The sequence below is a fragment of the Gigantopelta aegis genome, chromosome 14, assembly GCF_016097555.1.
Source record: "Gigantopelta aegis isolate Gae_Host chromosome 14, Gae_host_genome, whole genome shotgun sequence".
Taxonomy (NCBI): Eukaryota; Metazoa; Mollusca; class Gastropoda; order Neomphalida; family Peltospiridae; genus Gigantopelta; species Gigantopelta aegis.
The window spans coordinates 39,261,827-39,323,831 of NC_054712.1; the positions used below are offsets into that span (position 1 = coordinate 39,261,827).

Here is a 62,005-nt window from a genome sequence, read left to right on the forward strand (position 1 = left end):
ATTTGACAAAACAGAATATTTATTTTTACATTTAGTAGTAATTATTTGCATATTTGCTTGTATTGTGTAATGTCTGGAACTATGTCATTTATTATAGTTATTGTTTAATGATATTCTTAGTAGTGTCGTTTGTCGTGTCGCGCACTATAGACAAAAACTACATTACGTAACTATTGTTATTAGTGATCGTTTGGATGTATAATGCGAGCTACATTTAGTTGTATTGTAATATGTTTATAGTGTATAAAGCTATGTTTGTAAATAGTTGCCGTAATTTATTTATGGGATATTAGTATATTACGATCGCTAAATGTGTTAATTTAATGTTTGAAGTCCGTGTTTTGGCCTTGCGGCCTTCGACTTTATTTAATTACTAAATTCATGTGCATATAAAAGCTATGACACAACATTAATATTATTGATGTAAATATTTCCTCAATTGCAAAGTGTGTGTACTTACACACTGAAAACATCGCATGGGCTCATAAATAAACCTGGGATAAATTTCCGTTTGATCGACCGTTTTAACATGGCTCCGGGATTGACCTTGCCCTTCAGTAAAGTTTATTTTTCTCCAAATCTTGTAGGCCTACGATCGATTAGCTATTTTCTTAGTTAAACGTATCCTAATATTGTTTGTACATTATGGCAAATCATTTTATTAATTAATTGAGATAATAACTGTAAATCTGATTTCTGTCATATTAGTGTTTTTAGGAACTATATCCTTGTACGCTGAGAAATGATATTTATTGTGTAAAGGTAGATCTCTTCCTAGCCTAACGTAATTTCTGATTGGCTGTTATGACGTCACTTGGTACTTATGAAAATGTATAAAAGGCTGAAGTCAATGGACATACACGAGCTACTCTCAGCCTACTAAGATCCAAACCTATACGTAGCTCCCTACCAGAACGACCATCAAAATTGGGCCAAAATTCCTTCATTAAAATGTGCACCATTTCTCTTTGGCTTAATCCTACGGGACATTCCAAATTACATAGCACCATACCACCTCCCGCCTGTTACCAACTACGGTTGGACTGCTGGTGCTCCCTTGCACCTGACAGTGCAGGCGGTTCCTCCTCTTTCCCATCCCCACCTTTTCCTGTCCTGGACGGAGGAACCGGCCAAGGCCGGTTTTGTGCCCAGGACAGGCGTGCGCTACAACAGCTTGCTCTGAATGTGCACGTTAACATTTTTGGCATTGGCATTGGACATACACAATTGCTACGAGTGTCCCCTGGGTTTTCATGGCACGATCTGAACAGATCAGGTCCGTTTAAGGGCCCTATGGGCAACCTAGTGAGACAACTCAACGCCATCTAGGTCTACTCTCGGAATACTAATCTTCCAAAACTATATGTAGCTCCTAATTTTTATCTCGGCTGACCGTTCAAAATTGCGCCTAATTCCCTTCACTAAAATGCGCACCCATTTTCTTTGGCTTCATCCTACGGGACTTTTCAAATTCCATAGCACCATACCAGCCTCCGCCTGTTACCGGCTCCGGTCGGACTGCTGGTACTCACTTGCACCAGCCAGTGCAGGCGGTCCCCCACCCCCTTCAACCCACCCCACCCCTTCTCTTTCCTGTCCTGGACGGAGGAGGCACCTGTGCCCAGTACAGGCGTGCGCTACAACAGCTTATTCTGAATGTGCACGTTAAATACTCTGACCTGACCTGACCTGACGTCAACGGTTGTTCTCTCGCTCATTCGCGGTCTGACAAACACACATTAAAATCATGTCCCCTTGTTCAAATTGTCCAACTTTATTACATTAAATACATTTAAATTGACACTGGAATAATTTTAACTTATATTTTTAAAGTAAATTTTATTAACTTAATAAAATAATCTCTATTTAATTATCCCCTGGGTTTTCATGGCACGATCTGAACAGATCAGGTCCGTTTAAGGGCCCTATGGGCAACCTAGTGAGACAACTCAACGCCATCTAGGTCTACTCTCGGAATACTAATCTTCCAAAACTATATGTAGCTCCTAATTTTTATCTCGGCTGACCGTTCAAAATTGCGCCTAATTCCCTTCACTAAAATGCGCACCCATTTTCTTTGGCTTCATCCTACGGGACTTTTCAAATTCCATAGCACCATACCAGCCTCCGCCTGTTACCGGCCCCGGTCGGACTGCTGGTACTCCCTTGCACCAGCCAGTGCAGGCGGTCCCCCACCCCCTTCAACCCACCCCACCCCTTCTCTTTCCTGTCCTGGACGGAGGAGGCACCTGTGCCCAGTACAGGCGTGCGCTACAACAGCTTATTCTGAATGTGCACGTTAAATACTCTGACCTGACCTGACCTGACGTCAACGGTTGTTCTCTCGCTCATTCGCGGTCTGACAAACACACATTAAAATCATGTCCCCTTGTTCAAATTGTCCAACTTTATTACATTAAATACATTTAAATTGACACTGGAATAATTTTAACTTATATTTTTAAAGTAAATTTTATTAACTTAATAAAATAATCTCTATTTAATTAACTTGTTTTATGGAAGTAGCCTACTATTTATAAGCAACTGCAAGTTGTAGTTAAGTGTAGGCCTACATTTATTGGAAATACAGTCCTCGCTGGTTTAATATAACTACAGCTGAAAGGAAGAGATCTATCTATCTGTTGGAAACTTACCCGCGAACATTAACTTTATTTTCATTTACACATAATTTTTAAATAAATTTATAATTCTTGTAACTGGAACACTTTGGCTTTGTTGTCTGTTGATGTTATTTATATTCTCTGGACATTGTTGATATCCTTGGGACGCGGCTACAACAATATGTATATATATATATATATATATATATATCTCGCCAGTTTTTTTGCCAGTTTTTATTTCGGGACTTTAGAATGTCTTATAATGCTAATACGGAAACCTGACGATGGAACAACTATAAAAATTAGCCCCCCCCCCCCCCCCCCCCCCCCCCCCCCCCCACACACACACACACACACATACACGGAAAATCCGACTCGGGACAAAAATTTAAGGGGCAATTTTGAATTTTAATTCTAAATCATAAAAATAAAAGGGCCAATTTACTTTATACATTTTTTTTAATTTTGAGCGCAGTTCTAAATAATTAACTATAATATATATGCTCTAGTCTACTAATTTTGTTCGCTATTTGATCGGGCTGCCTAAAATTAAATATCTATTACTAGCCCTGGGAGAAGGAAGGTATTGGTGACACTTGGGGGCTCAACCTTGTTCTCAGGAAGGCCCTGCATGACCATTTAATTTAAAGAGGACAATCAATTCTATCGGTAACCTTGGCGTGGGGGGGGACCCGGCCAAAAAAAGAGAGGGGGGCGGGATCGCCCCGGACAAACCTATCTCTCCCTAGGCCTAATCGCCTACGCCTTAGCGCCAAAACTCTAACCTCCGGTGCCACCCCACCCCCCACCCAATAGAACCCCACCCTTATCCAGTTTCGATTCTCCTCTTCTTCATGTCATTTTATTTCAGCGTTTTATTTCGTCTGGCAAGTCGATGAGAGTGAAACGTATCTCCCTGAAGTCCCGAGGGCGCCTCCCCAAACCCCCCCCCAGCCTTAGTGACCGAACGAGGGGGGAAAGAATAAAGAACCCTGATCCATTGTTTGTAGAACGTATACCATTTCTCCTCCACTTAAATATCATGTTTTTTCTATTTCGAAAGAAAAGAACAAACAAGTAAATAAATAATTAAATTGATTTCGTCATGTGCACAAGTCGATGAGAGTGAAAACAGTCATGCTTGCTCCGATATCGGTGAAAATTACAAGTATCTGGGTCCATTAGGCGCCTCCCTGTCAAACTCGCTTTCGGGAAACAAAAACGTTACATCATCCAAAAGACAAGGTTTATCGTGATAGACTACTTTCAGCTGGGTGTTTGCTTAATTAGTTACGTTATTTGTGGTTGTGTCTGCCCATGGAATCAAGCTTGATACGACTGGCTGGCTGCCCGTCTGCAGTCGTAACCACTAACAAAAGAAAATCAAGTTTACCATGGTACCATTGGTGGACTTTCACACCTGTGACAAAACGAGATATTGTCCAGCGTTCCTTAGTTGAATTCAAAAGGTCTATAATTAACGAGCTACTCTCGATTCACTAATATCAAAACCTATGCTAGCTCAGCCATTTACCTTTCGACTGACCGTTCAAAATTGCGCCAAACTTCCTCAATCAAAATTGCGCACTCACTTTCTCTTTGGCATTAACGGCTCCATTCAAAATTCCATAGCACCACCACCACCCCCACCCGCCTGCTACCGATTCGGTCGGGCTGCTGGTGCTCCCTTGCACCTGCCAGTGCAGGCGGTCCCTCCTCTCCCCTCCCCCAACCTTTCCTGTCATGGACGGAGGAGCCGGCCAAGGCCGGCTCTTGTGCCCACGACAGGCGTGCGCTACAACAGCTTGTTCTGAATGTGCACGTAAAACCCTATGACATGACATGACATGTTGAATTCCGACCCGTGATAACGCTGTATATGCATTCAGAGGAACGCAAGTGTTTTATTATAAAAACATATATACGGCAATGAATTAGGACACAAAACTGGGACATGGTGCAGCGCCCTTTTATATATTGCTAGCTAGAACACTGTATTCATTCAAGTGGTTTTATCGTAAACGTAAACACGATAAATACAATTATGTGAATGTGTGTCTTCATCCCCTGGGTAACATTCGTTTGATAATCCAGACGTTATGATCCCCTGTTTCTCAAGGCAAATAATAGTTCTAAAAAAAAAACTATAGGCATTGTTACTGGAGTTAATGCTAAACACATTTAAGTTTAGTAAATAATTATGAGTAATCATGAAAGTAATTGCTGATTACGATTACATTAGCAATGTAATCGATTACGATTGCGATTACATGACATTCTCAAACAATGTAATCGATTACGATTGCGATTACATGACATTCTCAAACAATGTAATCGATTACGATTGCGATTACATGACATTCTCAAACAATGTAATCGATTACGATTGCGAGTACATGAAAAAATGTAATCGATTACAATCCTGATGACGTGACAAGATGGCGGTTTGGACAACAAAAATTCGGTGGTGCAAAATACTTCATTTGTTATGATAAATTAAAACGTAAGTCAGCTATTTACATATTGAGAAAGCAGAAACAGTTTGTGTATGCCTCTGTATTATCGTGGATGCAACATACTATGCGAAGAGGTAGTAAACCAGGGAAGCAATCAGGTAGCCGACGATCGTCCGCAGTGTCAACAATGGCGGCCGCGACACAGAACAAAGACCCCACCCAACGTATGACTGGGTTGGCACAGGTAAATACAATGCACATGAATCTTCCAGCCAGCACATTGACTACCGGACAAATAACTAACCCTTCGTGCACATTTCAAACACAACAACCACAACAGCCACCTTCGCTATGTTCATTTTCTGGCATTGTTTTCTATAGGCATTGTTACTGGAGTTAATGCTAAACACATTTAAGTTTAGTAAATAATTATGAGTAATCATGAAAGTAATTGCTGATTACGATTACATTAGCAATGTAATCGATTACGATTGCGATTACATGACATTCTCAAACAATGTAATCGATTACGATTGCGATTACATGACATTCTCAAACAATGTAATCGATTACGATTGCGATTACATGACATTCTCAAACAATGTAATCGATTACGATTGCGAGTACATGAAAAAATGTAATCGATTACAATCCTGATGACGTGACAAGATGGCGGTTTGGACAACAAAAATTCGGTGGTGCAAAATACTTCATTTGTTATGATAAATTAAAACGTAAGTCAGCTATTTACATATTGAGAAAGCAGAAACAGTTTGTGTATGCCTCTGTATTATCGTGGATGCAACATACTATGCGAAGAGGTAGTAAACCAGGGAAGCAATCAGGTAGCCGACGATCGTCCGCAGTGTCAACAATGGCGGCCGCGACACAGAACAAAAGACCCCACCCAACGTATGACTGGGTTGGCACAGGTAAATACAATGCACATGAATCTTCCAGCCGCACATTGACTACCGGACAAATAACAACCCTTCGTGCACATTTCAAACACAACAACCACAACAGCGCCACCTTCGCTATGTTCATTTTCTGGAATTCCATCCACCGGCGAAATGTCAACAGGACTGACACAACAAACATCTGCGTCACCACCACCTTGGGTTCTAAAACCTGTACGACCAAATTGCACCGCCTTACTACAATCCCAACAACCTGAGATATACAGACGAACTGATAAGCTCGAAGCAATGAATTCCCTAAATATGCACAATAGAAAGCTCTTTGGAAAGTATTAGAAACAGTCTGGTTGCTACAAACGAACGAGTTAATAAAGTCGAACAAAGCTGTTCAATCATAAGCAACTCATTTGATACAATCACTAGCGAAAAGCAATGAATTAAAACAATCAGTTAACGAATTAAAAACCACACTGCAAAAAACTGCTAGTAGTGATATTTTCTCACTTATCCCAAGACCTTACGACACACAGTCTGAAAAATCATCGCCTTCTGATGAGATTCTTTTACCTGCAAACAAGGTCTAATGCGCTTTAACCTGATATTCTCCGGAATCCCTGATCAAGGCCATACAGAAAATTTACTGAAGAAGTTCTGCAGGAAATTTTTAAAGAAAGAACTTGATATTCCTGATTGCAATTCCCATCCAAGTCACACACAGACTCGGGCCATATCGTGAATCCCATGGAAAAACCACGATCAATTGTTGCACATTTTCAACACCTCAAAGACAAGGATAAAATTAAAAAATGCAGCCTCAAAAACTAGCAGGTAAACCCTATGGTATATCAATGACCAGTACCAACGAGAAATTGCGGAAAGGCGTAAAGAATTGTACCCTGTATACAGGGAAGCCAGGAGGAAATAAAAAAAAAAGCTTTCCTGAAAGTGGATAGACTCTTTATAGAAGGGAAACGAGAGAATACTTCCCAGAAGATGGCTACACCCAACCCCTGAACACCATAATTACCCCAAGACACCAAGTTCCAAACAGAAGCAGCAACAGCAGGTGGCCCTTCCAGAAAAAGATACAGAATAACAACTCCCACCCATGTTCCAGTGTTTGAGGATATGAACAATTTGCCCCTCTGAATGCTATGTCTTCCAGTTAGGGATGTCATGGAGCCATAAACTGTGTCCCCCATCTCAAAACTGTCTCAAATCAATATCAACCCCAGCCAACACTGTATAAGCAATGGACCAAACCATTCCATATCAGGAAACACTAACTCCAATGCAATGTACAGAGATATATATAATAAAAATATTTTCCATGACAGGACATTACCTTTATGTATATGTGGTAAAACACATTCTACTGGTTCACTTTGTGATGTTACCAACCCTACACAAGCTAGTAATATTATAAGTAATATTAACTCACCTTGTTTCAATTTTGGCAACACAGACTTAAAAGACAATACATGTTTGACTTACAGTAGTAATACTGACTTGCTGTCAGATGACATACATGTAAGTACAAATGATACACCAAGTTTTAGTGGTTTTTACAATGTTGGTTCATTTGACAGAAATACCTACCTACAAGGTAAGAATGGCACTAGCAGTAATAAAATCTTACCACATGATACTATATTGACATGTGATATACATGCACCATATTCCAATAGCTTCTACAATGTTTGTTTACATGATAGAAATCCTGATCTACATAATGGTATAATTGGAAGCACTAACTTAACAGGTGAGCATGTTCACAGTCCCACAATACCTTATGATATATTATCTAATATTGATGTAGCCTGTGACAGTGGTAATTTAAGTAATGTTGCTATAGCAAATAACTTACCTTGTGATTCACCTGATAGCATGAGCCATGTTACTGCTGATAGTATTAGTACAGTTGAGACACCTCTCAAAAAAGTTCACAATACTAACCCACCCAGTAATTGTAATAGTAGCAACAACCCACTCTGTGATAATAATTCAAATGAATATGTTGAACAACTCTATATTTCAAGTGTATATTTACCCTCGGCTGATACTCTGTCTACAAATATTAGATCACCTTGTGGTGGTACTACAAATGTATACTTACCTCCTGCTAGTACTACAGATGTTAGCATACCTTGTGATAATATTTCAAATGTACATCCACCTGCAGTTTAATGATATGTTAACACATGTTGACCCACTCTGTGATAGTATCTCAAATGTATACTTAACTGCAATGAATTAATTTGCTTACAAATTATATTAGCTCGTCTTTGTTGTAGTACTACAAATGTATATTTATCTCCTGTTAGAACCAAACATGTTGATATACCTTGTGATAGTACATCAAATACTGATCCACATTATGATAATACTATACAAATGTACATATAGTTCCTATTAGCACCACAGATGTTAGCCCCACCCTACTATTCAAATGTATATTTACATGTAAAATCCATTTAATAATATACCTATAAATGTCAACCCACCGTGTGTCAGTACTACAAATGTATATTTACCTTCTGTTATTACCCCAAATGCTGATATGTTTTGTGATAGTATATCAAATATTGACCCATGTTATATCAATACCATAAATGTACATACGGTTCCTATTAGCACCACAAATGTTAACCCACCCTGTATGAGCACCGTCAAAACTGATCAACCTTATGTAGCTGGGGAAATATACCAAAACAAGCCCAATCCACTGACTTCTTGTGACAGTTGTGAAAATACTCAATTATCTGTTATTAGTATTAATGTGTGTGGTTTGAGAAGTAAACTAAAAATCCCTGAATTTGTAGAATTTATATCTAAGTATGATATCCTTTGTTTTACTGAAACAAAAACAGATCAAACAGACTGCATGTCAACAGGACTCTCAGTTTGGCCAGCGATGAAGTTAGACGTGGTTTCATGCGCTCTCAACTTACCCCCCCCCCCCCCCCCCCCCCCCCCACCTGGGGGGACTGATCGCTAGTTATGGATCGCTGTTGGAGTACCGCGTCGCGTACACCGGGTCACGGGCAACCGTGACCTTGGTGTATGGCGACGCGGCTACAGCCAAGAGGAAAGGAACTAGGAAGAGGAAACGTGCGCCAGGGGCGGCTCAGGCGGGGACAAAGCTGGCGGCTCAACCGCCAGTGGCGGTTCCGTCTGCGTCGCCGCCCCCACCACGACCAAACCGGACGGATCGACGGGAGGCGACTCGCCAACCAGCCGGACCAACTGTTCAGATGCGGGAAGTGGAGCAGCCAACCAGTGCACCGCGACCAGCGTCACCTGTTCCCGCTCGTCGTTCGTCTGCGTCGAGACCCCCACCCACGGGGGACTCCGCGACGGCGACTCTGGATGTTGGGCTGTCAAGAGGAAGGCCGTGACCCCCCCCGGAGGAACCAACCAGCCAAGGACGCGGCCTTCTACTTCCTCTTCGGGTGACTGGAGAGTGGCAGCGCGGAAAATCAAAGCCAGTACTCTAAGTACTTGGTGGGAGACGTCACGGACCCCGACAGACTGCCAGGCGGGGTCTACGAAGAAAACTTCAAGACGTTTCCCGATGGCCACCAGGTCACCATCCACACGGTCAAAAACTACGGGGAGTGGAAGCTATAGTGTGACGTCGCGCCGGGATGATCTTTACCGACAGGGATTCCTCAGCCATGACATGGATAAAACAAACCATCCACAGAATCATGAAGATCGTCACCGGCGCCCAGTAACCACAGATGGTCCACTGCCTTAACACCCACAGCTACAGGTAGACTGGTGCCTCACTTTGAGGAGAGGAACAACATCACCTCCCCGTAGATGCTGTGCACCCAAACGGCCTTAACGAGGCCACTCGCGTGGACATATCGATCGGACTTTAAACTTTTAGATCTGCGTTCAAAATTTTATGTCGAAATTACTTCTTCTTTTTTTTAAATATTATTAAATAGTCCGATCCTCTCTTCTTTCTCTTATTTAATTTTGGACTGTCCTTCTAAAATGCTCCAAATTATATAAATATTCGACCGAGCAGTCAATTCTTTTTTATTTTTGGCTTGTAACCTTTTTATTTTTTTATCTATTAACTTCTTTACTAATTGCTATTTTCAAAATTCTGCCCAGTTTCTACCCCCCCCCCCCCTCCATCCCGAGTCAGGCCACCGATCTTATCGGAGGTCGGACTCGGGATGGGCGTGTTCGAAACCCTAGTGGTATATGGGCACGTTAAACTAGTTATCATCAGCATGTCAACATTATTACCTGGCTATACCTTCCTTCTGAATAACAGGGAAAAAAGATTAAATTCATCAGGTGGAATAGCCATTGGTATAAAAAATGAATTGTCTTCTACTATAGATTTCAATATCACAAATAATTCTGAATATGTGTCTTGGTTTAGCATTCCCACGGAAATTACAGGTCTTCACGGAAAACTAACCATCGGTGTTGTATACATTCCTCCTATTGGATCCCCATACTATAAAGAAAATATTTTTGACATTATTGAAAGTGAACTTATTGAACACATAGAAGAACATAGCCCACTTTTACTACTAGGTGATTTTAATGCTAGAACAAATTGTTTCCCAGATTACACTGTAATTAATACAGACATTGACATACTGAACAACATGGAAAATTATATGTTAGATTTTTTTAATGACATATACAAATTAGAATCATATAATATTCCCATAGAAAGAGCAAGTCAAGATATTGGCAAAGTAAACAGTCATGGTATTAAACTATTAAATATATGTAAGTCACACAATTTATATATATTAAATGGCAGATTAGGACATGATAAAAACATAGGAAAATTGACTTGTAAAGATAGCAGTGTTGTTGATTATGCCATTGGCAACCATCATTTATTAAAAATAGCTAAACATTTGATGTATGTGAGTTTGACCCACTTTTTTCAGATGTACATTGTGCTTTAATACTTAGCTTAAATGTTGATAAACATGCTAACGATAACGATACTTCTAATTGTATGACATATTCAGCTAACAAAAAGCCAAGTAAATGGAAACCTGAAAAAATCAACAGAATTTTAAAAATAAAATTAACCAGGACTCATCGAAATCATATCCACAATGCTTGATAATCAGTCTGTTGACATTCAAACACGTGTCGATATACTGCAACACAGGCTATGAAAAAACTATTTTTAGATGCGGCTGAATCGACTCTAGGTCATGCACGATCTTGCACGATCAAGCGACGTGTTAAAACTCAAAGGTAACCAATCGCTGTTCGGTAAGACCACACAGTTGTCGAATTCTACGCGGAAAATATCATGAGGCCAAACAAACGTATAACTCAAGAATAACTTTAGAAAATAAACAAAGATTAATTAATGCAAGTAAAACGTATAAAAAGTCCTTGCTGAAAGAACATTCCGTCCAAAGATTTAATATTGAAAAACAAATGCGACAATTGACGACAAACGACCCAAAAGCTTTTACAAACTACTAAAAACGACCTAACGAAGATAATAACTTACCACCGTTAGATGTTTTCTATCATTTTTTCCAAACTCTAAACAAAGGCGAATCGGACGATAACGAAAACAAAATAAACTTTAATAAACATAGACTCAGATAGTGAAAATGTTTTAAACAGTAGAATTGAAGAAAATGAAATATTAAATGCTATAAAACAACTGAAAAACGGTAAGGCACCTGGAATCGACAATATCATTAATGAATACATTAAAACAACTGCCGGCATAATACTACCAATCTATATTAAACTGTTTAACATAATCTTCGACAATAGTGTTTTTCCCAATGAATGGTTGACTGGATTAATTAAACCCATTTTTAAAAATAAAGGAAATCGTTCGTTACCAGAAAATTATAGACCAATAACATTGCTCTGTTGCATCTCTAAACTGTTCACCACAATTTTAAATAAACCGATTAAATGCTTTTATTGAAGAAAATAATATACTGAATGAATCTCAGACTGCTTTCCGAAAAGGCTACTCTACTACCGACCATCTATTTAATATACATTCTCTGATAGAAATTTTAAAGACAAGAAAAAGGAAATTATTTTGTGCTTTTGTAGATTTCCAAAAAGCTTTTGATCTTATTTCTAGAACTTGCCTATGGCAGAAACTGTTAGAAAATAATATTAATGGAAAATTCTTTAAAATAATTTATCAAATGTATCAAGGAATAAAGTCATGTATTTGTACAAAAACCGAAACCTCTGAGCTATTTCCATGCAACATCGGTGTCCGACAAGGAGAAAATTTGTCGCCTGTCCTGTTTTCCCTGTATTTAAATGATCTAGATAATTACTTAAAAACCAAAATTGTACTGGGGTATCCCTGGATAGAGATGAAACGTTCGATAAAACAGCTCTTTACTTTTTATGTTTATTATATGCTGACGATACTGCGCTTCTCGCATCAAACGCCTCTGACTTACAACAATCCCTAAATGTCTTTTCACAATATTGCAATAAATGGAAACTCAAAGTAAATGCAAGTAAAACTAAAATAATCATTTTCAATGGCACCAGTAATGATTACAAGAAAGTTTTTATACTTGGACATGATGTGCTTGAAAACGTAAAAGAATATAAATACTTAGGTCTTACTTTTACCAAACTAAATAAATTTAATACAAGCAAAAAAACTACTAACTCAAAAGGCAACAAAAGCAATGTACTTTGTTCTGTCTAAATCCAAAGACAATAACTTTTCAATAGAATGCAAATTAAAAACTATTTGATTCCATTGTACTCCCGATTCTCTTATACGGGTGCGAAAATATGGGGTTATGAAAAACATCGATATCATTGAAACTATTCATATAAAATTCCTAAGACACATCTTACCAGTTAAAAAAAGGCACCCCGCTATTCGTGTTATATGGAGAACTAGGAAGAAGACCCCTTAAACTAATTATTCAACAAAGAATTATAAGTTTTTGGGCCCGTATCGTATCTGGTAAACAAACAAAATCATCGTTTTTACTGCATGAATTAATGTTACACGACTCTTCTGTTAATGGATATAGTTATAAATGGATAAAAAATGGTCGAAGATATATTTAACCAGCTAGGCATGACAAATGTTTGTATGTCACGGAACTTTTTCATCCGTAAAAATACTTCTTAATCAAGTAAAAATTAAGACAAAACGACCAGTATTTACAACAATGGAATACAAACATAACTTTATCATCAAAAGGTAAAAACGTACACTATATTTAAGGAAAACCTTAGATTAGAAAAATATCTTATTATATTACCACAAACATGTTGGACTATATTACTCAAATTTAGAACATCTAATCACTACTTACCAATCGAAACAGGACGCTGGAACAACACCCCAGTGGAAGATCGAACGTGCACATTATGTAACAATAATGATATTGGAGACGAATTTCACTATTTATTCACATGTACTTATTTCACTAACTACCGTAAAAATTTGCTTAAGCCATATTATTATAATAAACCAAGTACGCTGAAAATTTAAACAACTAATGACGAATAGCAAAATAAGTGTTCTCAAGAAATTATGTAAATTAATAAAAGAAATTATTAATAAATGCAGTAAACCCTAAAATATATGTATATGAATTATGTACAATGTCTTATTACTACCCAAGTATACATGTATATATGTGTGCGCATGTCTGATTAGCACATTTGGTAGGAATTACAATAATGTGACATTACATTACTTTATTCTAATTGTATTATATTATTCCTTATTATTCTATTGCATTTGTATTATACTATTGTCTCTATTACTTTATTGCATTTGTATTAATACTATTGTACTATTGTCTCCTGTAAACCCTATCTTGTCACTACAGTTTATATATCATGTTCCTCATATGCCGTTGTGTAACGGCCTGAGTGTAATAAAGTTCTGTTCTGTTCTGTTCTGATTACGATTACTGATTACGATTACCCCATATCTGATATATATATACACACACACACACACACACACACCAGGCCCGTACGCAGGGGGGGGGGGGGCGGTGCGACGGGTGTGTACGCACCCCACCCCCCACCCCCCCAAATTACTAAAGGTCCACTTTTCTCTATTAAATTTAAATAACGTTACGTAATCGTTGTTGTTTTGAGGTGTTCTTTTTATGTTGATTGGTCCCATCACGAGCAATTCGCAACCACCCATTAAAAATCCTGCGTACGGGCCTGCACACACACACACACACACACACACACTCACTGTTGTGGGACACTGGTTGTCAGTGTTGGAAAAATCAAGGACATACACCACAAAACATATTGCACCTTAGGCGATCTCTCTATTCCATAGTTACACCCTGCCAAGTGGAAGATGTTCCGTGGTTTAATAATAGGGATGAAATTACAGGAGCGGACCGATAGGAACGACATTTGGAGTTGGGGGGGGGGGGGGGGGGGCGGCGCAACCTCTAGTTGAGATGGCCACAATTTTTAGTCGGGGCAAAATTAATGTCAGATTTTTATCTTTATTTATATGAAGTTAGACACACAAAAAAGTACATTTATCATGACAGCAACTAAAAATAAATGAACTGTTATGTGGTTGTCATCAATATTTTATTTGACGTCACCAAACCAAAGACAACATCCATGGAAGGATAGGTCTCACTACACAGTTGACTTCCGGGTGAGTGTACATTCATGATGGTCCACTATAGTTCCTAATTGTGACATATGGTTCGCATATTTAGTTTCAGGAATTGGGGAAGAATTAAAACAATTTATATGTTTAATGGTAAGCCTTCTGGCTATCTTTTGCCCATATTATTTTGTAATATTGTGCATTGACGTTTTGGGACATGGGTGTATAGCAGAAGAGACAGCCGGGGTGAATCGGTTAATGAACCACCTTTTTGGACCGGTACTACAGCCAGATGCGGCCATATAGCAAAAACCTGAGACGGAAATGTTCTCAATTTTGGAGTGAAAATAAATGCTTATGGTGTATGTTGTTAGTGCCAACGAGGACCCGTTCTATTGGCAATCTTCATTTGAATTGGGCAATTTAACATGGATTTCAATGGCTGATGATATCTGTGTAGTGAGACAATAGCACCAGAATAGTGATATGTGGTTGTCATTAATCTTTTATTTGGCGTCACTAAACCAAGGACAACATCCGTGGAAGGATAGCACGGGAATAGTGATATGTGGTTGTCATTAATTTTTTATTTGACGTCACCAAACCAAGGACAACATCCATGGAAGGATAGCACGAGAATAGTCATATGTGGTTGTCATTAATATTTTATTTGACGTCAGAAGGCAAGCGAAAGCGAGGACGCCCAAAGACAACCAGGAGAAGAACTGTGCAAGCAGAGTTAAAAGACATTAACCACACCTTGGGCACCATACAGCGAATGGCCAGACACAGGGAGAAATGGAGAAATTTCGTCGCTGCCCTAAACGCCAGAGGGCGTAATGGGCAGTAAGTAAGTAAGTAAATCAAGGTCAACATCCATGGAAGGATAACACGAGAATAGTGATATGTGATTACCTGTCGGACCGGTAATTATTTAAAGTTTATATTCACGAGTATTTACGTGTATATTAGTTTTGAAACTGGCCTCGGTGGTGCAGTGGTTAAGCCTACAAGCTGGTAGGTACAGAGTTCGCTTCCCTTCACCCTCTTCTTTCTCACTAACACTCCTACTAACCACTAACAATTAACCACTGTCCTGGACAGGAAGCCTAGGCAGCTGAGGTGTGTGCCCAGAACAGCGTGCTTGAACCTTAATTGGATATAAGCACGAAACTAGTTGAAAAGAAACAAAAAGTTTTGAATCGGTCCTGCATAATTTGTTGCTTACCGGATCGAATATCCGGCTGTAATGTCAGCCAATTTCGATCCCTGCTGTTGCATGAACGCCCCATTCTGTTCTTAAAGCTGTCCTAAAAATGATAACCATAAATGATTTCAGCGACTGAGGACTGTCTTCGACGGAATTATACAGCAAACAGCAACAAAAGAATTATGATTATAAAACATTATTTTAAAAATAATTTTAATACATTTTATACATTTTGATAAATATATACATCAGAAATGTATTTCCTGAGTTCATTATCGACTTATGCTTCTAGTTTATATAGATAAATACTACATGACTGGCCGCTAGATACATGTACTATTTTTCTTACAACGGTTGTTTAAAAATGTATCTTGACAAGTGAAAGTGAATTCAATACTTTTTAATCAACGAGTTCTAAGATAAATGGTATCTAACGGCCACTCGTTAAATTACGTAGTAGTGCTCACCGGATTAAAAGCAAAAGACATTATTTGCATATGACCTAAACATACAACAGTACAAAATAAATAATATTATATGAAAAAGTGAAAGTTTGTTTTGTTTAACACCACCACTAGAGCACACTGATTCATTAATCATCGACTATTGGATGTCAAACATTTGGTAATTTTCACATATAGTCTTAGAGAGGAAACCCGCTACAGTTTTCCATTAGTAGCAAGGGATCTTTTATATACATAGACAGGATAGCACATACCACGACCTTTGATGTACCAGTCGTGGTGCACTGGCTGGAACGAGAAATAGCCCAATGGGTCCACCGTCGAGGATCGATCCTAGACCGATCGCACAGAAAGTGAGCGGGTTACCACTGGGCTATGCACACACACACACACACACACACACACACACACACACACACCACACACACACACACACACACACACACACCGATACTGCATGAATGACCGTTAAATACCATCTATCTCTCTCCCCCCCCCCCCCCTAACTACATCTTAATATTTATGGCGCTTTCGCATATGCAAATTCAAGTTCATGAACTTGTTCATTTCATTGGTCAGTTTGGCTTTGGCGTGCTTGTCATCACCGTACAGCAGTCAATCAGATTTCTTTAAATTCGTCTGTCACACGCACCACATCCCTGTGTGTTATATCTAGAAAATAATCTTACACAGTGTTTGTTTTTGTTCACCAGATGTGTAAAACAATCTAAATCAGACAATCCTGGTAATTTACCAGGACAATCGGCAATGCCGTGGAAATTGTCGCGGTGTTTTCAATTTTCTGCGGCACTCATTTTGCCAAAGAACTTTCAGTTCTTTAAATAACTTTTTATTATTTGTTTATTTATTGTAGGCTAATACTTACAAATTAAATTACTCTCTTACACATTAACGACAAAACTGCCGTGACATATTTTTGCTGTGTCCATTTTCTTAACTGCCATAGTTGCTGATATGTTTTTATTATTAAAACTCGGGGCTTCTAGAATTTTGATAAAATCCAGTAGCCATGGGACCAGTGATTTTTTAAAAATGTACTAGCCATGATAAAAAATTTTACTAGCCCTACTTTAATTTAAGTTAATACAATTTTACTAAATAATAGTAATAATCAAACATGTCACCTAAAGAGGGAGATAGAGTTTAAAACACAAACATTGGGGGTTTGGGGTGTGGACAGGATATTCATATTTACAAAATAGACTTCGACTGCAACATTTGACCCAAAAAAAATCACTAGCCATCTGGCATGGCAATAGTAGTTATTTACTAGCCCAACATTGAATATCACTAGCCATGGGAATGGGGCTACCAGTATCTAGAAGCCCTGAAACTGTTCCCTATACCGCGAGCTCTAAAACTGTCCACTTTGTAGTGCAACGAAAGGGTCATGTGACAGCTCCACGGCAGTGGGTCGATCGCTGTACTGTTTCTGAAAGGTTTTCTCCAGGAAAGACCTAACAGCAGCTAGTTCCCCGGCGTCTCCAGGTAACTGGTATTCTAGTGGGTCACCTCGACCTACTTTAAGTATAGCCTGGTGAGGTGTGTATTGGTGTAAGGGTGGTTTTCCGTTCAGCATCTCTACCACAGTACAACCGAGACTCCTGGAAAGAAATATTAAAAATAACATAATGATATTAAAAATAAGGAAAATATCAAAACAAAAGTTGAAAATTATGTTCAATTCCATGCGGGTTGTATAAAATAGTTTTGCGTCACTTGTTCGGTGATTTGAATACTTAGTGTGTATAACTAGCCGCACTTTAAGCCTGAGAATAAATGGGAGATAACTCAAAATATTTTTCGGGCTTATATTAAGATTCAATCACGCTGTCCTGGGCACACGGTTATCTGGGCTGTCTATCCAGGACAATGGGTTAGTTGTCGGTTATTAGTAGTTAGTGAGAGAGAAGAGGGTGTAGTGGCCTTGCACCTGCCCATTAAGTCGTCAACACTCGCTCTGGGTGGGAGCCGGTACCGGGCTACGAACCCAGTACCCAACAGCCTTATGGCCGATGACTTAACAACGACACCACTGAGCCCTGTGATTTAGTGGTAATAGATAAAAGTATTTATAGAAATAATTAATTCCGCATATTGCTACCAATATTTTTCTGTTTCCTTTATTCTTTCTTCTTTCTGTTTTTCAATAATATTTATTTCTGTTCGTATTTAAATTGCAAAAATACATTACTGTCGTAAAATGTATGCATTATGGAGAAGGCCTAGTAAGTTGTATAACTTATGCCTAATCCATTTGTTCTTTAAAAAGCGATGAAATATGTTTCAATACTACCAATCAGAGCAGTAGATGCTTTTACTCCGTACTCGAACTTTGACACAGGGGAGATAATAATAGGAAGGAAGGAAATGTTTTATTTAACGACGCACTCAACACATTTTGTTTACGGTTATATGGTTAAGGACCACACAGATATTGAGAGAGGAAACCCGCTGTCGCCACTTAATGGGCTACTCTTTTCGATTAGCAGCAAGGGATCTTTTAATATGCACTATCCCACAGACAGGATAACACATACCACGTCCCGCCCCATAATATAAGATTTGTTAACCATAATTAAATATATAGATCATAAGCTTTATATTTATGCATTTGTAAACAAAACAGATGCTGAACTGTTATGAAAGGTAACATTAGTAAAATGCATATTCTAGTTTCAAACAATCAACCACTTTACACGTGCTCACATTCAATGAAGGTTCATTCACGTCTGTCTTGGGCACATTTTCCTAATTTCCCAGCGGATGTCTCCAAGACATGGCGGTGGGTGGAGGTGGGGTTAACTAAAACTATTCTATAAACTATTTTAGGAGAAACAAAAACAAATGTTATAATAATAAGCTTAAAATCGAAATAATTTGCGTCAGACCTAAATATAAAACAAATTAGTTGCAAATAGATCGGGCAGCCAAAACCATCAAAGTAGTAGAACCCTGATTTTAAAAAAAGTTCTAGTACTCAAGTTAAGTTTCTTTTTGTTTAATGACACCACTAGAGCACATTGATTTACTAATCATCGGCTACTGGATGTCAAACATATGGTTATTATAGGGTGCATAAAAACCAAACCAAATCGCATAGACAACAATAATAACATATGTGGCTAAAACTCCTACCTGCAGTGTATCGACATAAACACCACAGATATAAATACTACCACCCCTCATCATTAAAGTGAATCAGAAAAAAATGGGGGTGAAGCTGCTCATTTCAGAGATAACGGGTAGTGTCTATGAATACCCTAGTTCCGAACAAAGTACATTTTTTTACAGGTACCTCATACATGTTTCAAGCACAAGGCTACTTGACACGGTGGTACTAGATGAAATAAAATTGCATAGATTTTTTGCCCAGATGAAACTTTTGTTTTTCAACCAACACACTCACATTTATAACCAATCACAGGACTTGTGGTGTTTACTTCTCTATCAAAAGTTGGGTGCACCTCGAACTTTGACCCGGCCGGAAGTTACTTGGTTTAGTACTACTAAAGAGGATACCCGCTACATTTTTTTTCATTAATAGCAAGGGACCTTTTCATATGCACCATCCAACAGACAGGATAGCACATACCACGGTCTTGGATATAGCAGTCGTGGTGCACTGGATGGAACGAGATGCAGCCCAATGGGTTCACCGACTGGGATCGACTCTAAACACAAGCACAAACTCTATTTTTTAAACACGACATGAAGTATGAACTATGTCTCACCAAATATCCACCTTCCTGCCATATTTCTCCGCCCTAATGACTTCCGGGGCCATCCAGTAATAGGTCCCGGCCTGAGTTCGAAGGTCAGATCGTAGCGTCTGCAACTCTTTGGAGATCCCGAAATCTGCCAACTTCACGTTCCCGTCACCGTCCAGCAAAACATTGGCAGCTGAAGAACAAATTACTGGCGAAATAGTCATAACAAAAGAGTGCTATTTTGACATCATGTTTTTTACATCATTTCTTTTAGCCTCAAACAGACATAAAGAACATATGACTAAGTATTAAGTTTTAAACGCGCATCACATGGGCGGATCCAAGGGTGGGGACCAGGGGGACGCGTCCCCCCCAAAAAATTGTTCAAGTGCCCTCAAAATGTCCAAGTGCCCTTTTTGTTTGTAGAATTTTTTTTTTTTTTTAAGTAAACAATAATTATATTGTAGATAAATGAAATCAAGATTTTCGTGTACATGCGCAAGCTTGCAGATATGTGTCTGTGTTATTGAGTCTCAATGGGGCCCCATTGAGGTTCTAACGCGAGTGACGCCAATTTACTTCATTATTGCTAGTATATTATGACGTAGAACTGTAGATCGCTGATGTGACGTCACACGAATTATACAGACAACCATGCCGCGAAAGGAGCGACGAAGAAAATTGCTTAAAAATACTTTATTTCATGAAGCTAAGCGATGTAAAAAGCTAGATGGTTTTTTAAAGTAAGTTTATCTTGAATTGTTGTCCATTGGTTTTTTTCTTCCCTAGGCTATATATTCTTATCTACTAGGAAATTTAACAATTAACTTTGATGGCATCAGCCATGTAGCATTCTGAAATTTCCCGTGGCGCCCTTCCATTAGTTATGAGCGCTTGAAAGTTGTCTGTTCAACATTGCATAACGATAGCCTAATAATGTTTGCTTTCAAATTGTACTACTGATCATCAAAATTAGTAATGAAAAATAGGCTCTGTCATTTTTATGTGTAACTATAGAGAGTCGTTCCTAGAGTAGTGCCCTTAAATTACAGTTGTATTTTACAAGTGCCCTTTGTATCGTTTATATATATATTATATATATCTACCTTACCTAGACAGTCGTTGCTATAGTGCCCATTAGAGTTATATTTTACAAGTGCCCCTTTGTATCGTTTTTATATATATCTGCCCTACCTAGGGCCTAAAAAAAAAAAAATAGTTGTGTTTAGGGTAACCCGACCGACCCTAATATTTTCAGCCGACTCTACCTATTTTATTGATAAAATTGAAAAAATAAAAAAAAAAAAAAAAAAATTATAATTAAAAAAAGTATTAAAAAAATCCATACGTGAATAACATCCATATTTAAAATTATTAGTCTATGATCGAAACTGGAATGAGTGATAACGAATGCAGATGAAAACGCAAATTTACGTCCACGGCAAAAAGTATTACCGCCATTACCAGATTTACAAAAATACCCACGATTCACAATCTGTGGCACTGGCAATCCCAAGGCTATTTTTAGACTATAACACTACCAGCCAATGAAATGATATCTTATACAAGAGTAATATTTGGGTAGATTTCCTTTCAGCACATGATCGAACCGGCTTTTGACAACGACGCATTCGGACCGAGAAATTCTTTGGACGACTTATAATTAATAAATGTATACGACTTGAAATACTAATGAGAAATGCATCGTACGACCGATAACAATGCTCCTTTGCATATAAATCGTTTACGAAAGTATCCCAGCTGAAAACGTTGGTGTTCCGATCGAAATAGTGATAAAACTGAACTATTTTTTCGGCGACGAACGTTCGTTTTCGCCTCAGTCCATTTTGGAATGGTTTCGTTTCCGCGAGATTGAAGGGCCGTTAAAACTGAACCGTTTTTTGCGGGCAACAATGGTTCTATTTTGTCGCGTGCTTGTTTTGCTTTGCGAGGATGAAGGGCCGTTTAAACTGAACCGTTTTTGCGGGAAATGAAGATTCCGTTTTGGCGCGGTTCCGTTTCGGACCGTTGCGTTGGCGTTTAACGGAATGCGGCAAACATTTATGGATAAAACCAATAAATATGCAGGAATAAAATTATTTTATTAGCCTAGACAGTCATTGCTATAGTGCCCTTTACAGTTATATTTTACAAGTGCCTCTTTATATAATAACCACTGGTTATATACAAATAAAAGTGTTATAATACATGCACACTTTGATTGTTAGTGGTCACGTGACTAATCGGCAACAGCGGATGTCCTACACCCAGTGTTTATTAGCTGTAAAGGTTACATCCATAATAAAACTCTGTTTTAATTACGTTTTAGTTTGGCCTGCACTGGTAACACAGTTTCAACTCAGGATGGAGTCATTGCTACTGGTAACACAGTTTCAACTCAGGATGGAGTCGTTGCTACTGGTAACACAGTTTCAACTCAGGATGGAGTCGTTGCTATGTGTAACACAGTTTCAACTCAGGATGGAGTCGTTGTATCAGGAGACACAGCTTCAACTCAGGGTGGAGTCCTTGCTACTGGTAACACAGTTTCAACTCAGGATGGAGTCGTTGCTATGTGTAACACAGTTTCAACTCAGGATGGAGTCGTTGTATCAGGAGACACAGCTTCAACGCATGATGGATCCGTTGTTACTGATTTCAATGATCATTCTTACTTTGACCTTGGAAAAATCGTTAAAAATAAAATTGATGTCCGTCACTTTAGTGATAATGAAAAGTGCAAATACATGGAACAACATTTTGTGCCTCCGGTGGGATATAAAACATTTTGTTCACAAGTTGTAAGACAAAGGGGTGATGAAAAAACACTAGTTTTTAGGTCTCAGTGGCTGGACGAGTATACATGGTTAGTGTACAGTCCTTTATTAGAAGGCGGACTCTGCAAGTACTGTGTTATGTTTCCGCCCCGCAATAAAAGTGTTGGTGTCTTAGTAAATAAAGCATTTACAAACCCCAGAAAAGCCAAGGGCTCAAAAGATGGTATTCTAGATAACCATATGCGCCTTGACTACCACAAAGATGCCCTGATTGCTGCAAAAATAGCCAAACAGAATTCGAGTAAACCCTCACAACAGGTGGATTGTATCTTAGACCGGAAAAGAAAACAACTGTTTGAAGATAACTTGCATATTTTGAAATGCATTGTTGATGCAGTTGTTTTTTGTGGAAAACAGAATATTGCGCTTAGAGGACATCGAGATGACAGTAGTAGTACAGCTTCTAATCGTGGCAATTTCTTAGCAACTCTTGATCTCATGGCGAAAAGTGATAAAATTCTGCACACTCATCTAGAAAGAGGAAAACAAACATCGAAATACACCAGCAAAACTATACAAAATGAAATTGTAGTCCTTATCGGAGATTTTATTCGACACCACTTAACATTAGGCATTAAAGCTGGATCACCTAGTCCATTCTTTTCCATAATGGCAGATGAGGTTACTGACACATTTGGCAATCAGGAAATCCTATCTCTTTGTTTGAGATTTTTGCAAACAAATGACGTAAATAATGTTGAAATTATCGAAGCATTCTTCAATTACTCGTTTTTGAAACGCACCACAGGTAAAGCAATATCGGAAAGCATCCTTGATATTTTGCGGGCAAACGAACTAAACATTGATAACTTACGTGGGCAAGCTTATGATGGTGCATCAGCCATGTCTAGTGAGGTCAATGGTGTAAATGGGAGAATTCGAAATGTTGCTCCGAAAGCTCTATACACACATTGTAACAGTCACGTTCTAAACCTTTCGATCGCAGCTTCGTGCAAGATGACGCCTGTTAGAAACATGATAGGTTCATTAAATGAAATATACTTATTATTTCACAATTCTCCGAAACGACAACGTTTTTTTTGAACAGGTACTTGCTAAACTAAAATGTGAAAGTACCAAAAAGAAACTTCTTGGTTTATGTAAAACCAGATGGGTGGAACGCCACAGTTGCTACGACACATTCCATGAGCTGTACTCACAACTGACGACATGCCTGGATGCTATTGTTAATCCTGCACTATATCCTGACATATATGGTGAAGAAAATTGGTTGTGGGATGCCAACACGAGAACCACAGCTCAGGGATTGTTAACAACCATCAAGTCATTCCCATTTATAATGGCATTCTTGACCATCAAAAGTTGTCTTCTGTCTGTCATGCCTATAGCGAAGCTTCTGCAGTGAAGTGATCTAGATTGCTATGAAGCCTACAATCTCATTGGTCAGTCGGTTACTGACTTGAAATCGAATAGAAGCAACATCGATGGCATATTCAAAGATTGGTACGGTGAGGCTGTCAAACTCTCCGAAGACATAGGTGGATATGTCACAATGTCACGTGTAGGTGGTAGATTTCAGCAACATCGTGACAACATTCCAAGTTCCACTACAGAGCAATACTTCAGGAACTCGATAGCTATTCCCTTTTTAGACCACCTTATCACAGAGATGGAAAGTAGGTTTTCAGAGGATGCCTGTAAGTGTCGTCATTTGTTTGGCCTTATTCCCAAATTGATTGTCAAAACCAGTGACATAGAATTGTTACATACAGATCTGCAGTTCTGGAAAACTGACCTACCAACACCACTTAACCTCAAATCAGAACTAGGTAGCTGGAAAAAGATGTGGACATCTATTGGCAATGAATCCTCCTCAACAGATTCTACGAATATGAGTTTCCAGGAATCAGTGATGCAGTGGTCAAGAAACAGGAAATGTTCAACAGATCTTGTTCCAGATTCGTTGTTGCAGTCATACCGAGCATGTAACGAGGCAGTCTTTCCCAACGTGAAAGTATTGCTTGCCATTGCCTGTGTAATGCCTGTTGGCAGTGCATCGGCAGAACGTTCGTTTTCTGCACTACGGCGTGTCAAAACCTTCTTACGAAATACCATGGGAGAAGACAGACTAGCAGGACTTGCCTTGATGCATATTCATCATTCTATGAAAATTGACATTTCTGAAATCATTAGCATGTTCTTACGAAAGCATCGTCGCAGAATGTTTCAAGAATCCATCATGGCAATTGTGTGAGCAAAACGTTGGTTGTCATGTCGCTTTCCCACTAGATAGATATGATTATTTGCTAGTGATTAGTGCATCGTATATACGTGTGAAATGGGAGATATTATTGATTTCCCTATAATGGCAATAGAGTTGGCTTCCCTTTAGGATCGATAGAGGGGCCAAACAGGCGTTGTGGTCTAGTAGCGAATGTTTTATAGTGACTACACCTTGTAATCGCGATTAACCAGCTATTTTGTTTACAATGTCATCTTTTAAGAACTTTATGCCCCATCCTCGATTATACAGCCAGGGACCCAACAACAGGATGGCATCGTTATTTTTTAAACATATTTCTTATTCACTTCCCTGTCGATAGGCCTAACTACAAATTGAACGCCACCTACATGCTTTATGCTGAGGGTAGATAACTGAGGAATATCTCAAATTGTGTCCATTACACGTTGCCTGACAATGGCACTGGACTGCGTGATGTGTAATTATGTTGATTGTTCTCTAATACTGGTATATATCATTATCAAAACAAGTTGTTACTATGGAATGCTTAATGGTTGTGCATAATATTGATAACTGCACTGTGGATAGTTCATCGTAACTATTAGTATTAAACTACATATGAAATTGTCTCCGTTACACATTGCCTGACAATGACAGACTGGGCTCCCTGTTAAGTTATTTTATTGTGCTGAATGTTGCGTTGATAGCAACTGAGAACATTTGGTTGCTATGGAATTGTTCAAGTATTGTATACATATATTGATACGATCTCGCTAAATACCATCGACGTACAGTATTACTTTTTTAATACTGATTTATAGTGTGCTTCTGTATTTGTTGCATTGATAATTAAAATTATTCAGTTAACAAATTAAGCTATTGTTATTAAAACAATATTATACTCCTAACTATTGCGTGTTTGAACGGATGTTTATGAAAATGTTACCTCCGATTTGTTTGCGTATTTTCACCAAAAATGTATATATTTGCATCGATCGATTAATTATCAGTATTAAATTTAATATACATCATGATGTATGATTTGTTACCAGAGTTAATTGCACTAAAAATATGTGCATGCTTGCTCCCGAAACTGGAGCTTTTATTACCGAGTCAGACCACGGTAGAAATCGTAAGGTTAGGTGACGTTGACGTGTTTTTCTGTAGTTGCATTATTAACTACTGCATAGGTTCTAAGGTGAATGGTGTAGCTAGCGGTATAGAAAACGGCAGCTATAAAAAATATTGTTTAGTGTACACTTCCGTTCCTACACTGATAATTATATACACAAAGGAATTCATATTAATTGTAAATATCAAAACTTGTAGTAAGGTGCCCTTTTGACGAGTCAGTGTGCCCTTCTTTTTTGGTCCCCCCCCCCCCTAAAAATATTTCCTGGATCCGCCCATGCATCAAGTCGCACAACAATTGGATTTTAGTAATTTCAAAAGTTTCTACCAAACCCTTTAGATTAAATATCTGTTTTGATACAGGAAGGAAGGAAATGTTTTATTTAACGACGCACTCAACACATTTAATTTACGGTTATAGGGTGTCGGACATACGGTGAAGGACCACACAGATATTGAGAGAGGAAACACGCTGTCGCCACTCCATGGGCTACTCTTTTCGATTTTCAGCAAGGGATCTTTTATATGTACCATCCCACAAACAGGATAGTACATATCACAGCCTTTGATATACCAGTCGTGGTGCACTGGCTGGAACTAGATATAGCCCAATGGACCCACCGTCGGGGATCGATCTGTTTTGATACGGGGTGAAGGCAACTGCTAGAACAGCCAAGATAAGCAACTATATGTGCAGCTGTGCCTTTTCATGTGTTGCATATTGATTACTAGTAATAATCCAGGTGCATCTGTCACCTTGGCGCTCCAGACATCTATTAACCAGTTTTGCACAATTAGTATGTTAGAGACTGTGATATGTGCTGTCCTGTCTACAAACAAGAAAGTGCTGGAGCCGGTACCGGGCTGCGAACCCTATACCTACCAGCCTGTAGTCCGATTGCTTAACCACTGTGCCACCGAGGCTGGTTGTCACAGTCACCGTGTGTTAGATTCACAATGACAGCTGATTACACGATAACATTCCTTTCCTTTCTATACCTTTAATATCTCTGTGAACAATGTGAATGTCATCCCCATGTAGGTAGGTGAGTCCGTCCAGCATCTGTCTGGTGTAGACAGAACAAGTAGCGACATCCAGGGGACCAGTTGCTTCAATGATTTCTTTGACTGAACCCTAATTAAAACGGAAGATACGCGTTAAAAATACAGATACTAGTATTTCATTTTTATTTCATGTCAACTTGTTTTCGTGTTTATATCCAATTAAGGTTCAAGCACGCTGTCATGGACACACACTTCAGCTATCTGGGCTGTCTGTCCAGGACCCTGGGTTAGTTGTTAGTGAGAAAGAAGAGGGTGTAGTGGTCTTGCACCTACCCATTGAGTCGTTAACACTTGTTCTGGGTGGGAGCCGGTACCAGGCTGCGAACCCTGTACCTACCAGCCTTGTTTGATGGCTTAACCACGACGCCGGTGGTATTAGTATAATTTCTGCACCTAGACCCCTACTATTAATGACGTTTGTCCTGTTTAACGACACCTCTAGAGCATATTGATTTATTAATCATCGGTATTGGATGTCAAACATTTGGTCATTTTGACATATAGTCTTAGAGTGGAAACCCGATACATTTTTACATTATAACAAAGGATCTTTTATATGAACAATCCCATAGACAGGATAGCACATACCACAGCCTTTCATATACCAGAAACGAGAAATAGCCCAATGGGCCCATCGATGGGGATCGATCTTAAACCGACCGCGCATCAGGCGAGTGCTTTACCACTGGGCTACGTCCACACCACATCCCCCTACTAGTATACATACATACATATATACATACATACATACATACATACATACATGTTTGTGTATGTGTATGTGTGTATGTATATGTGTGTGTGTGTGTGTGTGTGTGTGTGTGTGTGTGTGTGTGTGTATGTGTACATGTATGTATGTATACAAACACAATGTCAAGGACAAAAATTCCAATCATTGTTACTATACGATTTAATCTACTCACAGATAAATACATCTTGATAATATTGTGAAAAGTATAACATTATACCGCAGAAGTCAAATTAATAATACGATTATATTCGAAGAACACAATTTATATTAGCAAATACTATTATAGACATAGAACACCAAAAATCTCATGGAATTACGTCCGCAGTTATAACTGTATATACAAAACAGGTAAACAAAAATTAATGTAGATAGTACTTTAATTAAATACCAGTACACCTTAAATAAACGAGTGAAATAATGAACAGAAGAGCTCACCCTTTCCATGTACTCCAAGAATATATGAAGTCGATTGTCGTCCACGATATGGCCGGTGTACGACACAATCCGCTCGTGTGACAATTTGGACAGTAAATCGACTTCTTGTATTACCTTGTCAAACTCCTGAAACGACAACAATATCATACAGTTAAAGTGGCAACGTCGCTTTTAAACATGAAATGTTAATAAAGTATTATTGGCTGTTATAAAATCAAATGGAAGGAACTTTGGTATGATGTTTCTTGATTTGTAGCCTATGTAAAAGCTGATGAACCTTCAGACACACACATACACCCACCCCCAGCAAGATAGATAGATAGACAGACAGACAGACAGACAGACAAATATATATATATATATATATATATATATATAAGACTATATATTCCTTTCCTTTTTACCTTAACGCTGGCCATGTGGGTAAAGAGCACTGTCTTAACTGCGTGTTTCTTCCCGTTCTGCTCTTCATACAGAAAGACGGACGCGAAACTTCCTTTGCCAAGTTGTTTAACTTTTGTGAGTCCTTGTCGGCTAAGCACATCTGTGTTCAGAAGAAAAAAAACACCACAACATATTAACATTAAAGGAATATTCATATGGCATTTGACCTACTAAATGGTCGGACAAAATACTTGTATTGCCTAAAAATATATACTAGTATACTGACATCCAAAAGAAACTTTACAAGGCTTGACATTGTATTAATTATAGACATTCATCCATCGGTTTGGTGGGATATGGAAATATCATGAATTCAACATTTAAACGTCACAATGTACTTCGTGATACATGCAAAGCCTTTGAAAGGTGGTTTCTAAATTGGTTATTTTTTATTAGCAACAATATTTATAAAATTATTCAAATTTCATACATGTAAAGTTTCTTTTGGTCGTCAGTATATTACATTTAATTTGCCTCGAACATTATTTTATCCAAGCAGCCGCATATTCATCACATCCTACCTACCGATAGTTTGGTATGTAATTGAATATTTAAAGTTTACAGTATGTTTTGTTTACCGACACCACTACAGCACAATGATTTATTAATCATCGCCTATTGAATAGTCTTAAAAGAAACTTGCTTCGTTTTTGCATTAGCAGTGAAATATCTATTATGTATATGCACTTTCCCACAGACGGGACAGCACATGCCACCGCCTTTGGTATACCAGTCGAGGTGCAATGGTTAGGACGGGAAATAGTCTATGGATACCTTGACGATCCTTCGATCCACGCATCCCAGGCGAGTGCTCTACCGACTGGGCCAGCTACCCCCCACCCCATAGTTACTGCCTCGTAACTACATTAATTTAGCATAGCCTCACCTTGCTGCTAATCGAAAAGAGTAGCCCATGAAGTGGCGACAGCGGGTTTCCTCTCTCAATATCTGTGTGGTCCTTAACCATATGTCCGACGCCACATAACCGTAAATAAAATGTGCTGAGTGCGTCGTTAAATAAAACATTTCCTTCCTTCCTTCCCGTAACCATATTAATTTAGCATAGCAAATCGTGTCCTTGTGATTTTTGTTTTCAATATGGTGACTTGTGTATCAAGGGAGGAGTTCCTCCTCTTTTCTGTTCTGTTCTGTTGGTGTGTGTTTTTTCAGTTTGTTTCCTTTTTAACACTTACCGTTGGTGGCCATATGAACTTTCTATCTGAAATACTTCAGGTAAATCCTTCAGTGGTTTCTTTCCGCTGTAAAATTAGAAAATTAAAATATTGTTATATGAAACAAATGCAGGTGACATTACTTAAATATGAACATGTATGTCATTAGTCGTATTTTAGAGTTAAAGATTGTTTTGTTTAAAGACACCACTGGAGCACTGATTTATTAATCATCGGCTACTGGATGTCAAACATTTGATAATTTTGAACTAGTCTTAGAAAGGAAACCCGCTACATTTTTCCATTAGTAGCAAGGGATATTAAATATGTGCATGTACGTCATTAGTCATATTTTAGAGTTAAAGATTATTTTGTTTAACGACACCACTGGAGCACATTGATTTATTAATCATTGGCTATTGGATGTCAAACATTTGATAATTTTGAACTAGTCTTAGAAAGGAAACCCGCTACATTTTTCCATTAGTAGCAAGGGATATTAAATATGTGCATGTACGTCATTAGTCATATTTTAGAGTTAAAGATTATTTTGTTTAACGACACCACTGGAGCACATTGATTTATTAATCATCGGCTATTGGATGTCAAACATTTGATAATTTTGAACTGTAGTCTTAGAAAGGAAAACCGCTACATTTTTCCATTAGTAGCAAGGGATCTTTTATATGCACATCTCACAGACAGGATAGCACATACCACGGCATTTGATATACCAGTCGTGGTGCACTGACTGGAATGAGAACATATAATATCCTACAGAGAGATATAATTTACAGAGAGAATGCATATTAATTATACCCAGAGGAGAGTATAAGTTATATGTGAAACGGGTTTATTCGGGTGCAGTGAACCTCGAATCTGTTCAACAGACATCTCGATTATCAATTTTGTGTTTTCGGAACATTTCGGCCGATTACGAATCATACCGGAAACCGGAATGTCCCGAACATCTAGCTTCGGTGTTAACGGTCACAAAACAGGAACTAAACACACTATTAACTAATAAGGGCGAAATTAAATTAACATTTAGCTCCCCCGTAAAACAAATGCACACCTTCACTCCCTCACTCACCCCACCACTGATCACCACTCTCGTAAAATAGCTGAGTGTATAACAGTTTTAAAATCGGTAATCGAAACCGAAACGAATCCAGTATGTAACATACTAGCATTTTATTTACTTGTCTATTAGTACTAATTAATTATTAAGACATTCAGTTTTGACACTTAAATCTTACCTAAAGTTTGAAAAATAGAAGAAGTCGTTTGCTGCAGTGTCACATCAGGCTTTGACTGATACCGATGTAATACATTACGCTACACACACGGACATATTTAATCGATAAATACGTGGGTTTTTCCTTAGTCATTTTTCGGGACTGGTGTCTATTAATACAGTAACTATTTCGTGGGTGTTTGTTGTCACAACCATTATGCTTACGCAGTGGCGGATCTAGAAAATAATAAAAGGGGGTGGCTGGATTGGACATTTTAGAGCCTTATTTCACTGATTTCCGAGGATTTAATTCCTAATTAATAATTCCATAAAGTTGATAAATTTGTTGCCGTTTTCCTGATTTACAACAAAGTATTATATCGAAAACGATTTAAGTGTGTCCTTATCGATGTAAGCCATACTCAGTTCAACTGTACACCTGATTGACAACAGGGCGATGCATATTATTTTTGCTAACGGAATGGCTTTATTTGCATCTTCCTGAACAAAACTTTGAAGTAACGGTATATGTTTGGAATAAAAATAAAAAATAAATAAAAAATTGCCCTGAAAGGAGGGGGTGGCTAGCCACCCTATTCACCCCCCATCCCACCCCACCCCCCTGGATCCGCCACTGTTACGTCTAGTCAAATTCATAATATTCTTGTGGGAGGGCAATGGGGAACATATCAATAAAATCATAAAATATGGGAGTAAACGTTTTCTTTTGTTTAACGACACCACTAGAGCACATTGATTTATTAATCAACGGTTACTGGATGTCAAACATAGTGTCATGGAGAGAAAAGCCGCTACATTTTTCCATTAGTAGCAAGTAGCGATCTTTCATCTGCACCATCCCACAGACAGGATAGCACATACCACGGTCTTCGATATATCCGTTGTGGTGCACTGACTGGAACGAGAAATAGCCCAATGGGCCCCATCGACGGGGATCGATCCCAGTTCTTGTGGGAGGGCAATGACGAACATACAAATAAAATTATAAAATATGGCAATAATGCAACAGGCAGATCTGGGAATTATTGAAGGGTATTTTTAGTTTTAAAAGGAAAGGAATATTTCTTTAATGAAACCTCAGCGCATTTTAAATAAAGGGCTGTTTGGTGGGGGAGAGACTAAATCGTAGACACTGAGAGTCGTCAGCCAGTGAGAGTCTTACTGAATATTCATGAGCAAACGGTTGATGACATCGAGATTTTACGACATCGAGTAATGTTCTGGTGTATACATATAAATTATTCCAACTGTAGATATTAATGTACCAGTATTTAATAATATACAGTGTGGTTAATAAATTGTGTAATTGAATGTTACGTAGCGTATATCAATGTCGTTGTTTGTTGTTTTCCTACTCTTCTTCTGTGGGATAATCCCGCCGATATTTTGATGAATTTTACACCAGTGGTTACGGTTATCTAAACGTGAAAATTGTAATGCACGTCTGTACAACTTATTTTCATAAACAAATAAACAAACAACAAAAACTAAAATCATTCAACAACTACAGAATATATAATTTAAAATAATTACTGTATAAATGAGTACAGGTCAAACCGATTAGAAAAATGTTGTCCACTACTTTTAATTATAATTATTTGTAATAACAATTGTCCTAAATAAAAATAATAACAACAACACAACAGTAGTTACGGTAGGTTTTTGGAAAATTATAAATTTAAGATTTCAGTAGATTGGATTATAAATACATTATCTCACTACCAAGTAAACATGAAGTCATCCACTGATGTAGTGAACAAATTACAAACTTCTTGGCTAATGTCTATTTCCTCAAAGTAAAAATCTACTTTTGTAGACACAAAATTAATCAATTATCTAAGTGATCAGAGTAGATTTTTGTTTCTTTATTTTTTAAAATATGATTTTTATTAAATAGATTGAATAAAGTACCACTGAAGGTTCATTTACCTTTAATATACATATACATACATGTATACATACATACATACATACATGTACATATGTATATACATACATACATGCACACACATACATACGTGCGCGTGTCTGTGTGTGAGTGTGTGTGTGTGTGTGTGTGTGTGTGTGTGTGTGTAACCGGCCTCGGTGGCGCAGTGGTTAAGCCATCGGACTACAGGCTGGTAGGTACAGGGTTCGCAAACCCATACCGGCTCCAGCCCATAGCAAGTTCTTAAGGACTCAATGCATAGGTGTAAGACTACTACACCCTCTTCTCTCTCCCTAACCACTAACCAACTAACAACTAACCCACTGTCCTGGACAGACAGCCTAGATAGCGGAGGTGTGTGCCCAAGACAGCGTGCTTGCACATTGTGTGGTCCTTAACCATATGTCTAATGCCATATAAGTGTAAATAAAATGTGTTGAGTGTGTCGTTAAATAAAACATTTCCTTCCTTCATAATTCAGATTTCATAAATGGGTCACCTGAATACAAGATGGTTGCAAATATGGTGGTTCAAATGGAGAAAATGGCAATAAATTGCTTATTGTTTGATACAGAAAAGTAATTCTTGCATTTAACCCATGGTTTTAGGGATCAATGAACACAATGAAAGTAGTTCTTCTATACCTGTTAATTTTAATTTATTCAAGATGGCCACCAATATAAGTAATGAACCAAGGTAGGTGGAACTGTTAAAAGTAACAGTCACATAAAAGACTTGTTGGTTTAAAGAGGATGACCTACATGTAATAATGAAAAACCGGCCTCGGTGGCATAGTGGTTAAGTCATCAGACTACAGGGTTTGCAGCCCGGTACCAGCTTCAACCCAGAATGAGTTCTTAAGGGCTCAATGGATAGGTGTAAGGCCACTACACCCTCTTCTCTCTCACTAACCACTAACCAACTAACAACTAACCCATTGTCCTAGACAGACGGCCCAGATAGCTGAGGTGTGTGCCCAGGACAGCATGCTTGAACCTTAATTGGATATAAGCACGAAAATAAGTTGAAATGAAATAAATAATGAAACACTATATTAAAGTGACCCTTTATTGGGTTTTTTGTTTTCTCTCGGGTACTGTGTGTGTTGTTTAGTGAGCATGATAGAGTTTTGCCAGTTTGCAATGGAATTCAGTTTTAGCTGGTCTGGTTTTTTATTTTTATTTTTACAATAATGGTATATAACACTGGGAATGAATAGCAAGTACTAGGCCACCTAAAATAATATTACATTGCAAATTAACAAAATTACATCATGCATACTACACCACGCACAACACTACCAAATATCTTACATTCTATTGGCCAAGAAAAGGTCACTGTAAAATGTTACAATGCATTTTACATCTGTCAATCCATTCAACTGATTGGGTTCTTTCTCGTTTCAACCAGTGCACCACAACTGGTCAAAGTCTATGGTATGTGCTTTCCTGGGAAAGTGCATATAAAATATCCCTTGCTGCATTAAGATAAATGTAGCGGGTTTCCTTTGATGACTATATGAGTCAGAATTACCAAATGTTTGACATCCAGTAGCCTATGATTAATTAATCAATGTGCTCTAGTGGTGTCGTTAAACAAAACAAACTTCTTTATATCTGTCAAATTATTTTATTATTATTAATTAATTATCTTAAACCCACAAGTTTTTTTAATGACTGTGTTAATCATTTAACAAATATACAGTGGCACTTTATTTTTAACAGTTCCATCTCCTTAGGTACATTGCCTGTATTGGTTGGCATCTTGAAATAATTAAAATTAACTTGTATAGAAGAACTGAACTACTTTCATCGTATTCCATGACCCCTAAAACCATGGGTTAGATGCAAGAATTACATTTTAGTACCGAATAATAAGGAAGTTATTGTAATTTTCTCAATTTGGACCACCATATTACATGGCCAATTTAGTTAAATCTGAATTTTGATAGCACCATTGCTCTCCTTGGCTCCTACAACCCTAGGGTAAATGCAATAATTTTTGTTTATCTGTCAATTTATAAGCAAGCTATAGCCATTTCCCTGATTTGGCCACCATTTTGTCCGCCATCTTGGATTTTTCTTCAAGGGTGCCCAGGTGGCACTCAGTAGATTATTGATGTGCACCAAATTGTGCAGACTTTGAACCCAAATTGGCATTTGGCTATTCACATTTTTTTTTTTTTAAATTATAATAATAATAAAAAAAATAAAAATAAAATTCTTATAATATGGAAATCTACCCTGATCATTTAGATAATGGATTAATCCATCATATACTTATTAAGTTGTTAGTGTCTATATAAGAAGGTGTTTACTTAGCTGAAATATATATTAGCTAACAAACAAGTAAATTAATATATACCATATTTTGGGAAAAGTATCCTTGGTGGATGATCTTGTAACCCCGGTAGTTAGATACTATAAAATCCACCTTATTGAAATCTTAAGTGTCTCATTTTCCTGGAACTATCCCTAGCACTGATAGTAAACATACAGTAAGGTTATTCACATATATATATATTTTGTTTTTTTAATTAAATAAAAATAAAAAATAATAATAGTACCCGGTAATTTCTTATAATTTGGAAATCTAGCCGTATCATTTGGATATTGGATTAATCCACCATATACATATTTAAGTATTAGTGTCTACATAAGAAGGTGTTTACTTAGATAAAATATACAATAACTAACAAAGAAAGGAAATATTTTATTTAACAATGCACTCAACACATTTTATTTACGGTTATATGGCATCAGACATATGGTTAAGGACCACACAGATATAGAGAGAGAGGAAACCCACTGTCGCCACTTCATGGGCTACTCTTTTCGATTAGCAGCAAGGGATCTTTTATATGTACCATCCCACAGACAGGGTAGTACATACCACAGCCTTTGATATGCCAGTCATGCTAGAACGAGAAATCAATAGTTAACAAATACATAAATTAATATACTATATTAATGAAAAAGTAGGCCTACACTCAGTGGATGATATTGTACCTTCGGTAGTTAGATACTTTAAAATCTACCCTATTGAAATCTTAAGTGTTTCAATTTTCTAAAACTATCCCTAGCACTGATAGTAAACATACAGTAAGCTTATTCACATATATTTTAAATAATAATAATAATAATAATAATAATAATAATAATAATAATAATAATAATAATAATAATAATAATAATAATTTCTTATAATTTGGAAACCTACCCTGATCATTTAGATAATGGATTAATCCATCATATACATATTTAATTATTAGTGTTTATATAAGAAGGTGTTTACTTAGCTGAAATATATATTGGCTAACAAATAAGTAAACTAATATACCATATTTTGGGAAAAGTACCTTCGGTAGATCTTGTATCCTCGGTAGTTCGGTACCATAAAATCCACCCTATTGAAATCTTGAGTGTCTCATTTTCCTAGAACTATCCCTAGTACTGATAGTAAACATAAAGTACGTTTATTCACAAATATAAAAAAATAGTAATAAAAAAATAGAAAAAAATAATAACTTGTTATAATTTGAAAATCTACCCTTGTTAGTTAGATAATGGATATACATATTTAATTATTAGTGTCTACATAAAGTGTTTACTTATCTGAAATATACAATAGCTAACAAATACATAAATTAATATACCATATTAAGGAAAAAGAAAGAAAGAAAGAAATGTTTTATTTAACGACGCACTCAACACATTTTATTTATGGTTATATGGCGTCAGACATATGGTTAAGGACCACACAGATTTTTAGAGGAAACCTACTGTCGCCACTACATGGGCTACTCTTTCCGATTAGCAGCAAGGGATCTTTTATTTGCACTTCCCACAGGCAGGATAGCACAAACCATGGCCTTTGTTGAACCAGTTATGGATCACTGGTCGGTCCAAGTGGTTTACACCTACCCACTGAGCCTTACGGAGCACTCACTCAGGGTTTGGAGTCAGTATCTGGATTAAAAATCCCCATGCCTCGACTGGGATCCAAACCCAGTACCTACCAGCCTGTAGATCAATGGCCTAACCACAACGCCACCGAGGCCGGTTTTCCACTGAGGGTAGTTTTCCTTTAATATGTTATATTACATTACACATATGTTGGCTAATGTATATTTCAGCTACGTAAACACCTTCTCATGTAGACATGACAATTCAATATGAATGTGATGGCTTAATCTATTATTTAACTGATCAGGGTAGATTTTCTTTCCATGTGTGAAATTTGGAATTTTTTTTTTTTTTTGCAACAAGATGTCAATAATCGTACTGCATATTTACTATCCATGTCAGGAGTGGTTTTCATAAAAGGAGACTCTTAAAATTTCAAAAACGTGGATTTTACCATACTTAAACTACCGAGGGTACATGGATATCATCCACCGAGGGTAGTTTTCCTTTAATATGTTATATTACATTACACATATGTTGTCTAATGTATATTTCAGCTACGTAAACACCTTCTCATGTAGACATGACAATTCAATATGAATGTGATGGCTTAATCTATTATTTAACTGATCAGGGTAGATTTTCTTTCCATGTGCGAAAGTTGGATTTTTTATTTATTTTTATTTTTTTGTAACAAGATGTCAATAATCGTACTGCATATTTACTATCCATGTCAGGAGTGGTTTTTAGAAAAGGAGACTCATAAAATATCAAAAACGTGGATTTTACCATACATGTACTTAAACTACCGAGGGTACATGGATATCATCCACCGAGGGTAGTTTTCCTTTAATATGTTATATTACATTACACATATGTTGTCTAATGTATATTTCAGCTACGTAAACACCTTCTCATGTAGATATGACAATTCAATATGAATGTGATGGCTTAATCTATTATTTAACTGATCAGGGTAATTTTCTTTTCATGTGTAAAAAATAGAAAAAAACAACAAAGAGTTGAAACACTTGTCATAATTTGTTTTATTTAGAGACTTTAAGTAACAACATTAGTAAGAGCATAGTACTTGACATTGGCAGCTGACAGCAAGTATTTAGTCTACAAATAGCTATACTCCACTCGGACTCTGAAATACTTTTGATATGAATTTGTTTTACCACAAATTACACGATAATTTAACCACACAAAAATAAAAGAACATTATAAATATAATACCTCCAAGTAATATTATTTCCCATGGCTTAGTGACACTGCATGGGGATCAAAAAGCAGTTTGTACTGGTAAATGTTTAAATGGTGTGCAAGGGATCTTTTATATGCACCATCCCAGAGACAGGGTAGTACATACATGGCCTTTGATATGCCAGTCGTGGTGCACTGGCTGGAATGATAAATAGCCTAACGGACCTTCCGACAGGGATCAATCCCAAAAATTTCTTTCTAGCAGAAACACTGCCAAGTAAAACCAATTTGGTTCAAATGTTCTTATATACAGATATTTCAAACAGGTGTCTCCAAATAAATCTTTACCGTGAAGCTGTAACAGCCTGGTGGAGATGATTGCGTATATCCTTTTTAGTGGGATAAAACCGCCTGTTGCTCTTTTGGATGTTGAGGTCACAGAAGTTGCTAATCATATCCTTTTCAACGAAAACTTCAAGTTGTCTCTTGATGTGAGAGACATTCCTGAGGCCATCATCAACAAGTTCATGTATCTTCTGTATTATAATCGTGTCAAGTGGTTGGCGGTACCCTGCATACTAAAAAGGAAAAAATGGTTGGTGGTAGATTTTAACGAGCCAATATTTATATATATATATATATATATATATAAGGAGAACACTTGTTACATCTTAAATGTAATCTGTCATTTTAAGATATTGTTTTGCATGCGATTACAATGCACAGCAACATTAAGCTTTGGTTTAATTGTGGTACTAAAAATTTATGCCAACTAAATGAAAATATCTGGAAATATGATGGGCCATTTGAGACTTGAAACATCTGAAAGGTCAAAAAATTAGGTGGTTAAGGGAGAATGGTCTCTGCTTCATGTATTGCCGTTTTGTAACCAAGCAGTTTCCTTTTGGGCTACTGTAAGAAATGTTTAACGACCATAAAATATTGACGAATTCGGTGAGGCCACAAAAATCACAAATATTTCATGATGCTAAATTTAAAGAGACCTACAAGAGACTGTTCTTTCCTCAGTGATTAATTGAACACACAACAATGATGATAACAAGAGTTAGTTAGCATGCATATGACTGCAAGTTTGTTCTAAAATTAATTGTCTGTTAGTCAACAAATCAACCTTATTTGTTTTAACATTAGATAAAGTCGACCTCATTAAAGTTTATCTAACACCTTTAACTTTGAATGAATAATGAAAAATTTACAACATATTAGCATTCTTAAAAACCGAATGGTCAATAATTCCGATATTACCTCTCCTATCAAATGGCCACTATGATCAGTTTCTTCTGGAAGAGAAACATACACATAGTATTCTTTAATTGTATCCTCTCCAAACCGTTCTCTCAGTTTTTTTGACAGGATCCGTCTTTTGTACAGAGTATCATTTTCTTCAATCTATAAAAATGTATCCAAAGAAATAAAAGGACATATGTATGATATAAAATTAAATTATAGATAAAATGTTGTGATTGCTGTTCAATTAATTAATAGATCCCGTAACATCCTGTAATATAAAAAAAGATGACCTTTCTAGATATAGGTCATAGATGGCCCATACATTTAGCGTAAAGCTTGCACTCCAAAGTTGTTGCATAGAGTTAGATCCCTTCACAAAAATCAGGGTTCATACACTTCAAAAGGTTTAATTTTCAAGAACTTTTTTTTACCATTTTCTAAGAGTCTCAATACGTTACCTGGAAAGGAATGTTTAACGACACCCCAGCAAATTGTTTATTCAGCAGTTGGTATGTCTCAAATATAGTTTTGCCACACATGGTCTATAGGAAATATACCCAAATGTACCCAAGTGAAAGAAGAGTCAGTGACGTTAAAACAGGGAAATATCCTTTAAAATAGACCAAAACTGTAATCAAGAACCGCTACTTCTCCGACACGCATGTATATATATATATATGTATATATATATATATATATATATATATATATATATATATATATATATATATGTATGTATGTATGTATGTATGTATGTATGTGTGTGTGTGTGTGTGTGTGTGTGTGTGTGTGTGTGTGTGTGTGTGTGTGTGTGTGTGTATAACCCCCTCCCCTCCCCTCCCTCCCGTCTACGGCTCCGCGTTTGATGAGTTCCGTTTACATGAAATTTCAATTCACCCCACCCCACCCCCCGCTAATCATGCTGGCTACGGGCCTGAAGTTATATACAATATTCATAAAAAAAAAAAGACCAAACATCAAATTAGGATCGTATCGGGTTGCATGGGTCTACCACTCTGGAAAATTTGCTGAACTTTACGTTATGTATAATCATGTACGTTATAAAAACGTGTGATACTTGCATACCATATCGATATATAGGACTTAATTCTCCCTATGCTTGTAAATGTGTATCAAAGTACTGATGGTATCGCTAACGATCTCAACCAATGTTCTCAGGTACATTTTTAACAACTATAATTACATTGCAACACACGTTCTTGTTTAAAATGTCAGTGTTTGTATATACAATGTTTTTCCTTTTCGATTAGCAGCAAGGGATCTTTTATATGCACCATCCCACAGACAGGATAACACATACCACGGCCTTTGATATACCAGTCGTGGTGCACTGGCTGGAGCGAGAAATAGTCCAATGGTCCCACCGACGGGAATCGATCCCAGACCGACCGCACATCAAACGGACGCTTTACCACTGGGTTACGTCTCGCCCTACTACTAGCATTTGGAGTTGACAGCTGCGTGTATACGTGTATTCCATGTAGACCTGTAGCAGATGAATCGGATCCTGTTTACCTAGCTAGTTGTATAATAAACAGGGGCGTAGGCTAGGGGGGTTCGGGGGGTTCGGACGAAAGCCCCCCCTAAAGCAAATGGTCCGCTTTCAGAACTAAAACATACAGGTTTATACATATGGAGTTTCTGGTGGTGCAAAAACAAAATAGAAAAAGGTCCACTTGGTTCATATTCGAACACACACACACACACACACACACACACACACCACACACACGCACACACACACACACACACACACACACACCCCAGGTCCAGATCACGCTACGCCCCTGATAAATAAACTGACTTACTGTAACTAAAAATCGTATCTCTGCTGATATTTATGTTATTCCAGGACTAACAAATTACGGAGGTCGGTTCATAAACATACGGAACAGGGGGCAGGGGGCGGGGGCGGAACAAGTGTCCCCCTAGTTCTGGAGCAAAACCTCAAATTCGGACCAAAATGTGCTAACCTGAGACCTTTTTACCATGTATTTCCATCATTCTACCCTTAAAATTAGCTGTAATCCATGTAAAATAAAATGCGTAGTGATTCGTTTGCAACCCTATATAACTGTTTGATAGTAATGCTAATACAGGTATAAATAAATGTTGTTATCCAGGTTTGGGCATTTTGCTCCATTCGGGCAAAAACAAGCCTGGCCCCTACGGAAAGGGGAGCCTGTACGCCTATGGGTTGGTTTGCTATTCGTTTCATCAAGTTGGTTTGGTGAAACCTTCAGTGTACTATTTGTACTGCCACAATTTCGGTGTTGTCATCAGTGGTAAAGCGTTCGCTTGATGCGCGGTCGGTCTAGGATCGATCCCCGTCGGTGAACCCATTTGTGCTATTTCTCGTTCCAGCCAGTGCTCCACAACTGGTGTAACAAAGGCCGTGGTATATTACTATCCTGTCTGTGGGACAGTGCATTTAAAAGATCCCTTTCTGCTAATCAAAAAGAGTAGCCCATGAAGTGGCGACAGCGGTTTTCCTCTCTCAGTATCTGTGTGGTCTGACGCCATATTACCGTAAATAAAATGTGTTGAGTGCGTCGTTAAATAAAACATTTCCTTCCTTCCTTCCTTCCTTCCTTCCTTTCTTCCTTCATTAGATTATGATCTGGATATTTATAGCTGCTAATTTAACACTTCTTGGTTGTGTTGTTTTTTCAGCTGTATAAAACTGCATATACTAGTACACATAATATATGTATTATTATACCCATTCATGTCAATCGAAAACCTACAATTTGGCAAGTATCACTATGTTTTTGTGACAAAAACAATAGTTATTAACATCCATATACAACTCTTAGACATCACAGATATAACTATTTTAATTCCAAACGCTTTGCTGTGAATACGCTTTATAAGGTTTTAAGTCACCAATAAAATTAATTTTACTCCATAAAACGCAGAATATAACTTCATGGCAGAAGATGGGTGATGATAATCACAAAAGCCAATGATTTTGGTGTATTTAGAACAGTTCCAACTACATGAACATGTATATTATTTGAAAGAAAATGGATGTATGCATATTTCGAATTATATAATTTGGATTTAAGTAATTATAACAATTGGTTTTCATTTTAGGGAAATTTATCCATATACAGATTCATATATTTAGTTACCACTTGAAACCATGCTATAGTTCTTTTAAATCGCTCGGTGTTTGAGATTTCAGTAACAAACATATATTCTAGGATGGAGAATGGAGCAGATTCTGTAGACCTACCCTCCGGGGAAAACAATTTGAAAAGGTTCCCCTTTTAGTTTGACTGCGCCCTTTTGGTTCACGATCTAGCTTAGTCGGTAGAGCGCTCGCCTGGTGTGCGAGGTTGTAGGATCCAACCCCCTCGGTGGATCCATTCTCCATTTGATTTTTTTCCCCATACCATCCAGTGCCTCACGACTGGAATACCAAAGGCCGTGGTATGTGTTATCCTGTCTGTGGGAAAATGCATATAAAAGATCCCTTTCTGCTAATGTAGTGGGTTTTTCTCTGAAGACTACGTGTTGATTATTACTATTCGATTATTATTGAATTAATGTGTTCTAGTGGTTTCGTTAAACAAAACAAACTTTCATTTGTACTGATTTCTGGTTAGTTAGGTTAGGAATGATCCTAATTTCGTGTTAAAGAAACATTTTTTTTTTTTTTTTTTTTTTTTTTTTTTTTCACTTTATGATTATTTACTACTGATGACGGTAGTGCAGTTATGTTCAAGATACCACAGAACCGGCATATAATTTATTCATGGTGACTTTGTGATCGTGAATCTATCGAGTACTTCATTGGACCTGCTGGCCATGTACTGGAACCGAAGCTGGGTGCTGGTTGGTTGAAAGAGTAAGTAGCCCGTGTCAAAGGTCGGCTCATCGGACCCACGCCATGGGATTCTGGGTTCGAAAGTGGGGTCGTTGAAATCTGGATTACCTATAATTCGAAAATCAATAAATTAATAATTTAAAAAAATAATAATAACAAAACACTGAAAGAATTCATAATAAAGAAAACTTTGCTCGAACAACGTTCATGGAATAGTTTCGATTTCAGTTTTGTTCTTCGGTTATTTGTATTATTAAAGGGATATACCCTAGTTTTTAAACACTACGGCATATTGTTTACTATTAGAGACATTTTTGATAACTGAAATCATACTTTACTTAAATTTTATTGTTTAGATTATCCATTTCCGTACATTGTAAGTGTTTTTGGTCATCCTTGTGTTTTTAATATCACAAAATGCATTTCTCATATTTTTAAAAACGCACGTGCGTCTGAGAGACTGTAACAGTCATGGAGTCGAGTTTTAGTCTATTTTAGAGGGTATTTCACCATTTCAAAGTCACAGACTCATGTTTCACTCAATTGTAACTTTATCCAAATGGGTTACAGGTTTGTACATTAACTAAACTTAGTGTTAATTTTCACGGGTTGAAACTAGGGTCTGTCCCTTTAAAATAGATAAAATATTTTCTCACTGTTGCTTCGTACGGATCTGAGGCTCTAATTCCATGATCATGAAATATCGACGATCGATAAACGTTTTATAGAAAGTTGAAACACATTACATGATTCATTAGTTTTATTTTCACTACGATTGGTCTATCAAAGCCCGTGTTATGTTTTATCCTTTCTGTAGGATGGCGCATATAACAGATTCCTTGCTATTAATGGAGAAGTGTTGCGGGTTTCCTCTGTAAGACTATGTCAGAGTTTCCAAATGTTTGAAATCCAGTAGTCGATGATCAATAAATTCATGTGCTCTAGTGGGTTGTTTTTTTCTTCTTTTTTTTAACTTTTAACTTTTTTTTCATTATATATTCGTAGAAGTTTTGGTATATCGGGCTCCTACTGGCAGTAGCTAATGGGAATTTCCCCAATGGCTCAGTTGGTAGAAAGTCGGACTTTCATCCGAGTGTCCGTGTTTCGCATCCCCTCAGTGGAAGTTGATTTTTCTGTTACACTAATAAGGTTTAAGAACGCTGTGTTTGGTACATATTTCAGCTGTTTGGGTTCTCGAGTTTAGGATAATTGTTATTAGTAGTTAGTTGTTATGTATTCTACGATCCAAGTTATTTTTGTTGCTATCGTCACATCGTGTTTGTTCATTACTGTGGTTCAAAATATTAAAGTTTGTTTTGTTTAACGACACCACTAGAGCACGTTTATTTATTAATCATCGGTTATTGGATGTCAAATATTTAAGGAAGGAAATGTTTTATTTAACGATGCGCTCAACACATTTTATTTACGGCTATATGGCGTCAGACATATGGTTAAGGACCACACAGACATTGAGAGAGGAAACTATTTGGTAATTTGGACATATATACAATGTATATGTACTCTTAGAGAGAAAACAGACTATATTTTTCAATTAGTTGCAAGAGATATTTTATATGCACCATCCCACATACAGGATAGCACATACCACGGCCTTTGATATACCACTTGTGGTGCACTGGCTGAAATGAGAAATAGCCAAATGGGCCCACCGATGAGGACCGATCCTAGACCGACTGAGCATCAGGCGAGTGCTTTACCATGGGCTAACCACCACCCCCCCCCCACACCCCCCACCCCCCACCCCAGTTAAAAAGATATGCTGCTTGTAATATAATGTAAACGGACAAAAACATGTGACTCTACCTGCGCCGCCATTGACTATGTAAACCGGTGCTTTCGGGTTCTTGTAATCCTCCTGCACTGCTCTCTGTCTGTACACCGGAAGTGACCTCTCGTACTGGTGGTTGTGACCCGACATGTACACGTCGACCTTTTGTTCATACAGCAGGTCTTCCAGATACGACCTGAACACTGGTGCCTCAACCTTGCACCGCTCTCTGCAAATCACACTCGTGCAGTACAGCGGGCGGTGACCAAAAACAAACACCCAAGGAACAGCACGTCTGTTCCGATTGGCTGCTTTCAAATCAGACTCCATCCAATGAAATTGCGTAGAATTCTGCATGAACTCGTGCTCCGTGGAAAACGACACGAAATGGACGCCCATGTAATCGAAGGAAAACCAAAACGTGGAATTGGAATAGCTTTCGGTAGAAGGCATGTTTAACCAGTTGGCGTAGGCGGCGAAGTGGAACTCTGATTCGTGGTTTCCCGGCGCCGTCATATAAGGCACGCGACTTACGACTGGCTCCATTCTGTTCATGTAGTCCACCCAGACGTAGCTGTTGTTGTGCGAATCGCCGCCGTAGCGGTCGGCGTAAGTGATGTCTCCCGCGTGTATCAGCAACTGGATTTTTCCGGCCTGCGCGAGATTGGAGAGCGCTGCTATTGTGTGCTTGCCGTGATCGATGCTGAGATCGGCGACAGCAGCAACAGTTGGAGTCTCGTCCTTGAAGAAACCGGTCAGACTGGGCTTGCAGAATGTATCAGTGTCGTCTGCCACTTCCTTCTTTTTGGCATTCCTCCCCAGCAGCGTGAACTGTTTGACATCGCTCCAGCCATAGTTCTGATCTCCGCACTTGTAGAAAACAGTCGTGTTAGAGACCACACCACCACCACCGACCTGGGTCAGATCCAGCAATGCGGAGTTCAAGGTCTGGTTGAAGTTCCCGCCTCTGTAAGTGTAGGCTGTCCCCGTGCTCGTGTGCTTCAGGACATGCTGGCTGGGCCCGAACATGCACTGGGGATGGAACGGGCCGCTGTGGAATGGATGTGGGTTAAACCAGGTCACTCGCATTGCCTGGTTGTTCCCGTCCAGAGACAGGTGCACTCCTTGCACTGGTTCCGAGCTCGCCTGGAAGTCGCGGGAGTACATCGCTATGATGTTGTTGTTGTTGACAGACAGGACCGAGACGATGCAGCCGTCGCTGTATTTGAAAGCGGACGCTACTTGCGTTGCCATGGTAATCACGAGTAAATGTAGTATTATACCTGATGACGCCATAATCGATGGATATTCTGTAAAACAGTATAGAAGACGAATTCCACTTTTTGTTAAAATGCAATGGCTTGATTTTTTTTTTAAATAATAATAATAATGAAGTAAAAATTTTAAAAACAACAAAATAGACTAGTAAAGGCAGTAGGCCTATTATATTTGATGTCTTTCTTTCAACATAATGTATGTCACTATAACCACTAGCATTGAAAGAAAGAAATGCTTTATTTAACGACGCACTCAACACATTTTATTTACGGTTATATGGCGTCAGACATATGGTTAAGGACCACACAGATTTTGAGAGAAAACCCGCTGTCGCCACTTCGTGGGCTACTCTTTCCGATTAGCAGCAAGGGATCTTTTATTTGCGCTTCCCACAGGCAGGATAGCACAAACCATGGCCTTTGTTGAACCAGTTATGGATCACTGGTCGGTGCAAGTGGTTTACACCTACCCATTGAGCCTTGCGGAGCACTCACTCAGGGTTTGGAGTCGGTATCGACTGGGATCCGAACCCAGTACCTACCAGCCTGTAGACCGATGGCCTAACCACGACGCCACCGAGACCGGTCACTAGCATTGAAATCTATATTAAAATGTTCAGCTTCAAATGAAGACTGCTAATAGAACAGGTTCTCGTTGACACTAATGTCATATACTATTGATATATTATATCTGCATTTATTTTTTCTCCATGTTGCGTTTCTTTTTACTATATGGACCCATCTGGCCTATCTGTCCATACAGGTAGCGAGGCTACCGTTTTTACACGGCCATGCCCATCTGTTCTGCTGTACACCCATATCCCAAAATGTAAACGCGCAATACCAGGATTATAAAATAACATGGGCAAAATCCAACCAGAGAGTTTACCATTAAAAACTGCAAATATCTTTAATTCTTATTGTAGTCCATGTAAAAATGTGTAGTGTTTGCAGTCCCATGTAATAGTAATGATAATAAGTAAAAATAATGCTATCCAGATTCGGGTATTTTTGTTTAATTCGAGCAAAACCCAACCTGTCTCCCCCACCCCACCCCCTACAAAAATGGGAGCCCGTACTACCTATGGGAACTATAGTGATGAATGAACTCTCATCAGGAAGTGAACTGTGTAGTGCGACATATGTCTAACAACCCATGTAGTTAAGGTGTGTGCCCAAGACACTCTGGGTGAATTATAACGGTTTCAGGGGCGTGTTCAGGAATTTTAGTAGGATGGGGTCTAGACTATGACGAGCGAATTTTAAAGGGTGGTTGAGACATGCTTCCCAGGAAAACGTATTGAAAATAAGACGCTTGAGCAGGGAGGGGTCTCGATCTCCAAAACCCACCCCCTGTACACGTCCCTGTATGACGATTAAAATATATGAAAAGGAAGGACTTTCCTTTGGTACTGTCGCTAACCCTAACTATGTATAATAAGTATTTATAATGTTCTTTATACGTGACAGTGTCAAAGGAAAGTCCTACCAGTGAAAAATAATAAATAGAATATAACAGTAGCTTACCTACCAAGTACTTAACAGACACTTTGCTTGAGCAGGGAGGGGTCTCGACCTCCAACACCCACGCTCTGTACAAGCCCGAATATGACCATTAAAATAAATGAAAAATAATAAATAGAATATAACAGTAGCTTACCTACCAAGTGCTTAACATGCATGTACGTAGTGTTAATCGAGTATTCGTAAGCTATTTGCGTACTTTGATGTTTACTAAACAGATAACACGGATAGAACTAAATAATTAAGGCGGTTCCAAACCTTATCGCGCGGGGTGGTTGGAAAGCAAGTTGCTTTTAATACGCAGCAATTTATATATGAAATAAAAGTAAATAGTTTCACTTACAATATAATTATATGTGAATATGTAGCATCGTTAGATCTATTTGTAGCATTTCATACTTCTGCCCGCCAAAAACAAATATCAATCGTTATTGCCCTATCGCTCCCTGCCATAGTACCAAAAAAAAAATATATATATATATATATATAATTCTGTCAAACTCGCCGATTTCATATGTCTGGGTTTCGTAACACCGGGTTATATGAAAACCTAGGTTTAACACTGGTTTACGTAAAACACCAAACAACTTGACCAAGACTAAGACCTACACCCGTGGTGCATTTCACATTTAAAAACCACGCTTTTAACATGGGTTATTCGCAGATCTGAAAAGGGACGTACTTGTAAGCGAGGAATAGCTTACACTTCATCACTTTTTGGGTAAAACTCGTTACCGGTATATTATTAGCATTCGCGTACGAGATAGGGGATCAGCTATCTCCTCTCCCCCACCCCCCCCCCCCCCCCCCCCCCCCACCCCCCACCCCCCACCCCCACCCCCATCCCCCCAATCTGGGGCAAACCTTCGTATTAGGACAAAAATGATGGAGATGTTTGGGCAAAATTAGCTGGCCTGGCTAAATCTCGTGACAACTAAAACTTATTTCACTCAGGACAAACTTTATAATAACTGGTATCTTGTTTATTATCATCTATATATCCCAGGCGCTTTGTTGTTTGTTCCCCATGAACATTGTGAATAAGTGTTGTGTGAGGTGGATCTAATTATACAGTCGTGCTAACAAAAAAAAGGCAAACGGGCATCTTGACTAAACGGGTGTGTGTGTGGGGGGGGGGGGGGGGGTCGAACACACACACACACCCTTTATCCGCTACTGTAGTGAGTTAAAATGGTCTTTAAAAATACGTTCACAATTCATTGCTCTGCTATACTAACGTAAAACACAATTTTGCTTCTGAAATTATCCATGCTGAAAAGTTACTCTTAGCAAATCCAGCGAAAAATTCCACCTCAATGGCAGGTATTGTAACTCAGTGTTAAAATATAGGGTTATTGAAAACCAGACATGTGAAATGCAAAGTAAACATGACCCAGGCTTTAACCTAGGTTTAACCCATATTTTTCCAAAACCCACCGATATCCAAAACATATGAAATCGGCCCAGTTTGAAAAAGGGATCATTTTGTAGCAAATCCGTAAACGACCACTATTAGCCCCAAAGTTAAATCTTTCTTCAAATTTAGTTTACCCGAATTCGGGGGGGGGGGGGGGGGGGGGTCGTAAGTTAACCATGTGGTGAAAGCGCTCGTCTGGTGCGCGGTCGGTCTAGGAACGATGCCCGTCAGGGGGTCCACTGGACTATTTTCGTTCCAATCATTGCATCATGACCGGTATATCAAAGGCCGTAGTAAGTGCTACCATGTCTTTGGGATGGTGCATTAAAAAGATCCCTTGCTACTAATGGAAAGGTGTGAGCATTTACCTAATGTTTAACATCCGATAATCAATGATTAAACAACTAACATACTCCGTTAACCTTTATTCCCCAAATTCAAGATACTCCGAAAATGCTGTGTTGTTATGCATATTACAGTGAGTGCTCCACAACTGGTGTAACAAAGGCCGTGGTATGTACCATCCTGTTTGTGGGATGGTGTGCATATAAAAGATCCCTTGCTGCTAATCTAAAGGAGTAGCCCATGAAGTTGCTACAGCGGGTTTCCTCGGTCAATATCTGTGTGGTCCTTAACCATATGTCTGACGCCATATAACCGTAAATAAAATGTGTTGAGTGCATCGTTAAATAAACTATTTTCTTCCTTCATTACAGTATACACTGCAGAGTACGTTTGACGCTGCAACCTCTCTCAAGAGAAAGTCTTATCAGTAAATTCGTAATGAAAACTATACTTTTACCAAAACTTTCTCGCAGACAGGAAAGCACATACCACGGCCTTTGACCAGTTGTGGTGCACTAGTGAGAACGAGTGTAAAAAATTTTTTTTAAATCAGATGAATGGATCCTTAGGCGAGTACTCAACCGAATGAGCTGAATCCCGCCCCACCATCAGACGTAAAGCTGGTAGGTACTGATTTCGCAGCTCGGTACCGGCTCCCACCCAGAGCGAGTTTTAACGACTCAATGGGTAGTTGTAAGACTACTACGTCGACTTCTCTATATCTGACCACTAACAACTAACTCATTGCCCTGAACATACAGCCCAGATCGCTGAAGTGTGTGCCCAAAATAGCGTGTTTGAAACGTAATTGGATATGAGCTGGAAAATAAGTTGAAATGATATGACATGAATAAATAATAAATAAATAAATAAATAAGTAGACTCGTCAGACATAACAAACTGAATTGAGTCCTAACACCCACCATCAGTATGGTTATTACTGGACCGACCCTTAGAGAGTAATATAGACTCGTGTTTGATCAGTTTCGTTGAACAGCTGATCGTCTTAAAGGGACATTCCTGAGTTTGCTGTAATGTTTAAGATGTTATCGACTAACAGAGACTTTCTAACGATTGTAGTTGCATATTAAATATATTTTTCTGCATAAAATATTAGTGGCTCTATATTAAGCGTGTTTCTTGTAGTTCTAATATTTGTACCAGGTTAAGGTGTCATAACACAGATGTCATCTGCCATTGAAACCCATGTTAAATTGCCCAACTTCAAACGAAGGTTGCCAATAGAACGGGTTCTCGTTGGCACTAACAACATACACCATTGCGAACATACATTATATAAGCATTTATTTTTACTCCAAAATTGAGAACATTTCCGTCTCAGTTTTTGATATAGCACCGCATCTGGCTGCAGTACCGGTCCGAACAGATAATTCATTAACCGATTCACTCCGGTCACTGATATTCTAAACAAGAAACTATATTTAATGTGTAAGTTTAATCGTAGAAATATTGTATTAGTCGGAAATATCTTACAATGCATCAAACTCAGGAATGTCCCTCTAAATACAATGATAGTGCACAAACACAGGTTGAATGAGAATTGCTGTTCTGTTCAAGATGACAAATTAAGAGAAAACGTGGTTAGGGATTTTTGTTATAATTATTTCATTATTATTACGTTTATTATAACATAAAATTTAATATTTAATTTTTATGATTATTATTTTCTAATCATACTTACTGAGAATATACAGCGATGAGGTACCACGTGAATTATATACATATTATGTTAATTCTACACCTCCGGAATTTTCATTACGTCATATGACTATGACGTCGTCTTAAATCGGATCCCCTAGCAGGAATACTAGGATATTGGTATAGGTAGCAGACCATAGTTATTTGTGAATCTTCAGCTGAGATTTATGCATACCAGCCCATGGCATCCTAAATGACCACCTATGGTTTAAAAATAAAGAAAGATACAGGTATTTTTGGCCTCAAGGAAATTACAAAAAGGGTCATAATTATAAAGAGGACATATTTTAAATATTTGTGTTACTGTTACTTTCATCATAATGTGTCCAAACTGCATGGGTTTGGGTGCAGTTTTGACAATGTTCACACCCATACAAACCACACCCATGAGGGAGTTGGTGGATATCACACATATATTTATGGAAACTTTGCTTATCAAACTTTACAAAAACCCTCGTTTGAATCAAGGTCTAGCTATTAAATTTTTCACAAAATCAGCTTGTTTGAAAATTACCCAAAATGATCGCGCCCCACTTTTGTCACAAGGAAAACGCGGTATACATGTATGAATACCAAGCCTCATTACAGCTAAAGCATTTGCACTGCTGGTGACAAACCAATTGTCATTTTTAAAAATAAATAACTCCTTGGTTATCACTAATCTTAAGACTTTACTTTTAATTTCAAATAATTAGCCTTCATTCATGGATCTGTGCAAAACCAAGAAGCGAACCATTTGCGCGCCGGGATACACAAGGGAGCTAACTGTATACCGCTACCAGAGTACTGTAGTTATTTGTCGATTTTTAACTGTGACCTTTGTTTGTGTATCGATTCCTATTTACTAACAGCAACTGAGATGTTCTTATTGACAAGTTATTTATGTCAAAGAAAGACAGCGAAAGTGGAGAGAGGATATTATATAACTGTCCATGTCTAAATGTCTGTTATGTAGTATTTCTACACTAAAGTTGTGTTTAATCGATGTGTTTTTCTTTTATCATGTTTATTTGTTATTTTGAAATAATACGTTCCCCTAAGTTTCAACTTTTTGTTTCACGAGAGAGAGAGAGAGAGAGAGAGAGAGAGAGAGAGAGAGAGAGAGAGAGAGAGAGAGAGAGAGAGAGAGAGAGAGAGAGAGAGAGAGAGAGAGAGTACTTTTTAACATGCCCCTATGAGGGATTTTATTTTTTTTGCGAATAGTTACAGAAATGCAAAGGGACATAACTATGACATCTAATAACTACATGTAATAAGGTAGTTATGTACCTTTAACGTCATTCTAAATTGGGGAATCCCCACGGTTTCTCAATGATGTTGTCAATACAGTGCATTTCTTATCCAGGATATTTTGCCAGCATCCCATGTCTGATGTGACTGAGAAAATTAGCATGAGTAAATCATACTTGGGATACATTTTCAGGCCACTGAATGATGCAGTACACCACAGTTAAATTAACTTCTTAGACATAACAGGCATAAGAAAGAAATGTTTTATTTAACGACGCACTTAACACATTTTATTTACGGTTATATGGCGTCGGACATATGGTTAAGGACCACACATATTGAGAGATGAAACCCGCTGTCGCCACTTCATGGACTGCTCTTTTCGATTAGCAGCAAGGGATCTTTTTATATGCACCATCCCACCGCGGCCTTTGTTACAGTCAGTATTGGACCGTTTTGTTTAACAATACCACTAGACAACATCGATCACTGGATGTCAGACGTTTTGTTAAAGTTAAGTTGAAGTTTGTTTTGATTAACGACACCACTAGAGTACATTGATTTATTAATCACCGATTGTTGGATGTCAAACATTTCTGACATATAGTCTTATAAAAAAATTCCGCAACATTTTTTCCATTTAGAAGCAAGAGATTTTCGGGCCCTGTGATCTTGTAGTGTCGTTAAACAAAACAAACAAATTAATCGCCGACTGCTCGATGTTAAATATTTGGTACATCTGACGTGTAACCGTCTGATGAATTCCGCTATACATTTTTTCCATTAGTAGAAAGAAATCTTGTATGTGCACTTTCCCACAGACAGGACAGTACATGCCACGACCTTTAATATACAAGTCACGTGGCACTAGTTGGGATGGGCGGAAAACCCAGTCAGAGAATGGGTCCACTGAGGGGGTTCGATCCTACGACCCGTGTTTTCATTAAAGTTAATATAAATAGAATATGTACAAACAGATATATGTACACACACGTACGCACGCACACCAACACACATACAAACACTTACGAAATAAATAGAGAATACTACATGAATGGCCGTTATCTTTCAACGAGTCGTTTCCAAACAACGGACACGAATGTAGTATTCTATTTCTTACTAAAAAAAAAACATCATAAAAAAAATTAAAAAATAAAATTAACAAATTAAAATAAATTTAAAACATATTTTCCAACTAAAACCTATTTACTACCATGGTGCTGGTAGCTACCTTATGCGTCACTGAGAAATTAGCTTCAGGTTAACTTTTATGTCACAGAGCTATCAATTTTCATTTTGTTTTTTCTTTTCCATTGTATGGGATAGCGCTAAGATCACCTTAATAAGTACATAACTATCGTTGGCGGGACGTAGCCCAGTGGTAAAGAGCTCGCTTGATGTGCGGTTGGTCTTGGATCGATCCCTGTCGGTGGGCCCATTGGGTTATTTCTCGCTCCATCCAATGCTCCACGACTGGTATATCAAAGACCGTAGTATGTGCTATCCTGTCTGTGAGATGGTTGCATATAAAAGATCCCATGCTACTAATGGAAAAAAATGTAGCAGGTTTCCACTCTAAAACTATATGTCGAAATTACAAAATGTTTGATGATTAATAAATCAATGTGCTCTAGTCGTGTCGTTAAACAAAACAAACTTCTTTTTGCATAACTATCTAATGCACATAAGGTGTTCTTAGAGCTAAGATCGCTTCGTGGAACTGGGGCTGGTCATCACCTAGGTGCAGCCAATCGAATGTCTTTAAATTGTTATCACATGTATGTGTCTTATTAGTATGTTGGGGCGGTAATGGTAAAGCGCTCGCTCGATGCGCGGTCGGTCTAGGATCGATCCCAGCCGGTGGACCCATTGGGCTATTTCTCATTCCAGCCAGTGCACCACGACTGGTACATGTATATCAAAGGTCGTGGTATGTACTACCCTGTCTGTGGGATGGTGCATATAAAAGATCCCATGCTGCTAATCGAAAAGAGTAGCCCATGACGTGGCGACAGCGGGTTTCCTCTCTCAATATCAGTGTGGTCCTTAACCATATGTCTGACGCCATATAACCATCAATAAAATGTGTTGAGTGCGTTGTTAAATAATAATAAAAAATTATTAGTCTGTTTATCAAAAATAACGAACAATGTTCTCATTAATGGGTGTGTGGGGAGAAAACATTCCATGTAACTGACTCCAATGATAACTTTATTTTGAAATATGCTATTTTTAGTTAACGGGGGTTTGGGGAGAAAACATTCCATGTAACTGACTCCAATGATAACTTTATTTTGTAATATGCTATTTTTAGTTATTCATACAAATATCCTTTTCCTTTCCTTTTTCGGCAGAGGAAAAATGGGGAACTCGATTAGCACGTGTTATCTTTAAACTTCCATTTTCGATAAAGACATTCCTAAAATGTTGAAAAATAAGTCTTCAACAGACCGGATTCACTGTAGATTTATTTATTCTTTTGTAACAGAGTGAGTAGGAGTATGCGGAGCACTTCCTGGTGCAGGAGGAAAACGGCTTTCATCAGGGCTTGAAAGATCGGTGGCTGCATGGAATTTCCTCACACGAACTCGTGTGAAAATACATCACATTGTGAAGGTTTTTCAATATTCTGAATAATTCAAATCATGCCGTAGGCTTAACGGGATTTCTATTCAATTTACAAACTATTACTTCTTTTTTTTCTTTCTAAATCTCTGGTATAAACTTGTTAAACGTTTTACGAAAACAATGGGGGGGGGGGGAATAAAATAAGATTTAAAAACACACACAGAGAGAGAGAGAGAGAGAGAGAGAGAGAGAGAGAGAGAGAGAGAGAGAGAGAGAGAGAGAGAGAGACGGACACGGACAGACTGACAGAGAGGTATTGCCAGGGTATCAGTGTCATATATTAGGAATATAAATTGTATTTATATATATATATATATATATATATATATATATATATATATATGTGTGTGTGTGTGTGTGTGTGTGTGTGTGTGTGTGTGTGTGTGTGTGTGTGTGTCTGTGGGGGGGGGGTTGTTAGGTCGATTTTAAATTAATCAAATATCAGAGTATAATATTTACTAAAAGAAGGCAACAGTCGAAAAAACTAACGTTTGAATATTCAAAACGGCTTAAAGAGAACACTAGGCATAATTAACACCACATATAATGACAAACCGCAGCAATTATAGACATATACGAATACAAGAGAACACTAGGCATAATTAACACCACATATAATGACAAACCGCAGCAATTATAGACATATACGAATACAAGAAAACACTAGGCATAATTAACACCACATATAATGACAAACCGCAGCAATTATAGACATATACGAATACAAGAGAACACTAGGCATAATTAACACCACATATAATGACAAACCGCAGCAATTATAGAGATATACGAATACAAGAAAACACAACTATAATTTAACCCTGAAAGAACTCCAATATTTTAACATTTTATTTCACAACAGAAGCTATGTTTATGCTGTTAAAGCCAATATAATCAAGTAAGACAACATACAGATAAACAATGAAAATTATTTATACCATGTCAAAATTGCCATTGTTAACAAAATGCACTATATGAGTAAGCTGAAAATATACAAGAACCGGTAGGTATGAATAGTTCCTGTCAGGATTGTAACCTTCAGTTCCAGATATAATTTTAGGACTTTGTACTATTTAAAGTATTGTATTATTTTCATGAAAATGCAGTATGGACAGGGGTAGCATTAAAGAGTTTACCCCCCCAGGAGTCAATATGGACGCATGGACGCATCTTAATGTGACCCCTGATGGATATAATTAGAAAGCGGTTTTTAAAACTTGGCTAATACTTTTCTAAGTGTGGACTATGCTGAATATGTTACATACGTGACATAACAATATATGGGATCAGTGAAATCATGAAGCAGAAAGATGTTTTTGTTTTTTTATGTTGACCCTCCACCTGTCCTCACCTTTCCATACTCCAATGAAGTAAAACGAAACATAAAAGATCAGACAACACAATTGCAGGAGAGATAAAAGTAGTTTTAAAACAATCAGTTTCCTTATAGTGTTATAGGTTTTCATAGTTATTTTCACCTATTGTGTATGTATGTTGTGGGTGTATTGTATGTTTTATATAATTCTCGAGAGTGTATTGTGGACTTACAATTGTTACGAATCTCCCCTGGGTTGTCATGCCACAATCTGAACAGACCAGGCCCTTTTAAGGGCCCCTATGGGCAACCTAGGGAGACATGTTAACACCAACTAGGTCCACTTAACGAACTACACTCGGCGCACTAATCTTCCAAAACTATACTAACTCCCTACTTTTCCTTTTGGCTGACCGTTCAAAATTGCGCCTAATTTCCCTCACAAAAACTGCGCACCTTTTCTCTTTGGCTTAATCCTACGGGACGTTCCAAATTACATACATACACCATACCACCCTCCGCCTGTTACCAGCCCCGGTCGGACTGTTGGTGCTCCCTTGCACCTGCCAGTGCAGGTGGTCCCCCCCCCCTCCACCCCACCCCACCCCTTCCCTGTCCTGGCCTGTGGAGCCGGCCAAGACCGGCACTTGTGCCCAGGACAGGCGTGCGCTACAACAGCTTGCTCTGAATGTGCACGTTAAACACTCTGACCTGACCTGACCTGATAGTGGACTGTCGATGTAAAAGAAATTCCTTTTTAATGTAATAAAGTATTGTATTGTGTTGTATTGTGTTGTATTGTATTGTGTTGTGTTGTGTTGTGTTGTGTTGTATTGTATTCTAAGTAGAGAGGTTTCTCAGGGCCTGTTTTTAGATCTTCCGAATTCAATGTATCAATTTATCTTGTAATGTCACACAAAAGTTACACTCTTGTCATTTCTAGCAACACAATTTATATTTATTGTGTACGTCATGCGTGGAATCATTCCATGTTTTTCACACAGTTTTACATTTAGATATCATATATGAAAGGAGCGATTTTTTTTTCCACCCTAATTTACAAGCATCACCGGAGACTTCCTAAAACAAATGCTTTGTCATTATATGAAGTTACCAGATATTAAAACACAAAACGCTCAAGTTTATACACTGATAACAACAACTAATTTCTACATGCATGGTGTACAAGCTAATAACAGTTTGTGTGTTTGTTTTGTTTAACGACACCACTAGAGCATATTGATTTAATAATCATCGGCTACTGGATGTCAAACATTTGGTAATTTTGACATATGTCTTAGAGAGGAAACCCAATACATTTTTCAATTAGTTAGCACGGGATCTTTTATATGCACCATCCCGCAGACAGGATAACACATACCACGGCCTTTCATATACCAGTCGCGGTGCACTGGATAGAATGAGAAATAGCCAAATGTGCACACCGACAGGGATCGATCCCAGACCGACCGCGCATCAGGCGCGCGCTTTACCACTGAGCTACGTTCCGCCCCAGCTAATAACAGATGACATTTCTGTGCGAACAACCCAGCATCTGTTTTATTTTGCTATGGCATATACTCTAACCAAATATGTAAAACGAGATCGTCGGTAAACTATTTCTGATGTCTTACAAGGCCCCGTGCTTATAAAACTTTTAGAATCTCAGACATTACAGACTGGACTCCAGTCTCAAACTCGAGTCTAGACTCTATTGAGTTTGAGATTATAATTTTTTTTTTTTTTTTTTTTTTGGGGGGGGGGGGGGGGTTTGGTGGGGGTTTTGTTTTGTTTAAAGACACCACTAGAGCACATTGCTTTATTAAGCATCGTCTATTGGATGTCAAACATTTGTTCATTTTGACATATAGTCTCAGAGAGGAAACCCGCTACATTTTTCCATTAGTAGCAAGGGGTCTTTTATACGCAGCATCCCACAGACAGGTTAGCACATACCACGGCATTTGATATACCAGTCGTGGTGTACTGGCTGGAACGAGTACCCGTGCTTATAAAACTTTTAGAGTCTAGACTCGAGATTCTAATAGTCTGAAACAGTAATGTCATGACAACGTTATACAAATTGTATGGCGTGTGACGTCATTAGAGATACAAGCAAATAGACGGGCAGACAGATAGACCAAGGAAATTACAGTTCAAATACTTTAATAGTAATATATTTAAAGAAGAAAAAAAAGAGGATAATTGTATGGTCATTTACCTGTAGACGTCTAAACTGTCTTTATACATTTATAGATATAACATCAGTTATAAATGAATAAGATACAAGTACGTTTGTTGCGTCACGATTTGCCAACCAATTATATCAAAGGTCTTTTGCTGCTAAGGCCTAAAAAACAAACTGGTGTGTTTCCGGGAATATGCAACCCCCCCCCCCCCCCCCCCCCCCCCCCCCCCCCCCCCCCCCCCTCCCGTTGTTACTGAAGCATATCCTCAAATTCGTGCAAAAACAGTTGAAATATTCGGGCAAAATGTGTTAACCCTGAGACCTTTTTTATCATGTATTTCCATCATTGTACCCGTAAAATTAGTTGTAATCCACGGGGAAATCCGTAGTTATTCGTTTATAATCCTATATAGCTGTTTGGTAGTAATGGGGGTTTTTTATTTTATAAATAAACGTTGTTATCCAGATTCGGGCATTTTCGTTTAATTTTGGCAAACCTGGGAGTCCGTACGCCTGTGCCGGGGAAAAATTGGTACACTCCATATAGCAACCAATCTTTTCGTGTACAAAATTATATTCTGATTATTTTTTCCCTTCAGGAATTAAACTGTTGAATGTTTTAGCCATCAGTACTGTGCTGCGTTACTGCAGTATCATGATCAATCCTTTATATCGCTGTAACTCCTACATATTGACATATTATTCTAAAATACATCCGTATTGGGATTTGCTGTTTTGATCAACATACATCATCATCAGGTATAGTTTGTACGATGCCGACATGCATTGGAGCCGCCTTCTGTCCCATGCAAACCAAAGTATAGTCTTCAATATATCATTGTACATTATATTATTCATGGGCGTCGATCGGTGGGGGACAGGGGGGACGCGTCCCCCTCACTTATCAACGCTGGATGACAATCTATATAAGTGTCCCCCCCCCCCCCCCACACACACACACACTTTTTCGTTTAGCAAAAGTAACAACACCACCAACAAAAACAACAACAGCAACAACAAACAATTTTTCTTTTTAAATTTAAAAGTTTAAACACTAAAGTGTAGCTTTATGATTTTCATTGACATGCCTTCTCTCTCTCTCTCTCTATCTCTCTCTCTCTCTCTCTCTCTCTCTCTCTCTCTCTCTCTCTCTCTCACACACACACACACACACACACACACACACTAACACTAACACGTCCCCCCCCCCCCACTTTTAAAGCCGGATTGACGCCCATGATATTATTGCATTTTTACACCGGCCTCGGTGGCGCAGTGCTTGATCCATCGGACTATATTTCTGGTAGGTACAGGGTTCGCAGCTCGGTACCGGCTCCAACCCAGAGCGAGTTTTTAAGGGCTCAGTGGGTAGGTGTAAGGCCACTACACTCTCTTGTCTCTCACTAACCAACTGTTCTGGACAGACAGCCCAGCTAGCTGAGGTGTGTGCCAAGGACAGCGTGTTTGAACCTTAATTGGATATAAGCACGAAAATAAGTCGAAATGAATCAGAATAAATGAATGAATGAATTACATTTTTTGATATGATTTGACGTTTTTCAGTACTCATAGAGAAGAACATCTGTGCTTTGGTTCTGTACCTTAGCTACAGTCATCATTTGTTTAACTTATAGTTGCTGATTTCATATTCTGACAGAATTTTAATTCATATCATAACAGAACATTCCATCAACACGAAGCTCGTCTAGCAATACTTTGAATACATCTTGTATCATCATCATATTTCAAGAACATCGTAATTAATCATTTATTCTGCATTCCTTTTGGTGTTGTAAAATTAAAATTTGCAGGGGCGTAGCGTGAGCTGGACCTGGGGGGGGGGGGGGGGTTCGAATATGAACCAAGTGGACCTTTTCTATTTTGTTTTTGCACCACCAGAAATTCCATATGTATAAACCTGTATGTTTTAGTTCTGAAAGCGGACCATTTGCTTCAGGGGGGGGGGGGGGGGGGGGGGGGGGTCGTCCGAACCCCCAACACTCCCCCCCCCAGTCTACGCCCCTGATTTGTATGCATTTCTTGTAGCTCACATCATAGTAAACATATGCTCTTTTGTTTTTATAAATGGAGCATCTGGCCTGAAGCTCATTTAAATTAACTTTGACTGTATGGGTTAAAAGCGCAGTTTGTTTACATACAAGGGTCAGAACCAATGAAGCATCACATTTAGTATAAATGAAAAGTAAAGTTTGTTTTATTTAACGACGCCACTAGAGCACATTGATTTTTTATCTTATCATTGGCTATTGGACGTCAAACATATGGTCATTTTGACACTGTTTTGAAGAGGAAACCCGCTGTCGCCACATAAGCTACTCTTTTTTCGACAGGCAGCAAGGGATCTTTTATTTGCGCTTCCCACAGGCAGGATAGCACAAACCATGGCCTTTGTTGAACCAGTTATGGATCACTGGTCGGTGCAAGTGGTTTACACCTACCCATTGAGCCTTGCAGAGCACTCACTCAGGGTTTGGAGTCAGTATCTGGATTAAAAATCCCATGCCTCGACTGGGATCCGAACCCAGTACCTACCAGCCGGTAGTCCGATGGCTTCACCACTGCGCCACCGAGGCCGGTATTAGTATAAATGACGTCTGTTGGCAAAGACAACTCGTGCACTGGCTGGAACGCATCCTGAGATAGATAAGACACCCAGTACTAGAACACATGCTACACATGCTACCCCAGTAAAAAGAAGGAATCAAATAAATACTGCTTAAAATTCGCTAGGGATATACATGTGCCAATTATATATGTCATGATAAACAATTTGGGCAGATCTTACATTTGTGAAACATGTAATCACCATAGTAATGATCGAGTCCTACTGTCGGGTATGCTATCCATCAAATACAATAAATGCATCTGTTTTACTTGACATAAATTGTTCAAAATATTACTAGCAAAAGTTGAGAAGTATATTTGTTTCACGATAAAAGTTAAGTTTGATTTGGTTAACGACACCACTAGAGCAACTTGATTTTTAATAGAGAGAGGAAACCCGCTACAGTTTTCCATTTGTAGCAAGGGATTTTATAGGCACCATTCCACAGACAGGATAGCACATACCACAGGGTTTTTTTATATACTAG

General features: G+C 38.3%; 2 protein-coding genes across 5 annotated transcripts; both read right to left on the bottom strand.

The window, feature by feature from the left end:
* Positions 1 to 17,514: 17,514 nt before the first annotated feature.
* On the bottom strand, positions 17,515 to 31,451 carry LOC121389547 (mitogen-activated protein kinase kinase kinase 3-like). The gene is made up of 7 exons (XM_041521215.1): positions 31,317 to 31,451; positions 30,079 to 30,144; positions 28,846 to 28,985; positions 28,442 to 28,567; positions 27,190 to 27,325; positions 20,044 to 20,212; positions 17,515 to 17,913 (listed from the first exon to the last, which is right to left on the bottom strand). Exons 2-7 carry the CDS (start codon positions 30,089 to 30,091, stop codon positions 17,664 to 17,666), a joined length of 834 nt encoding a protein of 277 aa, XP_041377149.1. The 5' UTR covers positions 30,092 to 30,144; positions 31,317 to 31,451; the 3' UTR covers positions 17,515 to 17,663.
* Positions 31,452 to 42,447: 10,996 nt separating this feature from the next.
* Positions 42,448 to 59,033, bottom strand: LOC121389378 (acid phosphatase type 7-like). Of its 4 annotated transcripts, none has more exons than XM_041520976.1 (4): positions 58,926 to 58,969; positions 48,054 to 48,118; positions 45,285 to 46,559; positions 42,448 to 43,565 (listed from the first exon to the last, which is right to left on the bottom strand). In XM_041520976.1, the coding sequence occupies exons 1-4, from the start codon at positions 58,952 to 58,954 to the stop codon at positions 43,384 to 43,386; spliced, it is 1,551 nt and encodes a 516-aa protein (XP_041376910.1). In that variant the 5' UTR covers positions 58,955 to 58,969; the 3' UTR covers positions 42,448 to 43,383. The 4 variants fall into 4 exon arrangements, with proteins under 4 accessions (XP_041376910.1, XP_041376911.1, XP_041376913.1 ...); XM_041520977.1 differs by lacking the exon at positions 58,926 to 58,969 and adding an exon at positions 51,515 to 51,549 and having other exon boundaries at positions 48,058 to 48,139; XM_041520979.1 differs by lacking the exon at positions 48,054 to 48,118 and having other exon boundaries at positions 58,926 to 59,033.
* Between the last annotated feature and the right edge of the window lie 2,972 nt (positions 59,034 to 62,005).

Excerpts from the sequence above, each read along its gene's own strand:
- LOC121389547 (XM_041521215.1), bottom strand. Across the intron at positions 28,568-28,845 it reads CCCACATGGCCAGCGTTAAG|GAGTTTGACAAGGTAATACA; the intron begins GTAAAAAGGAAA and ends TTGTCGTTTCAG. Across the intron at positions 20,213-27,189 it reads TGTTCACAGAGATATTAAAG|CTGCCAATGTTTTGCTGGAC; the intron begins GTATAGAAAGGA and ends TTTGTTCTTCAG.
- LOC121389378 (XM_041520976.1), bottom strand. The coding sequence starts at position 58,954 with ATGTATAAAGACAGTTTAGACGTCTACAG. Across the intron at positions 46,560-48,053 it reads GTCTGTTAAGTACTTGGTAG|AATATCCATCGATTATGGCG; the intron begins GTAAGCTACTGT and ends ACTGTTTTACAG. Across the intron at positions 43,566-45,284 it reads CATAGTCAATGGCGGCGCAG|GTAATCCAGATTTCAACGAC; the intron begins GTAGAGTCACAT and ends TTCGAATTATAG.